The sequence below is a fragment of the Canis aureus genome, chromosome 7, assembly GCF_053574225.1.
Source record: "Canis aureus isolate CA01 chromosome 7, VMU_Caureus_v.1.0, whole genome shotgun sequence".
Taxonomy (NCBI): Eukaryota; Metazoa; Chordata; class Mammalia; order Carnivora; family Canidae; genus Canis; species Canis aureus.
Genome location: NC_135617.1, coordinates 74,083,251 through 74,154,919, shown reverse-complemented (window position 1 = coordinate 74,154,919; position 71,669 = coordinate 74,083,251). Strand labels below are relative to the sequence as shown.

General features: G+C 49.0%; 1 pseudogene; it reads left to right on the top strand.

Moving 5' to 3' along the window:
- The first annotated feature begins 26,992 nt into the window (after positions 1–26,992).
- Positions 26,993–28,125, top strand: LOC144317863 (pyruvate dehydrogenase E1 component subunit beta, mitochondrial pseudogene; annotated as a pseudogene).
- The last annotated feature ends 43,544 nt before the right edge of the window (positions 28,126–71,669 follow it).

Genomic DNA, 71,669 nt, shown 5'->3' with positions numbered 1-71,669 from the left:
TTGCCAGAGGCTTCTGAGACGCAGGGTAACAATGCAGACCTGGAGGGTATCCCCAGGTGCAGTCGACTGGTAATCTTGGAACCTCCTGACTCAGAATACTGCTACCTTCTCACTGCCATAGGAATGCAGCGAGTTGACAGCTAGCTGGCTTCAAGACATGCTTCCCTGAGAGAGCTGAGGACTGGGCAGAACCCTCCCGCATGCTGCCTGTCTGTAGGAGTAGCTGCTAACATCCTAATGTTAGTGGCTGGGAGAGGTTGCGGGAAAAGCATCTGTGAGCACTGGGCCTGAACTCCCGTGTATCTGAGTTGAATACAGCGATTTCCAACGGCTTTCCTCAACCAGAGTGTAGCTAGGTTCCAAATCCCATGTACGAGCGGGTAGCAGACATCTGCCTCCCATGCATACACACTTCTGAGAGTTGAGCTTATGGCCTGTACCTCCACATCCAGCCTGCTGGTACCCTTGGCTTCTAAATGGCCTAGGCTCGCTGTTTGACGGAAGTGCTGGGAGAGGTAATTGGAATCTCCCGGCACACAAGACGAGTGCCTCCAAGCTCAATTCAATATTTCCCAGTAATTCTTGTGGTAGACAGGTGCTACATACTAAGTTCCATATGTGAGAAGGTAGCTGAACGCCTTGTCCAAAAGCATCTTACTTCTTAGAGTTGAGCACACCCTCAGTCCCTCACACTTCCACACTGCCTGCAGAGTGAGTTTCACACGTCTTCACCAGAGACGATTGCCAGGGGCTTCTGAGTACAAGTTAACAATGCAGACCTGGAGGGTATCTCCAGATGCAGTAGATTGGTAATCTTGGAACCTCCTGACTCAGAGTACTGCTACCTTCTCACTGCCATAGGAATGCAGCTAGTTGACAGCTGGCTTCAAGACATGCTTCCCTGTGAGAGCTGAGGACACGGCAGAACCCTCCCGCATCTTGCCTGACTGTAGGAGTAGCTGCTAACATCCTTATGTTAGTGGCTGGGAGAGGTTGCGGGAAAAGCATGTGTGAGCACTCGGCCTGAACTCCCGTGTATCTGAGTTGAATACAGCGATTTCCAATGGCCTTCTTCAATCACAGTGTAGCTAGGTTCCAACTCCCATGTCTGAGTGGGTAGCAGACATCTGCCTCCCATGCATACACACTTCTGAGAGTTGAGCTTATGGCCTGTACCTCCACATCCAGCCTGCTGGTACCCTTGGCTTCTAAAAGGCCTTGGCTCGCTGTTTGACGGAAGTGCTGGGAGAGGTAATTGGAATCACCCGGCACACAAGACTAGTGCCTCCAAGCTCAGTTCAGCGATTTCCTAGTAATTCCTGTGGTAGACTGGTGCTACATACTAAGTTCCATACGTGAGAGGGTAGCTGAACGCCTTGTCCAAAACCATCTTACTTCTGAGAGTTGAGCTCAGCCTCAGTCCCTCACAGTTCCACACTGCCTGCAGAGTGAGTTTCGCAGGTCTTCAGCAGAGACGTTTGCCAGAGGCTTCTGAGACGCTGGGTAACAATGCAGACCTGGAGGGTATCCCCAGGAGCAGTCGACTGGTAATCTTGGAACCTCCTGACTCAGAATACTGCTACCTTCTCACTGCCATAGGAATGCAGGTAGTTGACAGCTAGCTGGCTTCAAGACATGCTTCCCTGAGAGAGCTGAGGACAGGGCAGAACCCTCCCGCATTCTGCCTGACTGTAGGAGTAGCTGCTAACATCCTAATGTTAGTGGCTGGGAGAGGTTGGGGGAAAAGCATGTGTGAGCACTGGGCCTGGACTCCCGTGTATCTGAGTTGAATACAGCGATTTTCAACGGCTTTCCTCAACCAGAGTGTATCTAGGTTCCAAATCCCATGTACGAGCGGGTAGCAGACATCTGCCTCCCATGCATACACACTTCTGAGAGTTGAGCTTATGGCCTGTACCTCCACATCCAGCCTGCTGGTACCCTTGGCTTCTAAAAGGCCTAGGCTCGCTGTTTGACGGAAGTGCTGGGAGAGGTAATTGGAATCTCCCGGCACACAAGACGAGTGCCTCCAAGCTCAGTTCAGCGAATTCCTAGTAATTCTTGTGGTAGACAGGTGGTACATGCTAAGTTCCATATGTGAGAAGGTAGCTGAACGCCTTGTCCAAAAGCATCTTACTTCTTAGAGTTGAGCACACCCTCAGTCCCTCACAGTTCCACACTGCCTGCAGAGTGAGTTTCGCAGGTCTTCAGCAGAGACGTTTGCCAGAGGCTTCTGAGACGCAGGGTAACAATGCAGACCTGGAGGGTATCCCCAGGTGCAGTCGACTGGTAATCTTGGAACCTCCTGACTCAGAATACTGCTACCTTCTCACTGCCATAGGAATGCAGCTAGTTGACAGCTGGCTTCAAGACATGCTTCCCTGTGAGAGCTGAGGACAGGGCAGAACCCTCCCGCATGCTTCCTGACTGTAGGAGTAGCTGCTAACATCCTAATGTTAGTGGCTGGGAGAGGTTGCGGGAAAAGCATGTGTGAGCACTGGGCCTGAACTCCCGTGTTTCTGAGTTGAATACAGCGATTTCCAACGACTTTCCTCAACCAGAGTGTAGCTAGGTTCCAAATCCCATGTACGAGCGGGTAGCAGACATCTGCCTCCCATGCATACACACTTCTGAGAGTTGAGCTTATGGCCTGTACCTCCACATCCAGCCTGCTGGTACCCTTGGCTTCTAAAAGGCCTAGGCTCGCTGTTTGAGGGAAGTGCTGGGAGAGGTAATTGGAATCTTCCGGCACACAAGACGAGTGCCTCCAAGCTCAATTCACGATTTCCCAGTAATTCTTGTGGTAGACAGGTGCTACATACTAAGTTCCATATGTGAGTTGGTAGCTGAACGCCTTGTCCAAAAGCATCTTACTTCTTAGAGTTGAGCAAACCCTCAGTCCCTCACACTTCCACACTGCCTGCAGAGTGAGTTTCACACCTCTTCACCAGAGACGATTGCCAGAGGCTTCTGAGTACAAGTTAACAATGCAGACCTGGAGGGTATCTCCAGGTGCAGTAGAGTGGTAATCTTGGAACCTCCTGACTCAGAGTACTGCTACCTTCTCACTGCCATAGGAATGCAGCTAGTTGACAGCTGGCTTCAAGACATGCTTCCCTGTGAGAGCTGAGGACAGGGCAGAACCCTCCCGCATCCTGCCTGACTGTAGGAGTAGCTGCTAACAGCCTTATGTTAGTGGCTGGGAGAGTTTGCGGGAAAAGCCTGTGTGAGCACTGGGCCTGAACTCCCGTGTATCTGAGTTGAATACAGCGATTTCCAACGACTTTCCTCAACCAGAGTGTAGCTAGGTTCCAAATCCCATGTACGAGCGGGTAGCAGACATCTGCCTCCCATGCATACACACTTCTGAGAGTTGAGCTTATGGCCTGTACCTCCACATCCAGCCTGCTGGTATCTTGGCTTCTAAAAGGCCTAGGCTCGCTGTTTGACGGAAGTGCTGGGAGAGGTAATTGGAATCTCCCGGCACACAAGACGAGTGCCTCCAAGCTCAATTCACGATTTCCCAGTAATTCTTGTGGTAGACAGGTGCTACATACTAAGTTCCATATGTGAGTTGGTAGCTGAACGCCTTGTCCAAAAGCATCTTACTTCTTAGAGTTGAGCAAACCCTCAGTCCCTCACACTTCCACACTGCCTGCAGAGTGAGTTTCACACCTCTTCACCAGAGACGATTGCCAGAGGCTTCTGAGTACAAGTTAACAATGCAGACCTGGAGGGTATCTCCAGGTGCAGTCGACTGGTAATCTTGGAACCTCCTGACTCAGAGTACTGCTACCTTCTCACTGCCATAGGAATGCAGCTAGTTGACAGCTGGCTTCAAGACATGCTTCCCTGTGAGAGCTGAGGACAGGGCAGAACCCTCCCGCATCCTGCCTGACTGTAGGAGTAGCTGCTAACAGCCTTATGTTAGTGGCTGGGAGAGGTTGCGGGAAAAGCATTTGTGAGCACTGGGCCTGAACTCCCGTGTATCTGAGTTGAATACAGCGATTTCCAATGGCCTTCTTCAATCACAGTGTAGCTAGGTTCCAACTCCCATGTCCGAGTGGGTAGCAGACATCTGCCTCCCATGCATACACACTTCTGAGAGTTGAGCTTATGGCCTGTACCTCCACATCCAGCCTGCTGGTACCTGGCTTCTAAAAGGCCTAGGCTCGCTGTTTGACGGAAGTGCTGGGAGAGGTAATTGGAATCACCCGGCACACAAGACTAGTGCCTCCAAGCTCAGTTCAGCGATTTCCTAGTAATTCCTGTGGTAGACTGCTGCTACATACTAAGTTCCATACGTGAGAGGGTAGCTGAACGCCTTGTCCAAAACCATCTTACTTCTGAGAGTTGAGCTCAGCCTCAGTCCCTCACAGTTCCACACTGCCTGCCGAGTGAGTTTCGCAGGTCTTCAGCAGAGACGTTTGCCAGAGGCTTCTGAGACGCAGGGTAACAATGCAGACCTGGAGGGTATCCCCAGGTGCAGTCGACTGGTAATCTTGGAACCTCCTGACTCAGCATACTGCTACCTTCTCACTGCCATAGGAATGCAGCTAGTTGACAGCTGGCTGGCTTCAAGACATGCTTCCCTGAGAGAGCTGAGGACAGGGCAGAACCCTCCCGCATGCTGCCTGACTGTAGGAGTAGCTGCTAACATCCTTATGTTAGTGGCTGGGAGAGGTTGCGGGAAAAGCATATGTGGGCACTGAGCCTGAACTCCCATGTATCTGAGTTGAATACAGCGATTTCCAATGGCCTTCTTCAATCACAGTGTAGCTAGGTTCCAACTCCCATGTCCGAGTGGGTAACAGACATCTGCCTCCCATGCATACACACTTCTGAGAGTTGAGCTTATGGCCTGTACCTCCACATCCAGCCTGCTGGTACCCTTGGCTTCTAAAAGGCCTAGGCTCGCTGTTTGAGGGAAGTGCTGGGAGAGGTAATTGGAATCTCCCGGCACACAAGACGAGTGCCTCCAAGCTCAATTCACGATTTCCCAGTAATTCTTGTGGTAGACAGGTGCTACATACTAAGTTCCATATGTGAGAAGGTAGCTGAACGCCTTGTCCAAAAGCATCTTACTTCTTAGAGTTGAGCACACCCTCAGTCCCTCACACTTCCACACTGCCTGCAGACTGTGTTTCACACGTATTCACCAGAGACGATTGCCAGAGGCTTCTGAGTACAAGTTAACAATGCAGACCTGGAGGGTATCTCCAGGTGCAGTAGATTGGTAATCTTGGAACCTCCTGACTCAGAGTACTGCTACCTTCCCACTGCCATAGGAATGCAGCTAGTTGACAGCGGGCTTCAAGACATGCTTCCCTGTGAGAGCTGAGGACAGGGCAGAACCCTCCCGCATCCTGCCTGACTGTAGGAGTAGCTGCTAACATCCTAATGTTAGTGGCTGGGAGAGGTTGCGGGAAAAGCATGTGTGAGCACTGGGCCTGAACTCCCGTGTATCTGAGTTGAATACAGCGATTTCCAATGGCCTTCTTCAATCACAGTGTAGCTAGGTTCCAACTCCCATGTCCGAGTGGGTAGCAGACGTCTGCCTCCCATGCATATACACTTCTGAGAGTTGAGCTTATGGCCTGTACCTGCCCATCCAGCCTGCTGGTACCCTTGGCTTCTAAAAGGCCTAGGCTCGCTGTTTGATGGAATTGCTGGGAGAGGTAATTGGAATCACCCGGCACACAAGACTAGTGCCTCCAAGCTCAGTTCAGCGATTTCCTAGTAATTCCTGTGGTAGACTGGTGCTACATACTAAGTTCCATACGTGAGAGGGTAGCTGAACGCCTTGTCCAAAACCATCTTACTTCTGAGAGTTGAGCTCACCCTCAGTCCCTCACAGTTCCACACTGCCTGCAGAGTGAGTTTCGCAGGTCTTCAGCAGAGACGTTTGCCAGAGGCTTCTGAGACGTAGGGTAACATTGCAGATGCGGAGGGTATCCCCAGGTGCAGTCGACTGGTAATCTTGGAACCTCCTGACTCAGAATACTGCTACCTTCTCACTGCCATAGGAATGCAGCTAGTTGACAGCTGGCTTCAAGACATGCTTCCCTGTGAGAGCTAAGGACAGGGCAGAACCCTCCCGCATGGTGCCTGACTGTAGGAGTAGCTGGTAACATCCTTATGTTAGTGGCTGGGAGAGTTTGCGGGAAAAGCATGTGTGAGCACTGGGCCTGAACTCCCGTGTATCTGAGTCGAATACAGCGATTTCCAACGACATTCCTCAACCAGAGTGTAGCTAGGTTCCAAATCCCATGTACGAGCGGGTAGCAGACATCTGCCTCCCATGCATACACACTTCTGAGAGCTGACCTTAAGGCCTGTACCTCCACATCCAGCCTGCTGGTACCCTTGGCTTTTAAAAGGCCTAGGCTCGCTGTTTGACGGAAGTGCTGGGAGAGGTAATTGGAATCTCCCGGCACACAAGACGAGTGCCTCCAAGCTCAATTCACGATTTCCCAGTAATTCTTGTGGTAGACAGGTGCTACATACTAAGTTCCATATGTGAGTAGGTAGCTGAACGCCTTGTCGAAAAGCATCTTACTTCTGAGGGTTGAGCACACACTCAGTCCCTCACAGTTCCACACTGCCTGCAGAGTGAGTTTCACACGTCTTCACCAGAGACGATTGCCAGAGTCTTCTGAGTACAAGTTAACAATGCAGACCTGGCGGGTATCTCCAGGTGCAGTAGAGTGGTAATCTTGGAACCTCCTGACTCAGAATACGGCTACCTTCTCACTGCCATAGGAATGCAGCTAGTTGACAGCTAGCTGGCTTCAAGACATGCTTCCCTGAGAGAGCTGAGGACAGGGCAGAACCCTCCCCCATCCTGCCTGACTGTAGGAGTAGCTGCTAACATCCTAATGTTAGTGGCTGGGAGAGGTTGCGGGAAAAGCATGTGTGAGCACTGGGCCTGAACTCCCGTGTACCTGAGTTGAATACAGCGATTTCCAATGGCCTTCTTCAATCAGAGTGTAGCTAGGTTCCAACTACCATGTCCGAGTGGGTAGCAGACATCTGCCTCCCATGCATACACACTTCTGAGAGTTGAGCTTATGGCCTGTACCTCCCCATCCAGCCTGCTGGTACCTGGCTTCTAAAAGGTCTAGGCTCGCTGTTTGACGGAAGTGCTGGGAGAGGTAATTGGAATCACCCGGCACAAAAGACTAGTGCCTCCAAGCTCAGTTCAGCGATTTCCTAGTAATTCCTGTGGTAGACTGGTTCTACATAGTAAGTTCCATACGTGAGAGGGTAGCTGAACGCCTTGTCCAAAACCATCTTACTTCTGAGAGTTGAGCTCCGCCTCAGTCCCTCACAGTTCCACACTGCCTGCCGAGTGAGTTTCGCAGGTCTTCAGCAGAGACGTTTGCCAGAGGCTTCTGAGACGCAGGGTAACAATGCAGACCTGGAGGGTATCCCCAGGTGCAGTCGACTGGTAATCTTGGAACCTCCTGACTCAGAATACTGCTACCTTCTCACTGCCATAGGAATGCAGCTAGTTGACAGCTGGCTGGCTTCAAGACATGCTTCCCTGAGAGAGCTGAGGACAGGGCAGAACCCTCCCGCATGCTGCCTGACTGTAGGAGTAGGTGCTGACATCCTTATGTTAGTGGCTGGGAGAGGTTGCGGGAAAAGCATGTGTGGGCACTGAGCCTGAACTCCCGTGTATCTGAGTTGAATACAGCGATTTCCAATGGCCTTCTTCAATCACAGTGTAGCTAGGTTCCAACTCCCATGTCCGAGTGGGTAGCAGACATCTGCCTCCCATGCATACACACTTCTGAGAGTTGAGCTTATGGCCTGTACCTCCACATCCAGCCTGCTGGTACCCTTGGCTACTAAAAGGCCTAGGCTCGCTGTTTGACGGAAGTGCTGGGAGAGGTAATTGGAATCTCCCGGCACACAAGACGAGTGCCTCCAAGCTCAATTCACGATTTCCCAGTAATTCTTGTGGTAGACAGGTGCTACATACTAAGTTCCATATGTGAGAAGGTAGCTGAACGCCTTGTCCAAAAGCATCTTACTTCTGAGAGTTGAGCACACCCTCAGTCCCTCACACTACCACACTGCCTGCAGAGTGAGTTTCACACGTCCTCACCAGAGACGATTGCCACAGGCTTCTGAGTACAAGTTAACAATGCAGACCTGGAGGGTATCTCCAGGTGCAGTAGAGTGGTAATCTTGGAACCTCCTGACTCAGAGTACTGCTACCTTCTCACTGCCATAGGAATGCAGCTAGTTGACAGCTGGCTTCAAGACATGCTTCCCTGTGAGAGCTGAGGACAGGGCAGAACCCTCCCGCATCTTGCCTGACTGTAGGAGTAGCTGCTAACATCCTTATGTTACTGGCTGGGAGAGGTTGCGGGAAAAGCATGTGTGAGCACTGGGCATGAACTCCCGTGTATCTGAGTTGAATACAGCGATTTCCAATGGCCTTCTTCAATCACAGTGTAGCTAGGTTCCAACTCCCATGTCCGAGTGGGTAGCAGACATCTGCCTCCCATGCATACACACTTCTGAGAGTTGAGCTTATGGCCTGTACCTCCACATCCAGCCTGCTGGTACCCTTGGCTTCTAAAAGGCCTAGGCTCGCTGTTTGACGGAAGTGCTGGGAGAGGTAATTGGAGTCACCCGGCACACAAGACTAGTGCCTCCAAGCTCAGTTCAGCGATTTCCTAGTAATTCCTGCGGTAGACTGGTGCTACATACTAAGTTCCATACGTGAGAGGGTAGCTGAACGCCTTGTCCAAAACCATCTTACTTCTGAGAGTTGAGCTCAGCCTCAGTCCCTCACAGTTCCACACTGCCTGCAGAGTGAGTTTCGCAGGTCTTCAGCAGAGACGTTTGCCAGAGGCTTCTAAGACGCAGGGTAACACTGCAGACCTGGAGAGTATCCCCAGGTGCAGTCGACTGGTAATCTTGGAACCTCCTGACTCAGAATACTGCTACCTTCTCACTGCCATAGGAATGCAGCTAGTTGACAGCTGGCTTCAAGACATGCTTCCCTGTGAGAGCTGAGGACAGGGCAGAACCCTCCCGCATGGTGCCTGACTGTAGGAGTAGCTGGTAACATCCTTATGTTAGTGGCTGGGAGAGGTTGCGGGAAAAGCATGTGTGAGCACTGGGCCTGAACTCCCGTGTATCTGAGTTGAATACAGCGATTTCCAACGACTTTCCTCAACCAGAGTGTAGCTAGGTGCCAAATCCCATGTACGAGCGGGTAGCAGACATCTGCCTCCCATGCATACACACTTCTGAGAGTTGAGCTTAAGGCCTGTACCTCCACATCCAGCCTGCTGGTACCCTTGGCTTCTAAAAGGCCTAGGCTCGCTGTTTGACGGAAGTGCTGGGAGAGGTAATTGGAATCTCCCGGCACACAAGACGAGTGCCTCCAAGCTCAATTCACGATTTCCCAGTAATTCTTGTGGTAGACAGGTGCTACATACTATGTTCCATATGTGAGAAGGTAGCTGAGCGCCTTGTCCAAAAGCATCTTACTTCTGAGAGTTGAGCACACACTCAGTCCCTGACACTTCCACGTGCCTGCAGAGTGAGCTTCGCAGGTCCTCAGCAGAGACGTTTGCCAGAGGCTTCTGAGACGCAGGGTAACAATGCAGACCTGGAGGGTATCCCCAGGTGCAGTCGACTGGTAATCTTGGAACCTCCTGACTCAGAATACTGCTACCTTCTCACTGCCATAGGAATGCAGCTAGTTGACAGCTAGCTGGCTTCAAGACATGCTTCCCTGAGAGAGCTGAGGACAGGGCAGAACCCTCCCGCATGCTGCCTGACTGTAGGAGTAGCTGCTAACATCCTAATGTTAGTGGCTGGGAGAGGTTGCGGGAAAAGCATGTGTGAGCACTGGGCCTGAAATCCCGTGTGTCTGAGTTGAATACAGCGATTTCTAACGGCTTTCCTCAACCAGAGTGTAGCTAGGTTCCAACTCCCATGTCCGAGTGGGTAGCAGACATCTGCCTCCCATGCATACACACTTCTGAGAGTTGAGCTTAAGGCCTGTACCTCCACATCCAGCCTGCTGGTACCCTTGGCTTCTAAAAAGCCTAGGCTCGCTGTTTGACGGAAGTGTTAGGAGAGGTAATTGGAATCACCCGGCACACAAGAGTAGTGCCTCCAAGCTCAGTCCAGCGATTTCCTCGTAATTCCTGTGGTAGACTGGTGCTACATGCTAAGTTCCATACGAGAGAGGGTAGCTGAACGCCTTGTCCAAAAGCATCTTACTTCTGAGAGTTGAGCTCAGCCTCAGTCCCTCACAGTTCCACACTGCCTGCAGAGTGAGTTTCGCACGTCTTCACCAGAGACATTTGACAGAGGCTTCTGAGACGCAGGGTAACAATGCAGACCTAGAGGGTATCTCCAGGTGCAGTAGACTGGTAATCTTGGAACCTCCTGTCTCAGAATACTGCTACCCTCTCACTGCCATAGGAATGCAGCTAGTTGACAGCTGGCTTCAAGACATGCTTCCCTGGAGAGCTGAGGACAGTGCAGAACCCTCCCACATCCTGCCTGACTGTAGGAGTAGCTGCTAACATCCTAATGTTAGTGGCTGGGAGAGGTTGCGGGAAAAGCATGTGTGAGCACTGGGCCTGAACTCCCGTGTATCTGAGTTGAATACAGCGATTTCCAACGGCTTTCCTCAATCAGAGGGTAGCTAGGTTCCAACTCCCATGTCCGAGTGGGTAGCAGACATCTGCCTCCCATGCATACACACTTCTGAGAGTTGAGCTTATGGCCTGTACCTCCACATCCATCCTGCTGGTACCCTTGGCTTCTAAAAAGCCTAGTCTCGCTGTTTGACGGAAGTGTTGGGAGAGGTAATTGCAATCACACGGCACACAAGACTAGTGCCTCCAAGCTCAGTCCAGCGATTTCCTAGTAAATCCTGTGGTAGACTGCTGCTACATGCTAAGTTCCATACGTGAGAGGGTAGCTGAACGCCTTTTCCAAAAGCATCTTACTTCTGAGAGTTGAGCTCACACTCAGTCCCTCACAGTTCCACACTGCCTGCAGAGTGAGTTTCACACGTCTTCCCCAGAGACGTTTGCCAAAGGCTTCTGAGACGCAGGGTAACAATGCAGACCTGGAGAGTATCCCCAGGTGTAGTAGACTGGTAATCTTGGAACACCCTGACTCAGAATACTGCTACCTTCTCACTGCCATAGGAATGCAGCTAGTTGACAGTTGGCTTCAAGACATGCTTCCCAGTGAGAGCTGAGGACAGGGCAGAACCCTCCCGCATCCTGCCTGACTGTAGGAGTAGATGCTAACATCCTTATGTTAGTGGCTGGGAGAGGTTGCGGGAAAAGCATGTGTGAGCACTGGGACTGAACTCCCGTGTATCTGAGTTGAATACAGCGATTCAGAACGGCTTTCCGCAATCAGAGTGTAGCTAGGTTCCAAGTCCCATGTCCGAGTGGGTAGCAGACATCTGCCTTCCATGCATACACACTTCTGAGAGTTGAGCTTATGGCCTGTACCTCCACATCCAGCCTGCTGGTACACTTGGCTTCTAAAAGGCCTAGGCTCGCTGTTTGACGGAAGTGTTAGGAGAGGTAATTGGAATCTCCCGGCACACAAGACGAGTGCCTCCAAGCTAAATTAACGATTTCCCAGTAATTCTAGTGGTAGACAGATTCTACATAATAAGTTCCTTATGTGAGACGGTAGCTGAACGCCTTGTCGAAAAGCATCTTACTTCTGAGAGTTGAGATCACCCTCAGTCCCTCACAGTTCCACACTGCCTGCAGAGTGAGTTTCACACGTCTTCCGCAGAGACGTTTGCCAGAAGCCTCTGAGACGCAGGTAACAATGCAGACCTGGAGGGTATCCCCAGGTGCAGTAGACTGGTAATCTTGGAACCTCCTGACTCAGAATACTGCTACCTTCACACTGCAATAGGAATTCAGCTAGTTGACAGCTGGGTTCAAGACATGCTTCCCTGTGAGAGCTGAGGACAGGGCAGAACCCTCCCGCATCCTGCTTGACTGTAGAAGTAGCTGCTAACATCCTAATGTTAGTGGCTGGGAGAGGTTGCGGGAAAAGCATTTGTGAGCACTGGGACTGATCTCCCGTGTATCTGAATTGAATATAGCAATTTCTAACGGCTTTCCTCAATCAGAGTGTAGCCAGATTCCAACTCCCATGTCCGAGTGGGTAGCAGACATCTGCCTCCCATGCATACACACTTCTGAGATTTGAGCTTATGGCCTGTACCTCCACATCCAGCCTGCTGGTACCCTTGGCTTCTAAAAGGCCTAGGCTCGCTGTTTGACGGAAGTGTTGGGAGAGGTAATTGGAATCACCCGGCACACAAGACTAGTGCCTCCAAGCTCAGTCCAGCGATTTCCTAGTAATTCCTGTGGTAGACTGCTGCTACATACTAAGTTCCATACGTGAGAGGGTAGCTGAACGCCTTGTCCAAAAGCATCTTACTTCTGAGAGTTGAGCTCAGCCTCAGTCCCTCACAGTTCCACACTGCCTGCAGAGTGAGTTTCGCACGTCTTCACCAGAGACGTTTGCCAGCGGCTTCTGAAACGCAGGGTTATAATGCAGACCTGGAGGGTATCCCGAGGTGCAGTAGACTGGTAATCTTTGAACCTCCTGACTCAGAATACTGCTACCTTCTCACTGCCATAGGAATGCAGCTAGTTGACAGCTGGCTTCAAGACATGCTTCCCTGTGAGAGCTGAGGACAGGGCAGAACCCTCCCGCATCCTGCCTGAATGTAGGAGTAGCTGCTAACATCCTAATGTTTGTGTCGGGGAGAGGTTGCGGGAAAAGCATGTGTGAGCACTGGGCCTGAACTCCCGTTTATCTGAGTTGAATACAGCGATTTCCAACGACTTTCCTCAATCAGAGTGTAGCCAGGTTCCAAATCGCATGTCCGAGTGGGTAGCAGACATCTGCCTCCCATGCATACACACTTCTGAGAGTTGAGCTTATGGCCTGTACCTCCACATCCAGCCTGCTGGTACCCTTGGCTTCTAAAAGGCCTAGGCTCGCTGTTTGACGGAAGTGCTTGGAGAGGTAATTGAATCTTCCGACACACAACACGAGTGCCTCCAAGGTCAATTCACGATTTCCCAATAATTCTTGTGGTAGACAGGTGCTACATACTATGTTCCATATGTGAGAAGGTAGCTGAACGCCTTGTCCAAAAGCATCTTACTTCTGAGAGTTTAGCTCACCCTCAGACCCTCACAGTTCCACACTGGCCGCAGAGTGAGTTTCACACGTCTTCATCAGAGACGATTGCCAGGGGCTTCTGGGTACAAGTTAACAATGCAGACTTGGAGGGTATCTCCAGGTACAGTAGAGTGGTAATCATGGAACCTCTTGACTCAGAATACTGCTACCTTCACAGTGCCATAGGAATGCAGCTAGTTGACAGCTGGCTTCAAGACATGCTCCCCTGTGAGAACTGAGGACGGGGCAGAACCCTCCCGCATCCTGCCTGACTGTAGGAGTAGCTGCTAACATCCTAATGTTAGTGGCTGGGAGTGGTTGGGGGAAAAGCATGTGTGAGCACTGGGACTGATCTCCCGTGTATCTGAATTGAATACAGCGATTTCCAACGGCTTTCCTCAATCAGAGTGTAGCCAGGTTCCAACTCCCATGTCCGAGTGGGTAGCAGACATCTGCCTCCCATGCATACACACTTCTGAGAGTTGAGCTTATGGCCTGTACCTCCACATCCAGCCTGCTGGTACCCTTGGCTTCTAAAAGGCCTAGGCCTGCTGTTTGACGAAAGTGTTGTGAGTGGTAATTGGAATCACACGGCACACAAGACTAGTGCCTCCAGGCTCAGTCCAGCGATTTCCTAGTAATTCCTGTGGTAGACTGGTGCTACATACTAAGTTCCATACGTGAGAGGATAACTGAACGCCTTGTCCAAAAGCATCTTACTTCTGAGAGTTGAGCTCAGCCTCAGTCCCTCACAGTTCCACACTGCCTGGAGAGTGAGTTTCGCACGTCTTCACCAGAGACGTTTGCCAGAGGCTTCTGAGACACAGGGTAACAATGCAGACCTGGAGGGTATCTCCAGGTGCAATAGACTGGTAATCTTGGAACCCCCTGACTCAGAATACTGCTACCATCTCACTGCCATAAGAATGCAGCTAGTTGACAGCTGGCTTCTAGGCATGCTTCTCTGTGAGAGTTGAGTTCAGGGCACAACCCTCCCGCATCCTGCCTGACTGTAGACGTTGCTGCTAACATCCTCATATTAGTGACTGAGACAGGTTGTGAGAAAAGCATGCGGAATCGTTGTGCCTAAACTAAAGGGGATCTGAGTTGAAGAGAGTGATTTCCAAACCTCTTTCAATCAGAGTGTATCTAGGTTCCAACTCGCATGTCCGAGTGGGTAGCAGATATCTGCCTCCCATGCATACACACTTCTGAGAGTTGAGCTTATGGCCTGTAACCCTACATCCTGCCTGCAGGTACCTTTCGCTTCCAAAAGGCCTAGGCTCGCTGCTTTACGGAAGTATAGGGAGAGGTAATTGGAATCACCCGGCACACAAGACGAGTGCCTCCAAGCTCAATTCACTATTTCCCAGTAATTCTTCTGGTAGACAGGTGCTACTTACTAAGTTCCATATGTGAGAAGGTAGCTGAACGCCTTGTCCAAAAGCATCTTACTTCTGAGAGTTGAGCTCACCCTCGGTTCCTCACAGTTCCATACTGCCTGCACAGTGAGTTTCACACGTCTTCACTAGAGACGATTGCCAGAGGCTTCTGAGTACAAGTTAACAATGCAGACCTGGAGGTTATCTCCAGGTACAGTAGAGTGGTAATCCTGGAACCTCCAACTCAGAATACTGCTACCTTCTCACTGCCATAGGAATGCAGCTAGTTGACAGCTGGCTTCAAGACATGCTTCCCTGTGAGAGCTGAGGACAGGGCAAAACCCTCCCGCATCCTGCCTGACTGTAGGAGTAGCTGCTAACATCCTTATGTTAGTGGCTGGGAGAGGTTGCGGGAAAAGCATGTGTGAGCACTGAGGCTGAACTCCCGTGTATCTGAGTTGAATACAGCGATTTCCAACGGCTTTCTTCAATCAGAGTGTAGCCAGGTTCCAAATCCCATGTCCGAGTGGGTAGCAGACATCTGCCTCCCATGCATACACACTTCTGAGAGTTGAGCTTATGGCCTGTACCTCCACATCCAGCCTGCTGGTACCCTTGGCTTCTAAAAGGCCTAGGCTCGCTGTTTGACGGATGTGCTGTTAGAGGTAATTGGAATCTCCTGGCACACAAGACGAGTGCCTCCAAGCTCAATTCACGATTTCCTAGTAATTCTTCTGGTAGTCAGGTGCTGCATACTAAGTTCCATATGTGAGAAGGTAGCTGAACGCCTTGTCCAAAAGCATCTTACTTCTGCGAGTTGAGCTCACCCTCAGTCCCTCACAATTCCACACTGTCTGCAGAGTGAGTTTCACACGTCTTCACCAGAGACGATTGCCAGAGGCTTCAGAGTGCAAGTTAACAATGCAGACCTGGAGGGTATCTCCAGGTTCAGTAGAGTGGTAATCTTGGAACCTCCTGACTCAGAATACGGCTACCTTCTCACTGCCATAGGAATGCAGCTAGTTGACAGCTGGCTTCAAGACATACTTCCCTGTGAGAGCTGAGGACAGGGCAGAACCCTCCCGCATCCTGCCTGACTGTAGGCGTAGCTGCTAACATCCTTATGTTAGTGGTTGGGAGAGGTTGCGGGAAAAGCATGTGTGAGCACTGGGCCTGAACTCCCGTGTATCTGAGTTGAATACAGCGATTTCCAACGGCTTTCTTCAATCAGAGTGTAGACAGGTTCCAAATCCCATGTCCGAGTGGGTAACAGACATCTGATTTCCACGCATACACACTTCTGAGAGTTGAGTTTATGGTCTGTACCTCCACATCCAGCCTTCTGGTACCCTTGGCTTCTAAAAGGCCTAGGCTCGCTGTTTGATGGAAGTGTTGGGAGACGTAATTGGAATCACCCGGCACACAAGACTAGTGCCTCCAAGCTCAGTCCAGCGATTTCCTAGTAATTCCTGTGGTAGACTGATGCTACATACTAAGTTCCATACGTGAGAGGGTAGCTGAACGCCTTGTCCAAAAGCATCTTACTTCTGAGAGTTGAGCTCACCCTCAGTCCCTCACAGTTCCACACTGCCTGCAGAGTGACTTTCGCACGTCTTCACCAGAGACGTTTGCCAGAGGCTTATGAGACGCAAGGGTAACAATGCAGACTTGGAGGGTATCCCCAGGTGCAGTAGACTGGTAATCTTGGAACCTCCTGACTCAGAATACTGCTACCTTCTCACTGCCATAGGAATGCAGCTAGTTGACAGCTGGCTTCAAGACATGCTTCCCTGTGAGAGCTGACAACAGGGCAGAACCCTCCCGCATCTTACCTGACTGTAGGAGTAGCTGCTAACATCCTAATGTTAGTGGCTGGGAGAGGTTGCTGGAAAAGCATGTGTGAGCACTGGGCCTGAACTCCCGTGTATCTGAGTTGAATACAGCGATTTCCAACGGCTTTCCTCAATCAGAGTGTAGCTTGGTTCCAACTCCCATGTCCGAGTGGGTAGCAGACATCTGCCTCCCATGCATACACACTTCTGAGAGTTGAGCTTATGGCCTGTACCTCCACATCCAGCCTGCTGGTACCCTTGGCTTCTAAAAGGCCTAGGCTCGCTGTTTGACGGAAGTGCTGGGAGAGGTAATTGGAACCTCCCGGCACACAAGACGAGTGCCTCCATGCTCAATTCACGATTTCCCAGTAATTCTTGTGGTAGACAGGTGCTACATACTAAGTTCCATATGTGAGAACGTAGCTGAACGCCTTGTCCAAAAGCATCTTACTTCTGAGAGTTGAGCTCACACTCAGTCCCTCACAGTTCCACACTGCCTGCAGAATTAGTTTCACACGTCTTCAACAGAGACGATTGCCAGGGGCTTCTGAGTACAAGTTAACAATGCAGACCTAGAGTGTATCTCCAGGTGCAGTACAGTGGTAATCTTGGAACCTCCTGACTCAGAATACTGCTACCTTCTCACTGCCATAGGAATGCAGCTAGTTGACAGCTGGCTTCAAGACATGCTTCTCTGTGAGAGCTGAGGACAGGGCAGAACCCTCTCGCATCCTGCCTGACTGTAGGAGTAGCTGCTAACATCCTAATGTTAGTGGCTGGGAGAGGTTGCGGGAAAAGCATGTGTGAGCACTGGGCCTGAACCTCCGTGTATTTGAGTTGAATACAGCGATTTCCAACGGCTTTCCTCAATCAGAGTGTAGCTAGGTTCCAACTCCCATGTCCGAGTGGGTAGCAGACATTTGCCTCCCATGCGTACACACTTCTGAGAGTTGAGCTATGGCCTGTACCTCCACATTCGGCCTGCTTGTACCCTTGGCTTCCAAAAGGCCTAGGCTCTCTGTTTGACGGAAATGTTGGGAGAGGTAATTGGAATCACCCGGCACACAAGACTAGTGCCTCCAAGCTCAGTCCAGCTATTTCCTAATAATTCCTGTGGTAGACTGGTGCTACATACTAAGTTCCATACGTGAGAGGGTAGCTGAAGGCCTTGTCCAAAAGCATCTTACATCTGAGAGTTGAGCTCAGCCTCAGTCCCTCACAGTTCCACACTGCCTGCAGAGTGAGTTTCTCACGTCTTCCCCAGGACGATTGCCAGAGGCTTCTGAGTACAAGTTAACAATGCAGACCTGGAGGGTATCTCCAGGTGCAGTAGAGTGGTAATCTTGGAACATCCAGACTCCGAATACTGCTACCATCTCACTGCCATAAGAGTGCAGCTAGTAGACAGCTGGCTTCTAGGCATGCTTCTCTGTGAGAGTTGAGTTCAGGGCACAACCCTCCCCCATCCTGCCTGACTGTAGACGGTGCTGCTAACATCCTCATATTAGTGGCTGGGAAAAGTTGTGAGAAAAGCATGTGGAATGCTTGTGCCTGAACTCACGTGTAACTGAGTTGAATACAGCGATTTCCAAAGACCTTCTTCAATTAGAGTGTAGCTAGGTTCCAACTCCCATGTCCGAGTGGGTAGCTGACATCTGACTCCCATGCATACACACTTCTGAGAGTTGAGCTTATGGCCTGTAAACCTACATCCTGACTGCAGGTAAATTTCGCTTCCAAAAGGCCTAGGCTCGCTGCTTCACGGAAGCGTTGGGAGAGGTAATTGTAATCTCCCGGCACACAAGAGTACTGCCTCCAAGCTCAATTCACGATTTCCCAGTAATTCTTGTGGTATACAGGTGCTACATACTAAGTTCCATACGTGAGGGGATAGCTGAACGCCTTGTCCAAAAGCGTCTAACTTCTGAGAGTTGAGTTCACCCTCAGTCCCTCACAGTTCCACACTGCCTGCAGAGTGAGTTTCACACGTCTTCACCAGAGACGTTTGCCAATTACTTTTGAGAGGCAACTTAACAATGCAGACCTGGGCGGTATCTCCAGGTGCCGTAGAGTCATAATCTTGGAAAGTCCTGACTCAGAATACTGTTACCTTCTCACTGCCATAAGAACGCAGCTAGGTGAGAGCTGGCTTCTAGGCATGCTTCCCTGTGAGAGCTGAGGTCAGGGTAGAACCCTCCCGCATCCTGCCTGACTGTAGACGTAGCTGCTGACATCCTTATGTTAGGTGCTGGGAGAGGTTGGCGGAATAGCATGTGTAAGCATTGGGCCTGAACTCACGTGTATGCGAGTTGAATACAGCGTTTTCCAATGGCCTTCTTCAATCAGAGTGTAGCTAGGTTCCAACTCCCATGCCCGTGTGGGTAGCAGACATCTGTCTCCCATGCATACACACTTCTGAGAGGTGAGCTTATGGCCTGTACCTCCACATCCTGCCTCCAGGTACCCTCCGCTTCGAAAAGGCCTAAGCCTCTGCGTGACGGAAGTGCTGGTAGAGGTAATTGGAATCTCCCGGCACACAAGACTAGTGCCTCCTATCTAAATCCAGCGATTTCCTAGTAATTCCTGTGGTAGACTGGTGCTACATACTAAGTTCCATATATGTGTGAATGTAGCTAACGCCTTGTCCAAAAGCAACTTACTTCTGAGAGTTGAGCTCACCCTCAGTCCCTCACAGTTCCACACTGCCTGCAGAGTGACTTTCGCACGTCTTCACCAGAGACGTTTGCCAAAGGCTTGTGAGACGCAACTTAACAATGCAGACTTAGACGGTATCTCCAGGTGCAGTAGAGTGGTCATCTTGGAACCTACTGACTCAGAATATTGCTACCTTCTCACTGCCATAAGAACGCAGCTAGGTGAGAGCTGGCTTCCAGGCCTGCTTCCCTGTGAGAGCTGAGGTCAGGGCAGAACCCTCCCGCATCCTGCCTGACTGTAGACTTAGCTGCTAACATCCTTATGTTAGGTGCTGGAAGAGGTTGGGGGAATAGCATGTGTAAGCATTGGGTCTGAACTCAAGTGTATCTGAGTTGAATACAGCGATTTACAAAGGCCTTCTATAATCAGAGTGTAGCTAGGTTCCAACTTGCCTAAACGAGTGGGTAGCAGACATCTGCCTCTCATGCATACACACTTCTGAGAGTTGAGCTTTTGGCCTGTACCTCCACATCCTGCCTGCAGGTACCCTTCGCTTCTAAAAGGCTTAAGACTGCTGCGTGACGAAGTGTTGGGAGAGGTAATTGGAGTCTCCAGGCACACAAGACTAGTGCCTCTAATCTAAATCCAGCGATTTGCTACTAATTTCTGTGGTTGACTGGTGCTACATACTGAGTCCATATGTGAGAAGTTAGCTGAACGCCTTGTCCAAAATCATCCTACTTCTGAGAGTTCAGCTCACCCTCAGTCTCTCACAGTTCCACACTGCCTGCAGAGTGAGTTTCGCACGTCTTCACCAGAGGCGTTGCCAAAGCCTTGTGAGACGCAACTTAAGAATGCAGACTTAGACCGTATCTCCAGGTGCAGCAGAGTGGTAATCTTGGAACTTACTGACTTGAATACTGTTACCTTCTCACTGCCATAAGATCGCAGCTAGGTGAGAGCTGCTTTCTAGACTTGCTTCCCTGTGAGAGCTGAGGTCAGGGCAGAACCCTCCCGCATCCTGCCTGACTGTAGACTTAGCTGCTAACATCCTTATGTTAGGTGCTGGGAGAGGTTGGGGGAATAGCATTGTACCGTTGAGTCTGAACTCACGTCTATCTGAGTTGAATACATCGATTTACAAAGGCCTTCTTCAATCAGAGTGTAGCTAGGTTCCAACTCCCATGTACTAGTGGGTAGTAGACATTTGCCTCCCATGCTTACTTCTGAGAGTTGAGCTTACGGCCTGTACCTCCACATCCTGCCTGCAGGTAGCCTTCACTTCGAAAAGGCCTAGACCTGCTGCGTGACGGAAGTGTTGGGAGAGGTAATTGGAGTCTCCAGGCACACAAGACTAGTGCCTCCAAGCTCAATCCAGCGATTTCCTAGTAATTCCTGTGGTAGACTGGTGCTGCATACTATGTTCCATAAGTGAGAAGGTGGCTGAACGCCTTGTCCAAAACCATCTTACTTCTGAGAGTTGAGCGCACCCTCAGTCCTTCACAGTTCCACAGTGCCTGCAGAGTGAGTTTCACACGTCTTCACCAGAGACGTTTGCCAAAGGCTTGTGAGACACAACTTAACAATGCAGACCTGGACGGTATCTCCAGGTGCATTAGAGTGGTAGTCTTGGAACCTACTGACTCAGAATACTGCTACATTCTCACTGCGATAAGAACGCAGCTAGTTGAGAGCTGGCTTCTAGGCCTGCTTCCCTGTGAGAGCTGAGGTCAGGCACAACCTTCCCGAATCCTGCCTGACTGTATACGTACCTGCTAACATCCTTATGTTAGGTGCTGGGAGAGGTTGGGGGAATAGCATGCGTAAGCATTGGGCCTGAACTCACGTGTATGAGAGTTGAATACAGCGTTTTCCAATGGCCTTCTTCAATCAGAGTGTAGCTAGGTTCCAAATTGCCTAAACGAGTGGGTAGCAGACATCTGCCTCTCATGCATAAACACTTCTGAGAGTTGAGATTTTGGCCTGTACCTCCACATCCTGCCTGCAGGTACCCTTCGCTTCGAAAAGGCCTAAGCCTGCTGCGTGACGGAAGTGTTGGGAGAGGTAATTGGAGTCTCCAGGCACACAAGACTAGTGCCTCCAATCTAAATCCAGCGATTTCCTAGTAATTTCTGTGGTTAATTGGTGCTACATACTAAGTTCCATATGTGAGAACGTAGCTGAACGCCTTGTCCAAAAGCATCTTACTTCTGAGAGTTGAGCTCACCCTCAGTCTCTCACAGTTCCACACTGCCTGCAGACTGAGTTTCGCACGTCTTCACCAGAGGCGTTTGCCAAAGCCTTGTGAGACGCATCTTAAGAATGCAGACTTAGACCGTATCTCCAGGTGCAGCAGAGTGGTAATCTTGGAACCTACTGACTCAGAATACTGCTACCTTCTCACTGCCATAAGAACGCAGCTAGGTGAGAGCTGCTTTCTAGGCATGCTTCCCTGTGAGAGCTGAGGTCAGGGCAGAACCCTCCCGCATCCTGCCTGACTGTAGAGGTAGCTGCTAACATCCTTATGTTAGGTGCTGGGAGAGGTTGGGGGAATAGCATGTTTAACCATTGAGCCTGAACTCACGAGTATGTGAGTTGAATACAGCGTTTTCCAAGGGCCTTCTTCAATCAGAGTGTAGCTAGTTTCCAACTCCCATGTACTAGTGGGTAGCAGACATTTGCCTCCCATGCTTACTTCTGAGAGTTGAGCTTACGGCCTGTACCTCCACATCCTGCCTGCAGATACCCTTCGCTTCGAAAAGGCCTAGAACTGCTGCGTGACGGAAGTGTTGGGAGAGGTAATTGAGTCTCCAGGCACACAAGACTAGTGCCTCCAAGCTCAATCCAGCGATTTCCTAGTAATTCCTGTGGTAGACTGGTGCTGCATACTAAGTTCCATATGTGAAAAGGTGGCTGAACGCCTTGTCCAAAAGCATCTTACTTCTGAGAGTTGAGCTCACCCTCAGTCCTTCAGAGTTCCACACTGCCTGCAGAGTGAGTTTTGCACGTCTTCACCAGAGACGTTTGCCAAAGGCTTGAGACGCATATTAACAATGCAGACTTGGGCGGTATCACCAGGTGCAGGAGAGTGGTAATCTTTTAAACTCCTGACTCAGAATACTGCTACCTTCTCACTGCGATGAGAACGCAGCTTGTTGAGAGCTGACTTCTAGGCCTGCTTCCCTGTGAGAGCTGAGGTCAGGGCAGAACCCTCGCGCATCCTGCCTGACTGTAGTTGTAGTTGCTACCATCCTAATGTTAGGTGCTGGTAGAGTTTTGGGGAATAGCATGAGTAAGCATTGGGCCTGAACACACGTGTATCTGAGTTGAATACAGCGTTTTCTAATGGCCTTCTTCAATCAGAGTGTAGCTAGGTTCAAAATCCCATGTACTAGAGCCTTGCAGACATCTGCCTCCCATGCTTACTTCTGAGAGTTGAGCTTACGGCCTGTACCTCAGCATCCTGCCTGCAGTTACCTTTCGCTTCTAAAAGGCCTAGACTTGCTGCGTGACGGAAGTGTTGGGAGAGGCAATTGGAGTCTCCAGGCACACAAGACTAGTGCCTCCAAGCTCAATCCAGCGATTTCCTAGTAATTCCTGTGGTAGACTGGTGCTGCATACTATGTTCCATATGTGAGAAGGTGGCTGAACGCCTTGTCCAAAAGCATCTTACTTCTGAGAGTTGAGCTCACCCTCAGTCCTTAACAGTTCCACACTGCCTGCAGAGTGAGTTTCACACGTCTCCACCAGAGACTTTTGCCAAAGGCTTCTGAGACGCAACTTAACAATGCAGACCTGGACGGTATCTCGAGGTGCAGTAGAGTGGTAATCTTGGAACCGACTGACTCAGAATACTGCTACCTTCTCACTGCGATAAACGCAGCTAGGTGAGAGATGGCTTCTAGGCCTGCTTCCTTGTGAGATCTGAGGTCAGGCACAACCCTCCGTATCCTGCCTGACTGTAGACATAGCTGCTAACATCCTTATGTTAGGTGCTGGGAGTGGTTGGGGGAATAGCATGTGTAAGCATTGGGCCGGAACTCACGTGTATGTGAGTTGAATACAGCGTTTTCCAATGGCCTTCTTCAATCAGAGTGTAGCTAGGTTCCAACTCCCATGCCCGAGTGGGTAGCAGTCATCTGTCTCCCATGCATACACACTTCTGAGAGTTGAGCTTATGGCCTGTACCTCCACATTCTGCCTGCAGGTACACTCCGCTTTGAAAAGGCCTAAGCCTGCTCCATGACAGAAGTGTTGGGAGAGGTAATTAGAGTCTCCGGGCTCACAAGACTAGTGCCTCCTATCTAAATCCAGCGTTTTCCTAGTAATTCCTGTGGTAGACTGGTGCTATATACTACGTTCCATATATGTGTGAATGTAGCTAACGCCTTGTCCAAAAGCATCTTACTACGGAGAGTTGAGCTCACCCTCAGTCCCTCAAATTTCCACACTGCCTGCAGAGTGAGTTTCGCACGTCTTCACCAGAAACGTTTGCCAAAGGCTTGTGAGAGGCAACTTAACAATGCAGACCTGGGCGGTATCTCCAGGTGCAGTAGAGTGGTAATCTTGGAAAGTCCTGACTCAGAATACTGCTACTTTCTCACTGTCATAAGAACGCAGCTAGGTGTGAGCTGGCTTCTAGGCATGCTTCCCTGTGAGAGCTGAGGTCAGGGCAGAACCCTCCCGCATCCTGCCTGACTGTAGACTTAGCTGCTAACATCCTTATGTTAGGTGCTGGGAGAGGTTGGGGGAATAGCATGTGTAAGCATTGGGCCTGAACTCATGTGTATGTGAGTTGAATACAGCGTTTTCCAACGGCCTTCTTCAATCAGAGTGTAGCTACGTTCCAACTCCATGTACTAGTGGCTTGCAGACAACTGCCTCCCATGCTTACTTCTGAGAGTCGAGCTTACGGCCTGTACCTCCACATCCTGCCTGCAGATACCCCTCGCTTCGAAAAGGCCTAAGCCTGCTGCGTGACGGATATGGTGGGAGAGGTAATTGGAGTGTCCAGGCACACAAGACTAGTGCCTCCAGTCTAAATCCAGCGATTTCCCAATAATTCCTGTGGTAGACTGGTGCTACATACAAAGTTCCATATGTGAGAAGGTAGCTGAACGCCTTGTCCAAAAGCATCTTACTTCTGAGAGTTGAGCTCACCCTCAGTCCCTCACAGTTCCACACTGCCTGCAGAGTGAGTTTTGCACGTCTTCACCAGAGACGTTTGCCAGAGGTTTCTGAGACAAAAGTGAAACAATACAGACCTGGACGGTATCTCCAGGTACAGTAGAGTGGTAATCTTGGAACCTCCTGGCTGAGAATACTGCTACCTTCTCACTGTCAGAAGAACGCAGCTAGTTTAGAGTTGGCTTCTAGGCATGCTTCCCTGTGGGAGCTGAGGTCAGGCAGGACCCTCCCGTATACTGACTGTCTGTAGACATAGGTCCTGGCATCCTTATGTTAGGTGCTGGAAGAGGTTGTGTGAAAAGCCTGTCGAAGTGACAGGCCCGTACTGACGTTTATCCTAGGTCAATACAGCGATTGCTAACGTCCTTGTTCAATCAGTGTGTAGCTCGCTTCTAGTTCCCCTGAGTAAGTGTCTAGCAGACATCTGCCTGCAAAGCGGACACACTTCTGAGAGTTGAACAATGGCCTCTATCCCCACATCCTGCCTTCAGGTACCCTTCACTTCTAAAAGGCCTAGTCTCGCTGCGTGACGGAAGTGTTGGGAGAGGTAATTGGAACGTCCCGGCACACAAGACTAGTGCCTCCAAGCTCAATCCAGCGTTTTCCTAGTAATTCCTGTGGAAGAGTGGTGCTACATACTAAGTTCCATAGGTGAGAAGGTAGCTGAATGCCTTGTCCAAAAGCATCTTACTTCTGAGAGTTGAGCTCACCCTCAGTCCCTCACAGTTCCACACTGCCTGCAGAGTGAGTTTCGCACGTCTTCACCAGGGTCGTTTGCCAGAGGCTTCTGAGTCACAAGGGGAACAATGCAGACCTGGACGGTGTCCTCAGGTGCAGTAGAGTGGTAATCTTGGAACCTCCTGACTCAGAATACTGCTACCTTCTCACTGCCATAAGAACGCAGCTAGTTGAAAGCTGACTTCTAGGCATGCTTCCCTGTGAGAGCTGAGGACAGGGCAGAACCCACCCGCATCCTGTCTGCCTGTAGACGTAGCTGCTAATATCCTAATATTTGGTGCTGGGAGAAGTTGTGAGAAACGCATGTGGAAGCGACAGGTCTGTACTCACGTGTATCTGTGTTGAATATGGCGATGTCCAATGGCCTTCTTTATTCAGTGTAGGTAGGTTCTTTTTTTTTATTAATTTATTTATTTAGGTAGTCACACACACACAAAGAGAGAGAGAGATAGAGAGTCAGAGACCTAGGCAGAGGGAGAAGTAGGCTCCATGCACCGGGAGCCCGATGTGGGATTCAATCCCGGGTCTCCAGGATTGCGCCCTGGCCAAAGGCAGGCGCTAAACCCCTGCACCACCCAGGGATCCCTGTCGCTAGGTTCTAACTCCCTTATATGAGTGGATAGCAGACATCTACCTCCCAGGCATACACACTTCTGAGAGTTGAGCTTATGGCCTGTACCTCCCACATCCTGCCTGCAGGTACACTTCGCTCTTAACAAGCCTAGGCTCGATGCGTTACTGAAGAGTTGTGAGAGGTAAGTGCAAGGTGCCGGCCCACAAGTCTAGTGCATCCAAGCTCAATCCAGCGACTTCCTAGTAATTCCTGTCTTAGACTGGTGCTACATACTAAGTTCCATACGTGAGAATCTAGCTGAACCCCGTGTCCAAAGGCAACTTACTTCTGAGAGTTGAGCTCACACCCAGTCCCACAGTTCCAACTGCCTGCAGAATGAGTTTCGAACATTTTGACCAGAGATGTTTGTCAGAAACTGGAGAGACGCAAGTGGAATAATGCAGGCATGGAAAGTGTCTCCAGGTGCTGTAGAGTGGTAATCTTGGAACCTCCTGACTCAGAATGCTGCTATGTTCTCACTGCCATAAGAACGCAGCTTGTTGAAACCTGGCTTCTAGGCATGTTTCGTTGTGAGAACTGATGTCAGGGCATGACCCTCCCGCATCATAACTGCCTGTAGACATAGGTCCTAGCATCCTTATGTTAGGTGTTGGCAGAGGATGTGTGAAAAGCATGTGGAAGTGACAGACTTGTACTCTCCTGTATCTCATTTCAATACAGCGATTATGAAAACGTATAATGCCTCCTCAACCTGAAAAGCAGGAAAGGATAATAAATAGCAAATATCAGATAAAAATACTTCTTTTATATTAGACACCATATTGCAAGTGCATTTAAAATTAGCAATGCAGGGATCCCTGGGTGGCGCAGCGGTTTGGCACCTGCCTTTGGCCCAGGGCGCGATCCTGGAGACCCGGGATCGAATCCCACATCGGGCTCCCGGTGCATGGAGCCTGCTTCTCCCTCTGCCTGTGTCTCTGCCTCTCTCTCTCTCTCTCTCTGTGTGACTGTCATAAATAAATTAAAAAAAATATTTAAAAAAATTAGCAATGCATAACATTTATTTCCTTGACGTTTGTCTTCCAAAGAGTTCACAGTGTTTCAGTGTCAGTTAAACCACGGGAAGAATCTCAGGGAAGAATCCTTCACATAATAACATGATCATTGGTAATAATGTCTCTCAGTTCTTTCCAAATCCATACAGATGCATTTCTTGATGAGTGACTGAGCTGTGAAGAGATGAGAAACCCTCACCCCTCAGAATTACTTGTGTCAGAATATTTTAACCATAGTACTACGGATAATAAATTATCCTTATTAACAGGAAATACGTCTCACATTGGAATCTGAGCAATCAGATGGGCAGAGAAAAACCGCTTTGACTGGCTCTTCATCTTTTAAATACAAAGGAGAGATTCATTCGGCAGCTGCTGGAAGACACGGTCAAGATGGCGGCAGTGTCTGGCCTGATGCGGAGACCCCTGGAACAGGTGTCGGGGTTGCTGAGGAGGCGCTTTCACCGGACGGCGCTGGCGGCGCTGCAGGTGACAGTTCGTGAGGCTCTAAACCAAGGTATGGATGAAGAGCTGGAAAGAGATGAGAAGGTATTTATGCTTGGGGAAGAAGTTGCCCAGTATGATGGTGCATATAAGGTTAGTCGAGGCCTGTGGAAGAAATATGGCGATAAGAGAATCATAGATACTCCCATATCTGAGATGGGCTTTGCTGGAATTGCCGTGGGTGCAGCTATGGCTGGGTTGAGGCCCATCTGTGAATTTATGACCTTCAATTTCTCTATGCAAGCCATTGACCAAGTTATAAATTCAGCTGCCAAGACCTACTACATGTCGGGGGGCCTTCAGCCTGTGCCTATAGTCTTCAGGGGCCCAATGGTGCCTCAGCAGGCGTGGCTGCCCAACACTCCCAGTGCTTTGCTGCCTGGTATGGGCACTGCCCAGGCTTAAAGGTGGTCAGCCCCTGGAATTCAGAGGATGCAAAAGGACTTATTAAATCAGCCATTCGGGATAATAATCCAGTGGTGGTGCTAGAGAACGAACTGATGTATGGAGTTCCTTTTGAATTTCCCTCCGAAGCTCAGTCAAAAGATTTTCTGATTCCCATTGGAAAAGCCAAAATAGAAAGGCAAGGTACACACATAACCGTAGTTGCTCATTCAAGACCTGTGGGCCACTGCTTAGAAGCTGCAACAGTGTTATCCAAAGAGGGTATTGAATGTGAGGTGATAAATATGTGAACCATCAGACCAATGGACATTGAAACAATAGAAGCCAGTGTCATGAAGACCAATCATCTCATAACTGTGGAAGGAGGCTGGCCACAGTTTGGAGTAGGAGCTGAAATTTGTGCCAGGATTATGGAAGGCCCTGCATTCAATTTCCTGGATGCTCCTGCAGTTCCTGTCACTGGTGCTGATGTCCCTATGCCTTATGCAAAGATTCTAGAAGACAACTCTGTACCTCAGGTTAAAGACATCATATTTGCAATAAAGAAAACATTAAATATCTAGTTTGGACTTGAATTTCAAGTCATTGGGATTTACTTAAAATACTTTCTGACAGTTCACCTGAATTGTACTGTAAGACCTTATGATTCATAAAGCTATCTCTAAAGCAACATCACAGATGTTTTTGTACTTGGAAGAAGTTTAAATGTGCTTGTATGTGGAAAAACTCTCCTCTCCTGCCCTAGACTCCATTGGGGGGGGGGTTTGGTCTGTTACAGTTATGTTCTTTGAATAAGGCTAACTTAAAATTTTACCCTCTCACAAGGACAAGGTCTGAACATGGCAGAGTTCTGCAGAAAGATATATCCAAAAATGACAACTTGTATGTAAAGATAAAAGCTATTATCTACATTTACTGTTTGATTGTTTTGTTTTGTTTTGTTTTTTTTTGATTGTTTTGATAAGGAATAAAAGAATTCCTAACTATGAAAAAAAATAAATAAATACAAAGGAGAACTTTTCTATGTACAAAGTCAGTTTTCAAGATAGCCTTAGGGAATAAGAGTCTGCAGCATGGAATCTCACTGCACAGCCACCCAGGAGGCCCGTGCTCCAGGTCTTCTTGATCCCAAATCCCTGGGCCTGTCCCCCAACACATGCTAGCACCAGAGGTCATTTGCAATTGCTCTCTTAGGAGCTCTGGGGAAGGGGGAAGAGGCTAGATAAGATGGGACATGTGGAAGCCAAGAAAATTAAGGCCATTCCACTTTATGTTCAGCGTTAGCACATGTCCAGCCATCCCAGGCCCCTGTGAATAAGAGCTGAAATTTACATTACTTCAGTTACAGGAAAAAAAACAAAAGTTTACAGCTTAATGTCCTAGAAAGCCCCACATTACAATAAAAACTGAGCCCAAGCCAAGGGCAGGAAGACCCTATTAGAATAAGAACAGAGCTCAATGCCCTCCAAGGCCCCATATCAAATGTAAACAGAACTTGAAGAATTGCTCCAGCCCTTCTGGAGGTCCCTGAGACCAGCCCTTAAAACTAAGCTAAAAACAAAAAACAAAAAACTAAACTAAGCTAAAACCCACCTCAGGGTCTAAGTCTCTGCTCCGCCCTGTCGGGTATACTTGGACGCAAGCTCGAGTTGGTAAATCAACCCTCCTGTGTTTGAATCGTTGTCGGCTCCTTAGTGGTTTCTTGGATTCACAATCTTGAGCACAACACCCCCATGTCCCCTCCCCACTTCGGCTGACCCCCTGTCCCCTCCCACCCAGGCTGACCCTCAGTCACCTCCCCGCCCACAACAGCTGGGCACAGGCCCTCACAGAGGTCCCATGGGCATGGTGCACACTGCCGCCATCCCCGGCCTCCCAGGGGAAGGAAGGAGGTTTTGGCAGGACACACTCCCATGGTGGCCCCAGGGCTCCCTGCCCAGGACGGCAGCTGGTGACAGGTCGGGGTCTGTGTCCCTGATGCCGGCTCCTCCTCCCCGGTTTTCCCGCAGGAAATGAAGGAGGAGGCCCTGGTCTCCTCCAGGGACATCACGCAGATAGGCCTGGACGTCAACAGGACGTTCGGCAGCCACACCATGTTTTGGGACCGCTACGGGGTCGGGTGAGGCTCCTGGGTCGGGGGGGGTGGTTCGGGGCCCCAGGGAGGCCCTGGGGCTTCTGGGTAGGAAACACAGGGCTTCTGAGGCCGGGGGTAGCAACAGCAGCCAACAACACACCGCCGTACGGTAAGGTGCTGGGGATGACCCCTGTGCCCCCACACCCGGAGTTCGGGGATGAGGAGGCCACTAGGATGGGGCCTCCAGGGGTTGCCATGTGAGCTGAACTCCAAAGGGTTGAGGGACAGCCGCCTGAAAGGCAAGGGGCTGGGGTGGGGGCCGTGGGGGACAGTAAGGGGACCTGGGGGCCAGGCAGCATGGCCGTGGCTGGAGCAGGACACACATCGATCCGATGAGGGCCAGACGGCTCAGGGTGACACCCACCCTCGATGCTTTATATATTTCTAAAGTCTATGCATTTCATTTGAGACAATTTGCAATTTGTAAACATACATAGTATGATGACCCCCAGATAATGCCCCCGGTCCAGCCAGGGCCATGCACTGACCATGCGGGGCCCGAGGGGCAGGTGTCACAGCAAACCCCAGACTGGGGTCGCCTTTATCTGTAAACGTCTGTGTGAGCATCTTAGAGAAAGGGGATGCCCTGTGTCCGCAGGTCCCCCATGCCATCCCCCTCATTCCCCACCTGCACACCATCCCCCTACATCATCATCCCCCATGGCATCGCCCCCATACCATCCCCCCTACACCATCCACCTCACACCCCCACACAATCCCCACCCACACTATACCCTCACACCATCCCCCCTACACCATCCCCCACACTTCACCACCATCATACCTCTGCCCCCACACCATCGGCTCCCAGCAAGGACCCGGTGCAGCTGCCCCCTGTGGGACATGCTCAGCCTCCCCGGGGTTCTCTGGACAGCTTACTCCCATCAGAGCCCTGGTGTCCCATAGAGTACCCAGGGGTTGCAGGGAAGAGGGAATGCCGGGCCCCCCGACAGGGTGGGTGCAGGTGGGTGGAGCATAGGATGCACTGTGCCCTGCCTCCTCCCACTGTCCCTCCTGGAGGGCGGCACACCCTGCACAGGACACCAGCCCCTAACCCAGAGGGACCTGGGCTGGCCTGGCCCTGGGCTCTGTGGGGGCTGGGGTGATTTGAGTCCCCCCCAGGCCCAACACAAAGACTAATGGGATCCAGCCCCCCATGGCCCTGGCCGGGCCTGGATTCTGGCTCTGGGCTGAGGGAGCCCTCTCACAGCTGGAAGTGGCCTCCTGGGCCCTGGGCGTGCCCCACAGATCCAGGTCGCTGACCTAGGGCAGCCCTGGGGATCCCGGGACACCCCAGGGTGGGGAGAGCAAGGGGTAGGCCTGTGGGCCCCACCCACACCCACAGCAGGAGGCAGGCTCCTCCAGGTGTTGGGGCCCCAGGGGGCCCAAGGCTGGGGTCCAGCTGCCCTGCGGGGACCCAGCGCAGGAGCCCATGAGCTGCAGGTCCAGGTCAGCTCTGCTGTCCTCAGAACCGTCTCTCAGGCTGAAACCTCAGGACACACGCCCCCACACAGAGTCCACACATGCTCCCAGGTGGGTGACTCCAGCCTCCGCCCCCTACCCCGTGTGATTCTTGCCCTCCCCTAAAGGACAGAAAGGTCTCCCTGCCCAGGGGAAGGCACACACCTTTGGCTCTGAGCCCGTTTGCTGTAGCAAGTCAAGAAAGTGTTGTGGTGTGAAAATGCACAGCCAGCCCATTTCTGTGTCTCCAGGAACTCTGTGCACGGGACGTGGAGAGACCCCCAGAGAGGAGGAGGGGGCACCACCCAGGCCCCAACCAGCCCCTGCAGGGGCGCCGCCAGGCACACACACAGCTGACGTCCCCACGTGAATACCAGGGGCGGCCAGACACCAGGGTCAGGACCCCACGGACTTTACTGGGACTCAGCCTGTGCCCCGCGGGCCAGGAGGGGCTGGGACAGAGTGACAGTCAGGGAGCCTCAGGTCACCAGGGTCTGTGCAAAGCGACCTAGGAGGTCTGTGCTCCCTCTGTCCTGGGGGCCTGGGCTGGCCGGGTTCCGGGGTACTTCCTCCCCTCCCCGCATCCCCGTGCCTGTGTGCCTCGGGCACAGAGGGCCTGTGGGGTGGTCAGTGTGGCCCTGGAAGGGAGGTCAGGGCAGCAGGCCCTGGTCTTGTGCCCAAGATTGCAAATAGAGAAACCACCAAGGAGCCGACACCGATGCAAACACAAGAGGGTTTATTTACAAGCTGGAACGTGGGTCTAAGTATACCTGACACAGCGGAGCAGGGACTTGGACCCCGAGACTAAGAGACATAGCAGCATTATAGGGGCCAGTGGCCCATGGGATACACAGAAAGTTGCTCAGACATGTCGGTCCACACGCAGGTGGCCGATTGAATTACATCTTACCCTATAGTATCCATTTGAGCTGGCCTATTACTTTGGTCAGAATTGACGCACAGTTTTGGCGGGCACAAAGCAGGGTTACATTGTTATGGGCCGATTTCTGAGTAGGGCATGCCCAAAAGCTTGACTAGGTGGGGCAGCACCTTAAGCAATAAGCAGTTTATGTAGGGGTCATACAGGGGGTGACAGGTGTAGCACAAAATGGCATCTGTCCTCCTCTGCTTGTCCAGGGGTAAGGGATTTTTGTTAAATTTCCTGGGTCACGCATTCCCTCCATTTTCAGAGGATCCTATGCAGGATCCAATCAAGGGTCCAGGTTGCTCTTAGAGTGAGCCAGGTGGAATGATTTTTTTTATGTTTTTTTTTTAATTTTTATTTATTTATGATAGAGAGAAAGAGAGAGAGAGAGGGGCAGAGACCTAGGCAAAGGGAGAAGCAGGCTCCATGCACCAGGAGCCCGACGTGGGATTCGATCCTGGGTCTCCAGGATCACGCCCTGGGCCAAAGGCAGGCGCTAAACCGCTGCGCCACCCAGGGATCCCCAGGTGGAATGATTAAACCAGGATTTTAACCAACCTTGTTGCTGTTCTCGCTGCCATTTATATTCCAGCGAAGATGCAGCATTCTACGTTTAAGGCAGCACATAACCCCCCACACACACCACACACACACCCTTTGTTGTAAGAAGACTAAGTCTAATCCCTTTCTATTTTGAAGGACAACCTCAGACTAGGGAGTCTTGGAGGTGCGAAATTAGTGAGAACGGTGCACTCTTAGCTTTAGGGGATTGTCCTTGTCCGGTTGGCTTTTCCATTCTGGAACAAAATTCTTGAGAATGGTACGTGGGTCAGCTAGCTGGACGTGGGTGTAGTGGACCAGGGAGTAATCCCGTCGACCTTGAGAGCGTTGGGAGTGGTCAGGATCAGGGTGTAGGTCCCTTGCAGCGAGGTTGAAGTGTCCGGTGTTGGTATCTCCACACGTACACACGTACACCCAGTCACCTGGCCGATATCGATGGGGATCCGGGGGTGGCCCAGTCTCATAGAGGGCCCTCAGCTTAGGCCACACCTGCTCATGGGTTCATGACATTTGGAAGGAGAAAAGAAGTTGGCGACCATCAAATTCAGCAAGCACCTCAAGTTTTAAAATGGGGATAACAGGTGGAGGAAGACCGAACATGATCTTGTAGGGAGTCAGTCCCATCTTATATGGGGAGTTCCTCACCGTATATAGGGCGAAGGGGAGGAGAGTCACCCAGTCCCCGCCAGTCTCCAGGGCTAATTTAGTTAAGGTCTCCTTTAATGTTCTGTTCATCCTCTCTACCTGTCCTGAGCTCTGGGGCCTATATGCACAATCTAATTTCCAATATGCCCCAAGTACTAGTGCCACTCCCTGTGTTACCTTAGAGAAGAATCCTGGGCCCTTGTCTGACCCAATCTTAACAGGAAAACCATACCTCGGTAAGATGTCTTCCAGCAGTTTCTTGGTCACGGTCTGTGCCGTTTCAGGTTTGGTGGGAAATGCCTCTGTGCATCCTGAAAAAGTATCTACAAACACCAATAAATACCTGTATCCATATTTTCCAGGTTTTACCTCAGTGAAGTCCACTTCCCAGTAGGCTCCTGGGCGGTCCCCCCGGAGCCAGGTGCCTGGGTTAGATCCATGGGCGGTGGCATTAGTTAACTGGCATGAGTGGCAGCTTGCCACGATCTGCTCGATCTTTGCTCGAGAGTCTTTAATAGTGATCTTTGCATGTCGTATGAGGTCTTCCATCTTCCTTGTTCCCGTGTGAGTACTCCGATGCGTTTTGGATAGGACTCGCCGTCCCAGTTCCTCTGGCAAGATGATGCTGGAGTCTGTGGCCCTCCACCAGCCACACAATCACTGGGTCATAGGCAAGTGTTTGATCGAGTGTAAGTCAGCATCATTATAGTTGGGGGTGTCCGGCAGGTTCTGTTCTCCCGGATCAGGTAGCGTGGTTGCTAAGACCTGGGTCACCAAAAGGGACGCCTCCTTTGCTTTTAAATCGGCTAGCCGGTTTCCCCTGGCTACTGGTGTGTCTGCCTTTTGGTGCCCCGGACAGTGGATGATGGCTAGGGCCTTCGGCAGCCAGAGGGTCCTCAGGAGTTCAAGAATCTCCATTTTGTTTTTAACAGTCTTTGCCTCTGTTGTCAGAAGCTCTCTCTCTCTCTGTAAAGGGCTCCGTGGATGCGAGTGGTGGCAAAGGCGTACCTGCTGTCGGTGTAGATGTTTATTCGTTTACCTTCCCCCACGGTCAGCGCCTTGGCCAGTGGGATCAGTTCTGCCCATTGAGCCAACATTCAGGCTGTCAATGGCTCCGCCCAGACGGTCTCTGTCTCCGTGGTTACGGTATGGCTGCCCCCGCAAATCGGACTCCTTCTCGGACAAAACTGCTGCCGTCCGTGTACCAGGTGGCATCGGCGTTCGGCAGTGGCTGGTCCTGGAGATCAGCTCTGATTCCGTACACCTGTGCCAAAATTTCTTGACAGTCATGCAGAGGGGGGTCCCAGTCTGGGTTAGGGAGTAGCGTTGCCAGATTCAATGTTGGTGACTTAAATAAAATTCTGGTGGGGTTTAGCAGTAGGCTCTGATAATGGGTCAGATGGGCATTGCTGATCCAGCTGTCTCGGTGCTGTTTGAGTACCCCTTTAATAGCGTGTGGAGTGGTAACATGCAGTTCTTCCGGACTTTTTCTATTATAGACTCGTTCTGCTATTATCACTAAGTCCTGCAAGCTCTTCTCTCCCAGTCTCTCTACTCTTTGCAATGTCTTTTTAATGTTCAGAGCGGCCTGGTTAACAAAAGCCATGATAATTGCGGCCTTTGTTTCCGGGGCTTCTGGATTCATAGGGGTGTACTGTCTAAAAGCCTCTATTGCTCCTTCTAAGAAGGCTGCTGGACTCTCATCCTTACCCTGTCTCACATCATAGACCTTGGCCAGATTGGTAGTCTTGCACGCGGCAGCCTGGAGACCGGCCATTAGAGACTGGCGGTGGTCCTGGAGTCTCTCCTTACCTTCAGGCGAGTTGTGTGCTTTGGGGAGTAAAAACGGGTTTTAGCCGAGGAGGGGAATTCTCGATCATGTCCTGACAGGCCAGGATGTTGGGCATCTGGTCAGGGTGGCCATCTGGTTTGTCCCTGAAGTTCACGGCCTTAACCTGCAAGATAATAGGTAGGTGAAAATTTCCTTCTCGGGGCCATCCCACGTCAAAGGTTAGCCATTCTGATATGCAATAAATTTGGAATCTCTCTCTCTGTATGTCTATGCTCAGAATAAGAGCTCTTTCCCTAACATCCGAGAAGTGGGAGAGCATAAGAGACAAGGGTATGGTTTGCATCTGCCCCATTATGTCCCCCGTCCACACCAAGGCACACACAGTTATGACAGTTCACAAATAACACAGTCAAACACACAGTTAACAAGAACACAGTAACACACACCAGCACACAAACAGGTAACACAGACCAGCATGCAAACAGGTAAGAAGAACACAGTAACAGACAAACGTTCTAGTGCGGCTGCGGAGACAAGACAGAAAGTAATCCGAAGGGCTGGCAGCCAGCCCTCCTTACAGATGAGGATCCCCGTCGTCCTTACGGATGGGGACCCCCTGTCCTCCTTATGGATGAGGACCCCCGTCCTCCTTACAGATGAGGACCCCCGTCCTCCATACAGAGGAGGACCCCCGTCCTCCTTACGGATGAGGACCCCGTCCTCCATACGGATGAGGACCCCCGTCCTCCTTACAGATGAGGACCCCCGTCATCCATACAGATGAGGACCCCATCCTCCTTACATATGAGGACGCTCATCTTCCATACAGATGAGGACCTCCATCCTCCTTACAGATAGGACCTCCATCCTCCAGGCAGGGGCAAGGGACGTCTCCTCAAGACTCCCGGTTGATGGCCCACCAGCGCATCCGCCTAAGCCAATGCCGACCTAATACAAATTGGAATTCCTACAGGTTAGAGCTCTTAGAGAATATGTGCGCAAAAGGTGGAAAAAGTTGGGTGCACTCACCACGCGTGAAATCCTCCGGATAAGGTCCTGGAGGTCTCTCAGATCCCGGACGAGCCCCCAAATGTTGTGGCCAAGATTGTGAATCCTAGAAACCACCGAGAAGCCGACACCAATGCAAACACAAGAGGGTTTATTCAGAAGCTGGAGCGTGGGTCTAAGTATATCCGACACAGCGGAGCAGGGACTTGGACCCCGAGACTAAGAGGCATAGCAGCTTTATAGGGGCCAGTGGCCCATGGGATACACAGAAAGTTGCTCAGACATGTCGGTCCACACGCAGGTGGCCGATTGAATTACATCTTACCCTATAGTATCCATTTGAGCTGGCCTATTACTTTGGTCAGAATTGGCGCGCAGTTTTGGTGGGCAGGAAGCAGGGTTACATTGTTATGGGCTGATTTCTGAGTAGTGTGTGCCCAAAAGCTTGACTAGGGTGGGGCAGCATCTTAAGCAATAAGCAGGTTATGTAGGGGTCATACAGGAGGTGACAGGTGTAGCACAAAATGAAACCAGTCCTGCTCTGCTTGTCCAGGAGTAGGGGATTTTTGTTAAATTTCCTGGGTCCCGGGATCCATGGGTGGCGCAGCGGTTTAGCGCCTGAGTTAGAAGACTGCTATTGTCTCACGGCCATTAGAACGCAGCTAGTTGAAAGCTGGTTACTAGGCATGCTCTCTTGTGAGAGCTGAGCTCAGGGCAGGACCCTCCCGCATCCTGCCTGCCCAAAGTCATAGCTGCTAACATCCTTAAGTGATGTTCTGGGAGAGGTTGGAGAAATGCGAGTGGAAGTGTCAGGACTGTACTCACGTGTATCTGAGTTCAATATAGCGATTGCGAACGTCCTTGTTCAATTAGAGTGTAGCTCGGGTATACCTCACCTCGATAAGTGTCTAGCAACATCGGCCTGCAAAGCATACACACTTCTGAGATTTGAGCTTATGGCCTGTACCTCCCCCATCTGACTGCCTGTGCGTTCCGCTTACACAGCATTTCGTTGTATGCGGGAGAGTAGCGGAGTGAGAACCAAGTGTCTGCCTTGTCATTTTGGCTCCCAGCGGACAGCTGCCTGCAAGGCATGCACACACCTTTGGATTGAGCTTAGGACTTGAACCTCCCACATGCTGACCGCCTTTACGCTTAGCATCCAAAGGATTTTGTTAGATACGGGATGCAAGTTTTGCGAGAGGCATATGTGTGTTAGTTCAATCCAGCAACTTCTGAGGAATTCCTCCCTCAGATGGGAGCTACCTACTAACTTCCAAACCTGAGTAGCTAGCTGAAAGCTGTCTCTCTGGGGAACTTACCTCTCAGAGTTGAGCTGAAACGTGGTCCTTCCCAGTTCCACACTGCCTGCAGATACAGTTACGTACATCCTCACTAGACATGTTTGTCAGAAGCTCATGGGACGCAAGGGGCAAGCTGCAGGCTTCAAGGTTGTGTCTCCAGGTGCAGTAAAGCGGTATTCATGGAACATCCTGAATTACAATGCTGCCACGTTCTGATGGCCATCAGAATGCAGTAAGTAGAAAGCTGGCTTCGAGGCAGGTCTCCTTTTGAAAGCTGAGCTCAGGGCAGGACCCTCCTGCATCTTGCCTGCCCATAGTCGTAGCTGCTAACGTCCTTATCTTAGGTGCTGGGAGAGGTTGGAGAAATGCAAGTGGAAGTGTCAGGATGGTACTCACGTGTATCCGAGTTCAATACAGTGATTGCCAACGTCCTTGTTCAATTAGAGTGTAGCTAGTTTCTAACTCCTATATACGAGTGGGTAGCAGACATTTGCCTCCCAGTTGTACACACTTTTGAGAGTTGAGCTTATGGCCTGTACTTCCCACATCCTGCCTGCAGGTACACTTCGCTGCTAACAGGCCTAGGCTCGATGCGTGACTGAAGTGTTGTGAGAGGTAAGTGGAAAATCCCGGCATACAAGACTAGTGCCTCCAAGCTAAATCCAGCGATTTCCTAGTAATTCCTGTCTTAGACAGGTGCTACATACTAAGTTCCATACTTGAGAAGCTAGCTGAACTCTGAGTCCAAAAGCATCTCTCTCCCGAGAGTTGAGCTCATACCTAGTCCCTCACAGTTCCACACTGCCTGCAGAATGAGTTTTGAACATCTTCACCAGAGACGTTTGTCAGAAGCTTGTGAGAAACAAGTGGAATTGTGCAGGCCTGGAAGGTGTCTCCAGGTACAGTAGAGTGGTATTCTTCAAACCTCCTAAGTTAGAAGACTGCTATGGTCTCACGGCCATTAGAACGCAGCTAGTTGAAAGCGGGCTTCTAGGCATGGTCTCTTGTGAGAGGTGAGCTCAGGGCAGGACCCTCCCGCATCCTGCCTACCCATAGTCATAGCTGCTAACTTCCTTACATTAGGTGCTAAAAGAGGTTGGAGAAATGCGAGTGGAAGTGTCAGGACTGTACACGTGTATCTGAGTTCAATATAGTGATTGCCAACATCCTTGTTCAATTAGAGTGTAGCTCGGGTATACCTCATCTCGATAAGTGTCTAGCATTCATCAGCTTGCAAAGCATACACACTTCTGAGAGTTGAGCTTATGGCCTGTACCTCCCCCATCCTGACTGCCTGTACGTTCCGCTTCCACAGCATTTAATTGTATGCGCGAGTGTGGCGGAGTGAGAACCAAGTGTCTGCCTTGTCAATTTCGCTCCTCGCGGACAGCTGCCTCCAAGGCATGCACACTCCTTTGGTTTGAGCTTAGGACTTGAACATCCCACATGCAGACCTTCTGTAAGCTTCGCTTCAAAGGATTTCGTTCGATAGGGGCGCAAGTTTTGCGAGAGGCAAATGTGTCTCCGGTCCTCCTCTCTGGGCCTCTGTGCTCTGACAACTTGGTGGCAGCGATTGGTCTGTGTGGTGTCTGGCGATGGGATGTGGTGCTGATTGTCAGGTGCACATCTGCCTGGGAGATGCACCTGCGGGGATTAGTGACGGGTTGGGCGTCAGCACCTCTGGCCTCCAGCGGGCAGTGCTGTGCTGCTCCCTGAGACTCCGGTCTGATGGGGAGGAGGCGGGTGGGGATGCTGGTCCTCTAGCTCTAGGACAGAGGATTCCGCCCCCCAGTCTGCAGGCCCACCACAGAAGAGCCGCCAAGCCCCCGGTTCCCTGCCGCTTCTCTCAGAACTCTGCTTTCACTCTGCCCGCGTCTGAGTTTCTTTTGGTTTTGTTTTTTATCTCAGACTGTTGTGCCCAAGATTGCAAATATGAGAAACCACGAAGAAGCCGATTCCGATGCAAACACACGAGGGATTATTTACAAGCTCTATCTTGTGTCCAAGTATACCCGACATTGCAGATCAGGGACTTGGACCCGAGGTAGGTTTTATCTTAGTTTTAAGGGCTGGTCTTGGGGACCTCAAGAAGGGCTGGAGCAATTCCTCTATTCTGTTTACATTTTGATATGGGGCCTTCAAGGGCATTGAGCCCTGTTCTCATTCTAATAGGGGCTTCCTGCCCTTGGCCTGGGCTCAGTTTTGATTCAATTGTGGGGCTTTCTAGGACATTAAGCTGTAAACAGCAAAGGTTCCACACATGGAACGGACGTCACACTGTCCCTATTTGCTGAAGATGCGGTACTAGAAACAGGAAACCAAAGAGCCTCCACCAAAACCTGTTAGAACTAAGGAGTGAGTTCAGTAAAGTCACGGGACACAAACTGACCCTACAAAGCAGAGTAGCCTTGCTGTGTCCCGACAATGAGCACTCAGGAAGGAAAGGAAGGACGTGAAAGCCTTCTCAGGAGCATCAAGGAGAATAAATAATGAGACTGAACCAAAGGAGCACAAGTCTTGTGCACTGAGCCATATCAGGGTCTAGGAGGCCGTCCTGGGCTCGTGGGGTGGGAGCCTCACCTTGTGAAAATATCCACAGTTCCTGAAGCCACCCTCAGTTTCATGTCATTCCTATCAAAATCATGGTGGCAGATCTTAGAAATAGGAAAAAAAACAAAACCCATAACATCCAACCCCCACAACAAATGACCCCGGACAGCAAATCAGTATTGGAGAAGCATGACAGAGTGGGACGCAGCACTTTCCTATTTCAAAAGATGTCACAGAGACACAGGATAAAGCAGTGTGGTTCTCGGGCCCCCGGCTGGCTCCGTCAGTTAAGCATCCAACTCCTGACCTCACCTCCGGTCCTGATCTCAGGGGTCGTGAGTTCCAGGCCTGTGTTGGGCCATGGACGAGGTGTGGAGCCTACTTAGACAAACCAGACCCACGGGGGTGGTCCCGGCATAAGCTGAATGAGCAAAACAGAGAGTACAGAAGGAAATGTGCTCTGATAGAACTGATTTTTTTAACTTAATTTAAACCCAATTAATTAACGTATAGCGTATTACACTTTCAGAGGAAGAATTCAGGGATTCACCAGTTGGAGATAACAGCAGTGCTCGTGACATCACGTGACCTCCTTCATGCCGGTCCCCTGTTATCCGCCCCCTCCAGCGACCCTCAGTTTGTTTCCTATCATTAAGAGTCTGTATTTCCTGCATCTGTTTTCATCTTATTTGTTTTTCCTTCCCTTTACAGTTGTTCATCTGCTTTGCTTCTTTAATTCCACCTATGAATGAAACCACACGTCATTCTCTTTTCCGAGTGAGTTACTTCACTTAACATGATCCCTTTAGTTCTATCCACATCATTGCAAATGGCAAGATTTCCTTCTCTTTGATAGCTGAGTTCCATTCCTCTCTCTATGACCACCATCTATCTCCCATCCTCTTTATCCATCATCTGGCAGAGGACACCGAGGCTCCTCCCACAGTGTGGCTACTGTGGACTCGGCTGCTGTGGACATTGGGGTGCAGGTGTCCCAAGTCTCACTGCATCTGTATCTTCAGAGTGAGCTCCAGGCCGTTCACCTGCAGGTTGCAGGGCGGCTCTATTTGTAACTTCCTGAGGGGCCTCCACACTGTTTCCAGGGCGGCTGCACCAACCCGCGGTCCCGCCCACAGTGGAAGAGGGTTGAGTGAGTTTTGCAGGACGTGGTAAAAGTCTGGTCCACATTTCATTTCACATCCTGTGGGCTCCAATTCCTTGTCCTTAAGTATTTCTGGGGAAGCCGGGTGTTGGGCTCCTTTTCAGTGAGATGTTTCCAAAGCTAACAGGCCCCAGATGAAGCCTGAAAGGAGGCAGGTGCAGCCCAGAGAGCACCCGCTCCCTCCTGCACAGTCTCCTGTAGCGCCTGAGCATCCCACAGGGGGCGCCTGAGCCCAGGCCCCTCCCATGGGGCACACATGTGCAGTAGGCCTCCTCTGCCTGCACTAACAGGAGCCAGCCTGTGCTGGGGAGGCCTGCAGAAGACATGGGGACGCGTCTATGCTGATGAGCTGCAGCCTCCTCAGGACCCGCGGGGAGTCTTCAGGGGGAAATTGGGCCACATTCATGCTGACAGGAACCCCGGTCTCCTCAAGACCCGCGATGAGGCTTTAGGAATATGTGGGCCCACATCCACCCTGACAGGAGCCCCTGGGCCGCCTCAGGACCCGCAGGGAGGCTTCTGGAAGATGTGGGCCCACATTCACGCTGACAGGAGCCCTGAGCACCTCAGGACCCGCAGGGAGGTTTCAGGAAATTGTGGGCCCGCATCCACGCTGAGAGGCGCCCCTGAGCAGCCTCACGACCCGCGGGGAGGCTTCAGGAAGAAATGGGCCTGCATCCACACTGACAGGAGTCCCTGAGCTGCCTCAGGACCTGTGGGGAGGCTTCAGGAAGATGTGGCGACGCGTTCACTCTGGCAGGAGCTCCCGGGTCCCTCAGGACATAAGATGAGGCTTCTGGAAGCTGGGGGCCGCATTCATGCTTACAGGAGCCCCAGCCTCCTCAGAACCCTCGGCGACATTTCAGGAGGATTTGGGGCCACATGGACACAGCAGGACGCTGACTTCCTCAGGACCCCTGGTGTAGACTTGGGGAAATATATGGATGCGTCCATGTGGACAGAAGACCCCAGCTTTGTCAGGGCCTTTGGTGAGGCCTAAGAAATATGTGGGTGCCACATCCACAGTGACAGGAGTCTCCAGCCTCCTCAGGACCCACTGGAAAGTTTTGGGAAGATTTAGGGCCACATCCATGCTGACAGGAGCCCCCAGCCTCCTCAGGTCTTATGGTGAGGCTTGAGGAAAATGTGGGGCCATGTCAATGCTGACAGGTACCCTGTCTTCCTCAGGACCCGCACTTTGGCTTCGGGACATAAGGGGCTGCGTGTATGCTGACAGGAGCCCACAGCCTCCTCAGGACCCGTGGTGAGTTTTCTGGGGGACGTGGGGCCATGTCCAGGGTGACAGGAGCCCCCGGCCTCCTGAGGACCTGCTGTGAGGCTTCCAGAGGATGTGAGGCATAGTCCACAGTGACAGGAGACCCAGCGTCCTCAGGACCCGCTGACTATGACTCAGGAACACGTGGGGCCACGTCGCACTCACAGGAGCCTGGCTTCCTCAGGACCCCTTGGAGGAATCTGGAGGAGCTGTTGGGGGCCACTTCCACATCAGAAGGGACTCCTCAGTACCACAGGGTAAGTGAAAGGATAGAATGAATGGTAGGGTGAGGGGAGGGGAGGAAGTTGGTGGTTAGCCTTAGGTTAGATGTTAGGGGTTAGTGATTATGCTTATGGTTACGAATTAGAGGTTAGGTGAAGCATAAGGGTATTTGTCAGTGTTATGAGTTAGGATGGGGGTTAGGGTAAGGGACAGGATTTAGTGTTAGGGTTAGGGTTTAGGCTCTAGGGATTAGGGCAGGAGGTTAGGAGTTGGGGTTAGGGTTATGGTTAGAGTTAGGGTTGGGCTTAGGTTTGCAGTTAGGGTTAGGGGTTAGGGTTGAGTTATGGTTAGGGGTCAGAGTTAGGGGTTAGAGTTAAGGGTTACAGTTAAACTTAGGGCTAGGTTTAGGGTTAGAGCGAGGGTTAGGATTAGGATAGGGGTTAGGGCTAGGGTTAGGGTTAGTGTTTGGTTACAGGTTAGGGTTAGAGTCAGGTCAGGGTCAGGGTACGGTTTTGGAAAAGGGTAAGATATAAGGTTAGGGAGTGGGTTAGGGGTTGGTTTTAGGGTACGGGTTAGGGTACAGTTTGGGGTATGAGATAGGATTAGTATTAGAGGGTTAGGGTTAGGGTACAGGTTAAGGTTAGGAATAGGATTTGAATACCTTATTTTAAGGTTAGGGTTAGAGGTTAAGTTTCGGGTTAGATTTAAGGTAGGGGTCAGAGTTAAGGAAACCTAAGTTTAGGTGAACCTACATTTAGGAGTTAGGGTGAGGGTTGGCAGAAAGGTTCAGTGAATGTGTTTTGGTCTTGGGGTTTGTGTTTGTTTTTCGATTAGTGATGGGTCTTGTTTAAGGGCTAGGTTAACATTAGGATTAAGTGTAGGGTTAGGGTTTTGTCTGTGTATGGTTAGAGTTTGGGTCTGGCATTTGCCTGCACTGGGACTCCTAGCATCTTGGGCCGTTTAGTTTTATGCACTCTATTTAGGTTTTGGGTTCAAAGATAGCCTGACTCCACCAAGTCAGTGGCCTCCCCAGAGAATCAAAATCCAGCCTTCTGATGGGGTCAGAATAGACATAGCAGGCTTCTCCCGAGCTGAGCTAAGGAGGGGATTTTTGGCTCTAAAGACTCTTTATTTGGATTTTCAGTTGCCTTTCTGATTTTATCTCTAGTGCGTACATGTTTCATCAATACTACATATTATTATTTTAAAGTTTTACTTGGGGATCCCTGGGTGGTGCCGCGGTTTGGCGCCTGCCTTTGGCCTAGGGCGCGATCCTGGAGACCCAGGATCGATTCCCACGTCGGGCTCCCGGTGCATGGAGCCTGCTTCTCTCTGCCTGTGTCTCTGCCTCTCTTTCTCTCTCTGTGACTATCATAAATAAATAAAAATTAAAAAAAAATAAAGTTTTACTTGAATTCCTGTTTGTATACACAGAATGATATAGTTTCAGGTTTACCACATAGTGATTCAACCCTTGGATACAACGCCTGGTACTGGCCACAGGTGCCCTCCACTATCCCCATCCCCTGATTCCCCATCCCCCTCACCTTCCTCTGGTATTTATTAGTTTATTCTCTGTGGTTAAGAAAGTGTTTTTTTGTTTGATTCTCTCATCCCCCCTGTGCCCCTTTGCCAGTTTGTCTGGTTTCTTAAAATTCACATGTGAATGCAATTGTATGGTATTTGGTATCTTTCTCTGACTGACTGAGTTCCTTGAGCATAAGTCCTTTCCACTTCTCCCACGTCATTGTAAATGGCTTCATTTCATCGCTTCTGATGACCCGGTGATGTCGCAGTTGGTATATTTACCACATCGTCTCTGCCTATTCATCACTCGATGGACATCTGGGCTGTATCCACATTTTGGCTGTTGTTGATAACGCTGCTACAAACACTGGGCTGCGTGTCCCACTTGGAATCTACTAAACGACTTTTGTATCCTTCGGGTAAATACCTAGCTCTGCAATTTTGGAATCGTAGGGCAGCTCTATGTTTAACTTCTTTTTTTAATTTTTTTTATGATAGTCACAGAGAGAGAGGCAGAGACACAGGCAGAGGGAGAAGCAGGCTCCGTGCACTGTGAGTCCAACGTGGGATTTGATCCCGTGTCACCAGGATCGCGACATGGGCCAAAGGCAGGTGCCAAACCGCTGCACCACCCAGGGATCCCCTATTTTTAACGTCTCTAGGACCCCCACAGTGTTTTCCACAGTGGCTGCACCTGTTCGCATGTCCACCAGGAGTGTCCGGGGGCTCCCTCTTCTCTATAGCCTCAACAACACCTGTTGTTTCTTCTGTTGTTAATTTTAGCCATTCTGACGGCTGTCAGGTGACATCTTATTGTGGTTTTCATTTGCATTTCCCTGATGATGGGTGACGCTGAGTGTCTTTCGGTGTCTGGTGGCCATCTGGATGTCTTGTCAGAGACAAAGTCCATTCATGTCTTCTGCCCATCTGCAGTTGGATAATTTGTGTTTAGGATGCTGAGATTTATATTTGATTTACGTATTTTGCATACTAACTGTTTATTGGATGTGTTGTTTACAAATATCTCCTTTCATTTTGTATGTTGCCTTTTAGCGTTGGTTGTTTCTTTCACTTTGCAGAAGCTTGTGAATTTGATGAAGTCCCAATAATATTTTTGCTTTTGTTTCCCTCAACTCAGAGGCATATCTAGAAAGAAGATCCAATGGCCAACGTCAAAGACGTTGCTGCCTATCTTTTCTTCTTTTTATGGTTTCAGGTCTCACATTTAGGTCTTTCATCCATTTTGAATTTATTTTTTATATATATGGTGTAAGAAAGTGGTCCCGTTTCATTCTTTTGCATGTGGCTGCCTGGTTTTCCCAACACTATTTGTTCTTATCCTGGGGTCAGGGTTAGGGTTTTTGAAGAGACTGTGTTTGTGCCATTGGATATTCCTTCCTGCCTTGTTGTCGATTAATGGATCATAGAGTTACAGGTTTGTATCTTGTTTCGGCATTCCATTCCATTCTATTCTATTGATCTAAGCGTCTCCTGTTGGGAGATTCTTGATTGCTGATTCAGTTTCGTTGCTGGTTATCTGTGTGTTCAAGTTTCTTATTTCTTCCTTTTTCATTTTTGCTATGTTATATATTTCCAGGAATTGATCTATTTCTTCCAGGTTCTAGGTTGCTGGCATATAATTTTTCATAATGTTCTCTTATGTTTGTATTTCTCTAGTGTTGGTTGTTATTTCTCTTATCTCATTTGTGATTTTATTTGGGTCCTTTCTCATCATTTATCTTTTTTTCTTTTTTAAAGATTTTATTTATGTATTCATGCGAGACACAGAGAGGCAGGGGTATAGGCAGGGGGAAAATGAGTCTCCATGCAGGGAGCCTGATGTGGGACATGATTCCCCAGGACCCCGGGATCATGACCTGAGCCAAAGCAGATGCTCAACCACTGAGGCACCCAGGTGCCTTGCTGATTAAATTCCTTTACTAGTTATGGGTATGTTCACATTTTCTATTTCTTCCTATTTCAGTTTTGCTCGTTTATACATTTCTAGGGATTTGTCCATTTATTCCAGGTCTCCCAGGTTGTTAGTGTATAATCTTTCATAGTATTCCCTTATAATTGTCTTATTTTTCTGGTGTTGATTGTGATCTTCTCTTCTCTCTTTTGTGATTTTATTTATTTAGTTCTTTTCTGTTTTCTTGTTGATAAGACTGGCTAGGGCTTGATCCATTTTCTTAGTTATTTTGAAGAACCAGTTCTTAGTTTCATTATTCTATTCTACTGTTTTGTTGTTTCTGTATTGTTTATTTCTGCTCTCATCTTTATTTTTCCCTTCTGTAGGCTTTAGGCTTTGTTTCCTATTCCTTTTCCAGCTCCTTTAGGTGTAGTGTTGGGTTGTGCATTGGAGACTTCTTGTTTCTTGAGGTAGGACTATATCGCTATCTACTTTCCTCTAAGGACTGTCTTTGCTACATCCTAGAGATTTGAAGAAACATGTTTTCATTTTCTTTTTTTTTAAAGATTTTATTTATTTATTCATGATAGTCACAGAGAGAGAGAGAGAGAGAGGCAGAGACACAGGCAGAGGGAGAAGCAGGCTCCATGCACCAGGAGCCCGACGTGGGATTTGATCCCGGGTCTCCAGGATCACGCCCCGGGCCAAAGGCAGGCGCCAAACCGATGCGCCACCCAGGGATCCCTTATTTTCATTTGTTTTAAATTTCCTCGTTAATTTCCTGGTTGCTCCATTCATTCTCTAGTAGGATGATCATAATCTCCAGGAATTTTTGGTCTGTCCAAATTTTTTCTTACTGTCGACCTCGAGTTTCATAGCGTCGTGGTCCGAAAATGTACATGGTGTGATACCATCCTTCTTGTACCTGTTGTACCTGTTGAGGGCTGATATGTGGTCCATGATATAATCTATTCTGGAGAATGTCCCCTGTGCACTTGAAAAGAATGTGTATTCTGCTTTAGGAAGAAATGTTCAGACTATATCTGTTGAGTCTCTTTGGTCCAGTGTGTCAAGGCTATTGTTTCCCTGTTGATTTTCTGCATAGACGATCGGTCCATTGCCATAAGTGGGTGTTAAAATCCCCTGTCATTGTATTATTATCAGTGTGTTCCTGTACGTTTGTTGTTAATTGGTTTCTATATTTCGGTACTCCCATGTTGGCAGCATAAATATGTAGTTGTTTGATCTTTTTTTAAAAATAAATTTATTTTTTATTGGTGTTCAATTGACCAACATACAGAATAAGACGCAGTGCTCATCCAGTCAAATGTCCCCCTCAGTGCCCGTCACCCATTCACCCCCACCCCCTGCCCTCCTCCCCTTCCAGCACCCCTAGTTCTTTTCCCAGAGTTAGGAGTCTTTATGATCTCTCTCCCTTTCTGATATTTCCCAAACGTTTCTTCTCCATTCCCTTATGTTCCCTTTCACTATTATTTATATTCCCTGAAGGAATGAGAACATACACTGTTTGTCCTTCTCCGATTGACTTACTTCACTCAGCATAATACCCTCCAGTTTCATCCACGTTGAAGCAAATGGTGGGTATTTGTCGTTTCTAATGGCTGAGTAATATTCCATTGTATACATAAACCACATCTTCTTTATCTATTCATCTTTCGATGGACACCGAGGCTCCTGCCACAGTTTGGCTATTGTGGACATTCTGCTATAAACATCGGGGTGCAGGTGTCCCGGTGTTTCATTGCATCTGAATCTTTGGGGTAAATCCCCAATAGTGCAATTGCTGAGTCATCGGGCAGGTCTATTTTTAACTCTTTGAGGAACCTCCACACAGTTTTCCAGAGTGACTGCACCAGTTCACATTCCCACCAGCAGTGTAAGAGGGTTCCCTTTTCTCCGCATCCTCTCCAACATTTGTGTTTTCCTGCCTTGTTAATTTTCCCCATTCTCACTGGTGTGACATGGTATCTCATTGTGGTTTTGATTTGTATATCCCTAAGGGCAAGTGATGCAGAGCATGTTTTCATGTGCATGTTGGCCATGTCAATGTCTTCCTCGGTGAGATTTCTCTTCATGTCTTTTGCCCATTTCATGATTGGATTGTTTGTCTCTTTGGTGTTGATTTTAAGAAGTTCTTTATAGATCTTGGAAACTAGCCCTTTATCTGATACGTCTTTTGCAAATATCTTCTCCCATTCTGTAGGTTGTCTTTTAGTTTTGTTGACTGTATCCTTTGCTGTGCAAAAGCTTCTTATCTTGATGAAGTCACAATAGTTCATTTTTGCTTTTGTTTCTTTTGCCTTCATGGATGTACCTTGCAAGAAGTTGCTGTGGCCAAGTTTAAAACGGGTGTTGCCTGTGTTCTCTATGATTTTTTTTTAATTTTTATTTATTTATGATAGTCACAGAGAGAGAGAGAGGCAGAGACACAGTCAGAGGGAGAAGGAGGCTCCATGCACCGGGAGCCCGATGTGGGATTCGATCCCGGGTCTCCAGGATCGCGCCCTGGGCCAAAGGCAGGCGCCAAACCACTGCGCCACCCAGGGATCCCTTCTCTATGATTTTGATAGACTCTTGTCTCACATTTAGATTTTTCATCCATTTTGAGTTTTTCTTTGTTTATGGTGAAAGAGAGTGGTCTAGTTTCATTCTTCTGACTGTGGATGTCCAATTTTCCCAGTACCATCTACTGAAGAGACTGTCTTTCTTCCAATGGATAGTCTTTCCTCCTTTATCGAATATTAGTTGACCATAAAGTTCAAGGTCCATTTCTGGGTTGTATTCTGTTCCATTGATCTATGTGTCTGTTTTTGTGCCAGTACCACACTGTCTTGATGAACACAGCTTTGTAGTACAAGCTGAAATCTGGCATGTGGTGCCCCCAGATAAGTTTTCTTTTTTAAAATTCCCCTGGCTTGGATCCCTGGGTGGCGCAGCGGTTTGGCACCTGCCTTTGGCCCAGGGCACGATCCTAGAGACCCGGGATGGAGCCCCACGTCGGGCTCCCGGTGCATGGAGCCTGCTTCTCTCTCTGCCTGTGTCTCTGCCTCTCTCTCTCTCTCTGTGTCACTATCATAAATAAATAAAAAATAAAATAAAATAAAATAAAATAAATAAAATAAAATAAAATAAAATAAACAAAATAAAATAAAATAAATTTCCCCAGGCTTTTCGGGGTCTTTTCTGATTCCACACAAATATTAAAATAGTTTGTTCTAACTCTCTGAAGAAAGTCCATGGTATTTTGATAGGGATTGCATTAAACGTGTACATTGTCTGGGTAACATTGACATTTTCACAATATTAATTCTGCCAATCCATGAGCATGGAATATTTTTCCATCTCTTTGTGTGTTCCTCAATTTCTTTCAGAAGTTTTCTATAGTTTTTAGGGTATAGATCATTTACCTCCTTGGTTAGGTTTATTCCTAGGTATCGTATGATTTGGGTGCAATTGTTAATGAGATTGACTCCTTAATTTCTCTTTCTTCAGTCTCATTGTTAGTGTATAGAAATGCCTTTGATTTCTGGGCATTGATTTTGTATCCTACCATGCTACCAAATTGCAGTATGAGTTCTAGCAATCTTGTGGGGGAGGGTTTTGGGTTTTCTAGGTAGAGTATCATGTCATCAGCAAAGAGGGAGAGTTTGACTTCTTCTTTGCCAATTTGAATGCCTTTAATGTCTTTCGTTGTCTGATTGCTGAGGCTAGGATTTCCAATACTATGTTGAATAGCAGTGGTGAGAGTGGATATCCCTGTCTTATTCCTGATCTTAGGTGAAAGGCTCCCAGTGCTGCCCCATTGAGAATGATATTTGCTGTGGGCTTTTCATAGATGGCTTTTAAGATGTCGAGGAATGTTCCCTCTATCCCTACGCTCTGAACTGTTTTGATCAGGAATAGATGCTCTATTTTGTCAAATGCTTTCTCTGCTTCTAATGAGAGGATCATATGGTTCTTGGTTTTTCTCTTGCTGATATGATGAATCACATCGATTGTTTTATGAGTGTTGAACCATCCTTTTGTCCCGGGGATAAATCCTACTTGGTCATGGTGAATAATATTCTTAATGTATTGTTGGATCCTATTGGCTAGTATCTTGTTGAGAATTTTTGCATCCATGTTCATCAAGGATATTGGTCTGTATTCTCCTCTTTGGTGGGGTCTTTGTCTGGTTTTGGAATTAAGGTGATGCTGGCTTCATAGGACGAATTTGGAAGTACTCCATCTCTTTCTATCTTTCCAAACAGCTTTAGTAGGATAGGTATGGTTTCTTTAAACGTTTGATAGATTTCCCCTGGGAAGCCATCTGGCCCTGGACTTTCGTGACTTGGGAGGTTTTGGATGACTGCTTCAATTTCCTCCCTGGTTATTGGCCTGTTTAGGTTTTCTATTTCTTCCTGTTCCAGTTTTGGTAGTTTGTGGCTCCAGGAATGCATCCATTTCTTCTAGATTGCCTAATTTATTTCCCTATAGCTGTTCATAATATGTTTTTAAAATCGTTTGTATTTCCTTGTGTTGGTAGTGATCTCTCCTTTCTCATTCATGATTTTATTAATTTGAGGCTTGTCTCTCTTCTTTTTAAGAAGACTGGCTAATGGTTTATGTATGTTATTAATTCCTTTAAAGAACCAACTCCTGGTTTTGTTGATCTGTTCCACATTTATTGTGGTCTCAATTTCCTTGAGGTCTGCTCAAATTTTAATTAAATCTCTTATTCTTTTGGGTGTAGGATCTAGCTGCTGTTTTTTTCTCTAGCTCCTTTATGAGTAAGGTTAGCTTTTGTATTTGAGTTCTTTCCAGTTTTTGAATGGATGCTTGTATTGTGATGTATTTCCCTCTTAGAACTGGTTTTGTTGCATGCCAAAGATTTTGAACATTTGTAACTTCATTCTCATTAGATTCCATGAATCTTTTTAATTCTTCCTCAATTTCCTGGTTGATCCTTTCATCTTTCAGCAAGATGGTCCTTAACCTCCAAATGTTTGAAGTCCTTCCAAACTTCTTGTTATGATTTAGTTCTAATTTCAAGGCATTATGGTCTGAGAATATGCAGGGGATGATCTGAATCTTTTGGTATCGGTTCAGACGCGATTTGTGATCCAGTATGTGGGCTATTCTGGAGAAAGTTCCATGTGCACTTGAGAAGAATGTTTATTTAGTTCAGTTTGGATGTAAAGTTCTGTAGATATCTGTGAGATCCATCTGCTCCAGTGTATCATTTAAAGCTCTCGTTTCTTTGGAGATGTTGTGCTTAGAAGACCTATCGAGGGTAGAAAGACCTAGATTGAAGTCACCAAGTATAAGATAATTATTATCTAAGTATTTCTTCACTTTCGTTATTAATTGGTTTAAATATTTGGCAGCTCCAATATTCGGGGAATGTATATTGAGGATTGTTAAGTCCTCTTGTTGGATAGATCCTTTAAGTATGATTTAGTGTCCTTCCACAGTTTGGCCATCTGATATAAGGATGGCTACCGCTGCTTTCTTTTGAGGACCATTTGAATGGTAAATGGTTCTCCAACCCATTATTTTCAGATTGTAGGTGTCCTTCTGTCTAATATGAGTCTCTTGTAGACAGAAAATAGTTGGGTCCTGCTTTTTTATCCAGTCTGAAACCCTGCGCCTTTGAAGGGGTCATTAAGCCCGTTCACGTTCAGAGTTACTATCAACAGATATGAGTGTAGTGTCATCATGACATCTATTCAGTCCTTGTTTTTGTGGATTGTTCCACTGAACTTCTTCTTAATGGGGAATTTTAAGAGTCCCCCTTAAAATTTCTTGCAGAGCTGGTTTGGAGGTCACATATTCTTTCAGTTCCTGCCTGTCTTGGAAGCTCTTTATCTCTCCTTCCATTTTGAATGAGAGCCTTGCTGGATAAAGTATTCTTGGTTGCATGTTCTTCTCATGGAGGACCCTGAATATGTCCTGCCAGCCCTTTCTGGGCTGCCATGTCACTGTGGAGAGGTCTGCTGTTACCCTAATGCTCCTCCCCATAAAGGTCAGGGATTTCTTGTCTCTTGCTGCTTTAAGGATCTTCTCTTTATCTTTGGAGTTTGCAAGCTTTACTATTAAATGTCGAGGTGTTGGATGGTTTTTATTGATTTTAGGGGGGGATCTCACTATTTCCTGGATCTGAATGCCTGTTTCCCTTCCCAGATTAGGATTCTTTTCAGCTAGGATTTGTTCAAATACATATTCTGGCCCTCTGCCCCTGTCAGCGCCCTCGGGAACCCCAATTACAAGTAGGTTTTTCTTCCTCAGGCTGTTGTTTATTTCCCTTAATCTGTCTTCTTGCTCTCTTAATTGTCTGTCTATTTTTTCCTGAGTTTCCGTCTTTGCCATCAACTTGTCTTCTATGTCACTCACTCGTTCTTCCACCTCCTTAACCCTCGTCGTTAGGACTTCTAGTTTGGATTACATCTCATTCAATTGATTTTTAATTTCTGCCTGATTGTATCTAAATTCTGCAGTCATGAAGTCTCTTGAGTCCTTTATGCTTTTTTCTAGAGCCACCAGTAGCTGTATAATAGTGCTTCTGAATTGGCTTTCTGACATTGAATTGTAATCCAGATTTTGTAACTCTTAGGAGAGAGGACTGTTTCTGATTCTTTCTTTTGAGGTGAGGTTTTCCTTCTATTCATTTTGCTCAGTGCAGAGTGGCCAAAAAAAATTGTATTGGGAAAAGGAGAAAAAGAGAGGAGAGAAAGAAGGAAAGAAAAGAGAAAAAGAGAAAAGGAAGAAAAAGTAAAAAGAAGAAAAAGAGAAAGAAAAAGAAAGAAAGGAATAAAGGGTGGGGGATGCAACAAATCAAAAAGAAAGAAGAAAAGAAAAGAAAAGAAGAGAAGAGAAAAGAAAAGAAAAAAGAAAATAAAAGAAAAAACCACGGGAGAGTATCTTTGGATTCTGTATACTTTAAGTCTGTTGACTTCCCCTGGAACTTGTCCGTCTAACTCGTCTTCTGGGGGAGGGGCCTGTTGTGCTGATTTTCAGGTGTTAGCTCTTGAGGGAGCTGCTCTGCCCTCTGCCTGGTGCAGGGCTCAGTGGGGGTTGTTTAACCCGTGAGGCCCCAGGAGGAACCATCCCAGTGACGCTGGCAGCTCTGGAGCCCTGGATTCAGCTCCCACAGTAACTATGGAGCTCTCCCTCTGCAGGACCTGGAGGTGCCAAGGCGGGGACGCTGATCTGCTCAGCTCTGGGCAGAAGCGTCCTAGCTGTCGTGGGCCTTCCCGGGCTCTGCCTGTCCCAGGGGGAGGCCAAATCCTGGGCTATGTCCTGGCACCCTGTGCTCCAGTGCCTGCGCTGTTGGATTCCCCCTCCCGGCCACACAGCCGCCTCTGCGGCGCTGCCGCCCGAGCCCCTCTGAGCTGGTCCCAGAGTCCCGCAGCCCTCTCCGCAGGGATCCTCTTCCTCTGCTGGAGCCCCCTCCGAGCTGCTCCTGGCCTCGCAGCCCCCTCCATGCGGAGCCGCCGCCCGAGCCCCTCTCAGCTGCTCCGGGTCCAGCCGTGGGCCCTGCAGTCTTTTAGGGAGCTCGGCCGCGGGGTATGGTGCAGTCTCCTGGGTGCGCAGGTGTCTGTTAGTGTTCCAGGGAGCCCGAGGGCATCCCCGCCATCTTGGCATCCTGCTCCAACTCCCTGCGGGTGCCTTTCCACCCAGGAAGATTGGTGAAGCTCCTGCTTCTCCAGGACAGAGCTTTCCTGTCCTGGGGGCACTCGCCCCAGCCTTAGCCCGGCACCTCGTGGGGCCCCTCCCCCTTGGATGCCTTTTGTTTCTTTATTTCTTTTCCCCCCTCTTCCTACCTTGATAGAAGTGTGAACTCTTCTCACTGTAGCATTCCAGCTGGTCTCTCTTTAAATCTCAGGCCGAATTCATAGATTTTCAGGATGATGAAGATTATCTAGGTAATTTGGTGGGGACAGGTGATTTGGGAACACTACTCTTCCGCCATCTTGCCCCTCCCTCCACTTTCCTATTTCAAACAATGTCACAGAGACACAGGATAAAGCAGTGTGGTTCTCGGGCCCCGGCTGGCTCCGTTGGTTAAGCATCCGACTCCTGACTTCACCCTTGGTCTTGATCTCGGGGTCATGAATTCTAGCCCTGTGCTGAACTGTGGACGAGGCATGGAGCCTACTTAAACAAACCAAACCCACAGGGGTGTGGTTCTGGCATAAGCTGAAGGAGCAGAATAGAGAGCCTGGAAGAAAATGCACTCCGATACCGTCAACTGATTTTTTAAACTTAATTTAATTTAAACCCAATTAATTAAGAGTATAGTGTATTATACTTTCAGAGGTAGAATTCAGGGATTCGCCAGTTGGAGATAAAACCAGGGCTCGGGGATCCCTGGGTGGCACAGCGGTTTGGCACCTGCCTTTGGCCCAGGGCGCGATCCTGGAGACCCGGGATCGAGTCCCACGTCGGGCTCCCAGTGCATGGAGCCTGCTTCTCCCTCTGCCTGTGTCTCTGCCTCTCTCTCTCTCTCTGTGACTACCATAAATAAATAAAAATTTAAAAAATTAAAAAAAAAAACAAAAAAACCCAGGGCTCATGACATCACGTGCCCTCCTTCATGCCCATCTACCAGTTACCCTGTCCCTCCACTCCCCTCCCCTCCAGCGACCCTCAGTTTGTTTCCTGTGATTGAGTCTTTTTTTCCTCCATGTCTGTTTTCATCTTATTTGTTTTTCCTTCCCTTCCCAGATGCCCATCTGCTTTGCTTCTTTAATTTCACCTATGAATGCAACCATACGGTAATTTTCTTTCCTGACTGACTTATTTCACTTAACATGATCCCTCTAGTTCTATCCACATCATTGCAAATGGCAATATTTTCTTGTCTTTGATAGCTGAGTACCATTCCTATCATCTAACTATCTTTCATCTATGACCATCATCTATCTTCCATCCTCTTTATCCATCATCTGCCTGAGGGCACCAAGGCTCCTCCCACAAGGTGGCTACTGTGGACCCGGCTGCTGTGGACATTGGGGTGCAGGTGTCCCCGAGTCTCATGCATCTGTATCTTTGGGCTGAGCTAAGGCCGTGCACCTGCTGGTCCCAGGGCGGCTCTATTTGTAACTTCCTGAGGAGCCTCCACACTGTTTCCAGGGCGGCTGCACCAGCCTGCGGTCCCGCCCACAGAGGAGGAGGGTTGAGTGAGTTTTGCAGGGCGTGGTTAAAGTCTGGTACACATTTCTTTTTGTGTCCTGTGGGCTCTAATCATTGTCCTTAAGTATTTCTGGGGAAGCCGGGAATTGGGCTCCGTTTCAGTGAGTCGTTTCCGAAGCTCATAGGCCTCAGCTGGAGCCTGGAAGGAGGCAGTTGTGGCCCCGTGTACGGGGACGCTGCCTCCTGCATGGCCTCCTGCAGTGCCTGAGCGTCCCGCAGGAGGCGCCCGAGCCCAGGCACTGCCCAAGGGCCGCGAGGGTCAGTAGGCCTCGTCCACCTGCACTAACAGGAGCCCACCTGTGCTGGGGAGGCCTGAGGAGGACATGGGGACGCATCCACGCTGATGAACCCTGGTCTCCTCAGGAACCGCGGTGAGGCTTCAGGAAGATGTGGGCCCGCATCCACCCTGCAGGAACACCTGGGCCGCTTCAGGACCTGCAGGGAGGCTTCAGGAAGCTGTGGTGCCATGTCCACTCTGGCAGGAGCTCCCGGGCCGCTCAGGACATAAGTTGAGGCTTCTGGAATGTGCGGGCCGCATCCACGGTGTCAGGAGCCCTGGCCTCCTCAGAACCCACAGTGACGTTATGGGAGGACGTGGGGCCACGCCCACACCACAACGCTGACCTCTTCAGAACCCGCGGTGTAGACGTCGGGAAATATGGGGATGCTTCCATGCAGACAGAAGACCCCAGCCTTGTCAGGGCCTGTGGTGAGGCGTAAGAAAGATGTGGGTGTCGAATCCACACTGACAGGAGTCTCTGGCCTCATCAGGACCTGCCCTTTGGCTTCGGGATATATGGGGCTGTGTTTATGCTGACAGGAGCCCACAGCCCCCTCAGGACCCACGGTGAGTTTTCTGGGGGCCATGGGGCCATGTCCAGGCTTACAGGATCCCTCGGCCTCCTGAGGACCTGCTGTGAGGCTTCCAGAGGATGTGAGGCATAGTCCACAGTGACAGGAGACTCGGCATCCTCAGGACCCGCTGACTATGACTCAGGAACACGTGGGGCCACGTCCACACGCACAGGATCCTGGCTTCCGCAGGACCCCCTGGAGGACTCTGGAGGCGCCATTGGGGGCCACGTCCACATCAGAAGGGACTCCTCAGAACCACAGGGTAAGTGAATTGGTAGAATGAGTGGTAGGGTCAGGGGAGGGGAGGCAGTTGGTGGTTAAGTTAGGTTAGATGTTAGGGTTTAGTGATTATGCTTATGGTTACGGATTAGAGGATAGCGTGAGGGATAAGGGTAAGGGTGAGTGGTTAGGAGTTGGATGGGGGTTAGGGATTAATGAAAGGGGTTAGGGTTAGTGTTAGGGACAGGATTTAGAGTTAGGGTTAGGGTTTAGGCTTAGGGATTAGGGCAGGATGTTAGGAGTTGGGGTTAGGGTTATGGTTAGTGTTAGGGTTGTGATTAGGTTTGCAGTTAGGGTTAGGTGTTAGGACGTGAGTTAGGGTTAGTTTTTAGGGTTAGGGTTTAGGGTTAAAGTTAGGGCTAGGTTTAGAGTTAGGGTGAGTGGGAGGGTTAGGATAGGGGTTAGGATGAGGGTTAGTGTTTGGTTAGGGGTAATGGTCAGGTGAGGGTCAGGGTAGGGTCAGTGTACGGTTTTGGAAAAGGGGAAGAGATAGGGTTAGGCAGTGGATTAGGGGTTAGTTTTAGGGTACGGGTTAGGGTACAGTTTGGGGTATGAGATAGGGTTAGTATTAGAGGGTTAGGGTTAGGGTACAGGAAAAGGTTAAGAATAGGATTTGAATACATTAAGTTAAGGTTAGAGTTAGAGTTTAGGGTTAGGGTTAGATTTAAGGTAGGGGTCAGGGTTAAGGAAACCTAAGAATAGGTTTAGGAGTTAGGGTGAGGGTTGGCAGAAAGGTTCAGTGAATGTGTTACGGTCTTGAGGTTTGTGTTTGGTTTTTGATTAGTGATAGGTCTTGTTTAAGGTTTAGGTTAACATTAGGCTTAAGTGTAGGGTTAGGGATATGTCTGTGTATGGTTAGAGTTTGGGTCTTACCCTGTGTGTACACTGGGACTCCTAGTATCTTGGGCAGTTTAGTTTTATGCACACTATTTAGGTTTTGGGTTCAAAGATAGCTTGACTCCAACAAGTCAGTGGCCTCCCCAGAGAATCAAAATCCAGGCTTCTGCTGCGGTCAGAAAAGACATGGCAGGCTTCTCCCGAGCTGAGCTAAGGAGGGGATTTGTGGCTCTAAAGACTTTTTATTTGGATTTTCAGTTGCCTTTCTGATTTTATCTCTTGTGCGCTCATGTTTCTTCGATACTAACAATTATTATTTTAAACTTTTATTGAATTCCTGCTTGTAAACACAGTATGATATATTTTCAGGTTTGCCACATACTGATTCAACCCTTGGATGCAACGCCTGGTACTGGTCACAGGTGCCCTCCACTATCCCCATCGCCTGATTCCCCATCCCCCCCACCTTCCTCTGGTATCTATTAGTTTATTCTCTGTGGTTAAGAGTGAGTTTCTTGGTTTGCTTGTCTCATCCCACCCCATCGACCCCCTTGCCAGTTTGTTTGGTTTCTTAAAATTCACATGTGAATGCAATTGTATGGTATTTGGTATCTGTCTTTCTCTGACTGAGTTCATTGAACATAAGTCCTTTACAATTCTCCCACGTCATTGTAAATGGCTTCATTTCATCCCTTGTGATGACCGAGTGATGTCGCAGTGTGTATATTTACCACATCGTCTCTGCCCATTCATCTGTCGATGGACATCTGGGCTATATCCACAGTTTGGCTATTGTTGATAACGCCGCTACAAACTCTAGGCTGCGTGTCCCTCTTTGAATCTAAGAGACTACTTTTATATCCTCAGGATAAATACCTAGCTGTGCAATTTTGGAATCATAGGGTACTTCTACTTTTAACTTCTTGAGGACCCTCCACACTGTTTTCCACAGTAGCTGCACCTGTTCACATGACCACGAGGAGTGAAAGGGGGCTCCCCCTTCTCCATAGCCTCACCAACACCTGTTGTTTCTTGTGTTGTTAATTTTAGCCATTCTGTCGGCTGTCAGGTGACATCTTATTGTGGTTTTGGTTTGCATTTCCCTGATGATGGGTGATGCTGAGTGTCTGTCCGTGTGTCTGGTGGCCATCTGGATGTCTTGACAGAGACAAAGTCCATTCATGTCTTCTGCCCATCTGCAGTTGGATAATTTGTGTTAGGATGCTGAGATTTATATTCGCTTTACGTATTTTGCATACTAACTGTTTATTGGATGTGTTGCTTACAAATATCTCCTCTCATTTTGTATGTTGCATTTTAGCGTTGCTTGTTTCCTTCACTTTGCAGAAGCTTTTCAATTTGATGAACTCCCATTAGGATTTTTGCTTTTGTTTCACTCGCCTCAGATGCATATTTGGAAAGAAGATCCAATGGCCAATGTCAAAGATGTTGCTGCCTATCTTTTCTTCTTTGTATGGTTTCAGGTCTCACATTTAGGTCTTTCATCCATTTTGAATTTATTTTTTATACATATGGTGTAAGAAAGTTGTCCAGTATCCTACTTCTGCATTTGGCTGCCTGGTTTTCCCAACATCATTTGTTCTTATCCTGGGGTCAGGGTTAGGGTTTGTTGAAGAGACTGTCCTTGTGCCATTGGATATTCCTTCCTGCCTTGTTGTCGATTAATGGATCATAGAGTTACAGGTTTGTATCTGGTTTCAGCTTTCCATTCTATTCTATTGATATAAGCGTCTCCTGTTGGGAGATTCTTGATTGCTGATTCAATTTCTCTGCTGGTTATCTGTGTGTTCAAGTTTCTTATTTCTTCCTTTTTCCTTTTTGCTATGTTATATATTTCTAGTAATTGATCTATTTCTTCCAGGTTCGGGGTTGCTGGCATATAATTTTTCATAATGTTCTCTTATAAACGTTTGTATTTCTGGTGTTGGTTGTTATTTCTCTTTTCTCATTTGTGATTTTATTTGGGTCCTTTCTCATCTTTATATCTTTTTCTTTTTTAAAGATTTTATTTATGTATTCATGGGAGATGCAGAGAGGCAGAGGTATAGGCAGAGGGAAAATGGGGCTCCATGTGGGCATCCTGATGTGGGACTTGATGCCCCAGGATCCTGGGATCGTGACCTGAGCCAAAGCAGATGCTCAACCACTGAGGCACCCAGGTGCCTTGCTGATTCAATTCCTTTGCTAGTTATGGGTCTGTTCACATTTCTATTTCTTCCTATTTCAGTTTTGATTGTTTGCACATTTCTAGGGATCTCTCCAATTCTTCCTGGTCTCCCAGTTTGTTAGTGTATAATCTTTCATAGTATTCCCTTATAATTGTCTTATTTTTCTGGTGTTGATTGTGATCTCTCTTCTCTCATTTGTGACTTTATTTATATAGGTCTTTTCTCTTTTCTCATTGATAAGTCTGGCTAGGGCTTTGTCTATTTTACTAATTATTTTGAAGAACCAGCTCTTAGTTTCGTTATTCCATTCTCCTGTTTTGTTGTTTCTGCATTGTTTATTTCTTCTCTCTTTATTTTTTCCCTTCTTCTGTAGGCTTCAGGCTATGTTTGCTATTCCTTTTCCAGCTCCTTTAGGTGTTGGGTTAGATTGGGTATTGGAGACTTCTTGTTTCTTGAGGTAGGCCTGTATTGCTATGTACTTCCCTCTTAGGACTGCCTTTGCTACATCCCAGAGGTTTGGAGAAACATGTTTTCATTTTCATTTGTTTTAAATTTCCTATTTAATTTCTTGGTTGCTCCATTCATTCTCTAGTAGGATGTTCATAATCTCCACGTATTTTTGGTCTGTCCAATTTTTTTTTCTTACTGTCGACTTCAAGCTTCATAGCGTCGTGGTCCAAATATGTACAGGGTGTGATACCAACTTTCTTGTACCTGTTGTACCTGTTGAGGGCTGATTTGTGGGCCATGATATGATGTGTTCTGTAGAATGTCCCATGTGCAGTTGAAAGGAATGTGTAGGGATCTCTGGGTGGCGCAGCAGTTTAGCGCCTGCCTGTGGCCCATGTTGCGATCCTGGAGACCCAGGATCCAATCCCCCGTCGGCCTCCCGGTGAATGGAGCCTGCTTCTTCTGCCAATGTCTCTGCCCCTCTCTCACTCTCTCTCTCTCTGTGACTATCATAAATAATAAAAAAAGGAAGGAATGTGTATTCTGCTTTAGGATGAAATGTTCAGAATATATCTGTTGAGTCCCTGTGGTCCAGTGTGTCAAGGCTATTGTTCCCCTGTTGATTTTCTGTATAGACGATCGGTCCATTGCCATAAGTGAGTGTTAAAATCCCCTGTCACTGTATTATTATCAGTGAGTTCCTGTACGTTTGTTGTTAATTTTTTTCTATATTTAGGTACTCCCATGTTGGCAGCATAAATATTTAGTTGTTTGATCTTCATAGAGAGTCTTTTTAATTATGAAATAATGCCCTTCTTCATCTCTTCTTATACTATTTGTTCTTTCTTTTTTGAAATTTAAATATTTTATTTATTTATTCATGAAAGATACACAGAGAAGCAGAGGCAAAACATAGGCAGAGGGAAAGGCAGACTCCACAAAGGGAGGCCGATGTGGGACTCGATACTGGGATCTCAGTATCACCCCTGAGCCGAAGGCAGATGCTCAACCACTGAGCCAACAGGTGTCCCCCAGGGTTAGGTTTCAAATCTCCTTTGTCTGATATAAGTATGGGTCCTCCAGCTTTCTTTTGATATCCATTAGCGTGATAGATGACTTTCCATCCCCTGACTTTCAATCTCCTGGTGTCTATAAGACTAATGTGAGCATCTTGTAGGCAGCATACAGATGGATCTTGTTTTTTTAATAATGATTTTATTTATGAGAGAGAGAGAGAGAGACAGAGAGAGAGGCAGGCAGAAAATTAGGCAGAGAGAGAAGCAGGCTCCCCACCAGGAGCAGAATATGCGACTCGATCCCAGACTCCAGGATCTCACCCTGAGTCAAAGGTAGAGGCTCAACCCCTGAGCCACCGAGGCATCCCGGATCCTGTTTTTTAAGCCACCCTGATACCCTATATCTTTTGATTGGAGCATTTAGTCTATCAGCATTCAGAGTGATTATTCAAAGATATGAACTTTGTGCCTTTGTGTTTCCAGAAGAGCTGGTGTTTCTGGTGACATTCTCTGCTTCTTTCTAGTCTTTGTTTCTTTTGGTCTCTTTTTTCCCCCACTAGAAGAGTCCCTCTTAAAATTCCTTACTGTACTGGTTAAGTGGTCATGAACTCCTTTTTATGTTGCCTGTCTAGGAAAATCTTTATCTCTCCTTCTCTCCTGAATGACACCCTTGCTGAAGAAAGAATTCATACAAATTGGACTCCAATAAAAAGAAATTTAAAAACATAAAATAACTTCTTTCTAATATGATTGAGGACAATGGCATGTAGGAGGAAAACCAGAAGCAGAAAGAGAAGAGGAGAGATTTTATCCTCTGTAGCCTTCACAGGGACCTGGTGTCCTTTCCTAGGAGGTGCCCCCTGTCCGTAGGATGCTTCCTTCCCCTCTGTGCTCCTTGTTGGAACCCAGCAGGCACATCTCCGTGCCTCCAGCATGTCTGCAGTCATGGTTTATAGCGTCTTCCATGAATCCTATTGGGGATCACAGCGACTTGTATGTAACCATCTGGCTGCTGTTTGACAACATTGGGGGCATTCCGACTTTTGTTGGTTTTGGGGTGAGTGTGTCTCTATGACATGCAGCTATCACGTGCAGCTATTGGATCCTATGGCTGGGTAACCCAAAACCCCGAAATGGTTGGCAAAACCTCATTTCTGGTGCTGGCGCTGGGTGGTTAGCTGGGCTCTCCTGTCCACCCCGGGGCTCGCTCATGCAGTGTCTTTCCACTGGAAGGTCAGCTGAACTGGAAGGTTGGCTCAGACACATTCCCATGTCCGGCATTGGGTCCTGCCAAGCGCTGGCTGCTTCTCTTCTCCCCAATGCCTCTCCAGCAGGGAGCCAGACATTCGGGCCACCCTTGCTGGGAGCTCCTGAGGAGCCGGCTGCCCATGGCGGGGAGCCATGTGGCTGCCTGTATGTGGGAGTCAGGGTGGGGATGGGGTTGGGGTTGTCGGTCCCCTGTCCTGACTGGCCTTCAGGCCGAGCCCCATGCTCACACACCCCCTACTCACTCGGGCAAGGAGGGTGCCCTCCACACGTTGGTATGAGAGATCCAGCACCACAAGGTGTGCATGCTGGGTCCATCTGGTGAGGGTGGCCCAGGTGCATGAGCTGTAAGTGTGGGAACCAGGAAATTTAACAAAAATCTCTTACCCCTGGACAAACAGAGCAGGGCTCATTCCATTTTGTGCTACCCCCGCCACCTCCCCTATGACCCCCAAATGACCTACTTATGGCTTAAGGCGCTGCCCCACCCTAGTCAGGCCTCTGGGCACACCCTAATTGGAAATCGGCTCATAACAATGTAACCCTGCTTTGTCCCCGCCAAAATCATGCACCAATTCTGACCAAAGTAATAGACCAGCTCAAGTGGATACTATAGGGTAAGGTGTTATTCAGTCGGCCAACCACATGTGGACCGACATGACTGTGCAACTTTCTGCGTATCCCATGGTCCACTGGTCCACGAGCTGCCTCGCCTCTTAGTCTCAGGGTCCAAGTCCCTGCTCCAATGTGTCTGGTGCACTTGGACCCAAGCTCCAGCTTGTAAAGAGACCCTCAGGAGTTTCATCGGTGTCGGCTCTTTGGTGGTTTCTCGGATTCGCAATCTTGGGCACAGCACAAGGGCCTGCTGTCCTGATATCACTTCTATGGCCACGCTGACCACCCCGCAGGCCCTCTGTGCCCAAGGCACCCAGGCACGGAGATGCAGGGAGGGGAGGAAGTGCCCCGGAACCCGGCCAGGCCCGGCCCCCTGGACAGAAGGAGCAGTGACCTCTCAGGTCACTTTGCACAGACCCTGGTGACCTGAGGCTCCCTGACTGTCACTCTGTCCTGCTCATTCTGGCCCACAGGGCACAGGCTGAGTCCCAGTAAAGTCTGTGAGGCCTGACCCTGGCGTCCGGCCACACCTGGATGGCACGTGGGACGTCAGCTGTGTGTGCCTAGCAGCGCCCCTGCATGGGGTGGTTGGGGCCTCGGTGGTGCCCCCTCCTCCTCTCTGGGTGTCTCTCCACTCCCTATACTCAGAGTTCTGGGAGACACAGAAACAGGCTGGCTGTGCATTTTCACACCACAACACTTTATTGACTTTCTACAGTAAACGGGCTCAGAGACGTGGGTGCGTGCCTTCACCTGGGGAAGGAGACCCTTTTGTCTTTAGGGGAGGGCAAGAATCACACGGGGTGGGGGGGTGAGTGCTGGAGTCCCTCACCTGGAAGCATGTGTGGGCTCTGGTTGGGGGCGTGTGTCCTGAGGCTTCAGCCTGAGTGACGGTTCTGAGGACAGCAGAGCTGACCTGGAACTGCAGCTCATGGGCTCCTGTGCTGGGTCCCTGCAGGGCAGCTGGACCCCGGCCTTGGGACTCCTGGGGCCCCAACACCTGTAGGAGCCTGCCTCCTGGTGTGGGTATGGGTGGGGCCCACCGGCCTACCCCTGCTCTCCCCACCCTGGGGGGTACCGGGATCCCCCAGTCTGCCCTAGGTCAGCGACATGGATCTGTGGGGCTCGCCCAGTGCCCAGGAGGCCACATTCAACTGTGAGAAGGCTCGCTCAGCCCAGGGCCAGAATCCAGGGCTGGCGACGGCCATGGGGGGGCTGGATCCCATTAGTCTTTGTGTTGGGCCTCGTGGGGGCTCAAATCAACCCAGCTCCCCAGAGCCTGGTGCCCAGTCAGCCCAGGTCCCTCTAGGTTAGGGGCTGGTGTCCTGTGCAGGGTGTGCCACGCTCCAGGAGGGACAGTGAGTGGAGGCAGGGCACAGTGGGTCCTCTGCACCACTCACCTGCACACACCGTGTTGGGGGCTCCCTGTCTTCCCTCCTCCCTGCAACCCCTGGGTACTTTATGGAACACCCAGGCTTCTGATGGGAGCAGGGTATCCAAAGAACCCCGGGGAGGCTGAGCATGTCCCACAGGGGGCAGCTGCACCGGGTCCTTGCTCAGGGCCGATGGTGTGGGGGTGGATGGTGTGGGGGCATGCGTATGATGGTGGTGGAGTTGAGGGCTGGTGTAGGGGGGATAGTGTTGAGGTATAGTGTGGGTGGGGATTGTGTGGGGCTTTGTGTGTGTGAGGGGGATGGTGTAGGGGCAAGGCCATGGGGGATGATGATGTAGGGGGATGATGTGTTTCTGGGAAATGGGGGGATGGGGTGGGGGGTGGCAGACACACGGCAAACCCTTTCTCTAAGATGCATGGGGAGACGTCTACAGATAAACGCGACCCCAGTTTGGGGTTTGCTGTGACACCTGCTCCTGGGTCCCCGTGTGGTCAGTGCAGTGCCATGGCTGGACTGGGGGCAATATCTCGGGTCATCATACTATGTATGTTTACAAATTGCAAATTGTCTCAAATTAAATGCATAGAATTTAGAAATATATAAAGCACCAAGAGGGGTATCACCCTGACCCGTCCGAACCTCATCGGATCGATGTGTGTCCTCCTCCAGTCACAGCCATACACCCAGCCCCCAGCTCCCCTTACTGCCCCCCACAGCCTGCAACCCCACCCCCTGCTTTTCTGAGGGCCGTCCCTCACACTTTCGGCGTTCAGCTCACATGGCAACCCCTGGAGGCCCCATCCTAGTGGCCTCCTCCTCCCTGAGAACCCGGGGGAGGTGGCATGGGGTACATCCCCAGCACCTTACCATGCAGCTGTGTGTTGCTGGTGCTGTTCTTCTCCCGGCCTCAGAAGCCCTGTGTTCCCGACCCAGAAGCCCCTGGTCCTCCCCCGGAGCCCAATCCCCCCTGGCCCCTCAGCCTCACCCTACCCTGTAGGGTACTACCCTGTAGTAGTACCAAAACATGATGTGACTGCTGAATGTCCTGTTGACGTCCAGGTCTACCTGCGTGATGTCCTAGGAGGAGACCAGGGCCTCCTCCTTCATTTTCTGTGGGAAAACCGGGGAGGAGGAGCAGGCATCAGTGATACAGACCCTGACCTGTCACGAGCCGCTTTGCTGGTCAGGGAGCCCTGGGACAACCATGGGAGTGTGTCCTGCAGAAAACTCCTTCCTTCCTCTGGGAGGCTGGGGATGGCGGGAGTGCCCACTGTGCCCGTGTAACTGCGTGAGGGCCTGTGCCCAGCTGTTCTGGGCGGGGTGGTGACTGAGGGACAGCCTGGGTTGGAGGGCATAGGGGTTCAGCTCAGGTGGGAGGGGACATGGGATGTTGTGCCCAAGATTGCGAATCTGAGAAACCACTACGGAGTTGACACCAATGCAAACAAATGAGGGTTGATTTCCAAACTCGAGCTTGTGTTCAAGTACACCCGAACCCAACACAGTGGAGCAGGGACCTGGACCCCGAGTTGGGTTTTAGCTTAGTTTTAAGGGCTTGTCTCAGGGACCTCCAGAAGGGCTGGAACAATTCCTCAAGTTCTGTTTACGTTTTGATATGGGGCCCTCAAGGGCATTGAGCTCTGTTCTCATTCTAATAGGTGCTTCCAGCCCTTGGCGTGGGCTCAGTTCTTATTCTATTGTGGGGCTTTCCAGGGCAATAAGCTGTAAACTTTTGTTTTTTTCCTGCAACTGAAGTAATGTAAATTTCAGCTCTTCTTCACAGGGTCCTGGGATGGCTTGATGTTTTCGAACGCTGAACTTAAAGTGGAAAGGCCTTCATTTTCTCGGCCTCCTTGCGTCCATTCCCATCCTAGCTAGCTCCTACCCCCTTCCCAGGAGCTCCTAAGAGAGCAATTGCAAATGACCTCAGCCTGGCAGCGTGTGTTGGGGGACAGGCCCTGGGATTTGGAATCAGGAAGACCTGGCTCCTGGGCGTCCCAGTTCTGCAGCGAGATTCGATGCTGCAGACTCTTACTCCCTGAGGCTATCTTAACAACTGACTTTGTACATAGCAAAGCTGTCCGGGGATCCCTGGGTGGCGCAGCGGTTTGGCGCCTGCCTTTGGCCCAGGGCGCGATCCTGGAGACCTGGGATCAAATCCCACATCGGGCTTCCAGTGCATGGAGCCTGCTTCTCCCTCTGCCTATGTCTCTGCCTCTCTCTCTTTCTCTCTGACTATCATAAATAAATAAAAATTAAAAAAAAAGAAAAGCTGTCCTTTGTCTTTATAAGATGAAGAGCGAGTCAAAGTGTTTTTTCTCTGCACTTCTGATTGCTCAGATTCCAATCTGAGATGTATTTCCTGTTAATAAGGATAATTTACTATCCGTAGTACTATGCTTAAAATATTCTGACACAAGTAATCAGAGGGATGAGGGAATGTCTTCTCTTTCTTCACAGCTCAATCACTCATCAGGAAATGCATCTTTATGGATTTGGAAAGAACTGAGAGACATTATTACAATGGTCCTATTATTATGTGAAGGATTCTTCCCTGAGATTCTTCACCTTTTTTAACTGACACTGAAACACTGTGAACTCTCTGGAAGACAAATGTCAGGGAAATAAATGTTATACATTGCTAATTTTAAACGCACTTGCAATACGGTGTCTATTATACTAGAATTATTTTTATCTGATTTTTGCTATTTATTATCCGTTCCTGCTTTTCAGGTTGAGGAGGCATTATACGTGTTCCTAAGTGTTTTTCTTTCCTTCTGATCTAAAATTCTTACTTTGTTCCCATGGAAGGAACTCTTTAAGAATAAGGCAAAATTAATTCAACGATTCTTAAAATGTCTTCACACTTGGAGCCTGATTCATTTTAGTCAATTTTCAAAATAAATCTTATTTATTAGGAAAAAAACAAAGATTTATAGGAAAATTGAGAAGATAGTACAGAGCATTCGCATGAACTTGCACTCAATTTCTCCAATTATTGATATCTTATATTAGTATGGTACAAATATTAGCTAATGAATCAATATTAAAATATTCGCATTAACCAAAGACCATACTTTATTCAGATTTCCTTAGATTTTGCTAAGTTACCACCCCTCATATGACATTCCATTTGTCCTCCTGTTTTCTCAGGCTCCTCTAATTGTGACAGTCTTTCAGCCTTTCCTTGATTTGTTGAACTGGAACACTTTGAGAAGTAGATTATTTTGTAAAATTTCCCTCAGTTGGGACATGTCTGTTGTTTATATCATGATTGAAATATTTCTGTAGATTATATACAGAGATATACTGCCATTTTCATTATATCATACAAAGAATAGATACTATCTACATGATTTATCAGTCTTGGCATCGTTCTGGTCATCTTGCTGAAGTAGGGTTTGTCAGCTTTCTCCGTAGTAAACTGATTATTTATTATTATTATTATTATCATTATTATATTATCATTACTATTTTAAGTTTTTCATAATATATTTTGTAGAAGGAAGTTACTATGTGTATTGCACACATAAGAGTGGGAAGCTATGCTCATGAACTTGACGGTGGAATGTCTGCACAAATTGTTTGAAATTCTTCTACATAGGAGATTTCTCTTCCCTCTAGGTTTGTTTGATTGTTTTTTTCAAAGATATTATTTATTTATTTGAGAGAGTGAGGAGAGAAAAAGCATGAGCGAGTGGGACAGAGGGAGAGAGAGAAGCAGGTTCCCAGCTGAACAGGGAGCCTACCTTGTGACCTGGATCATGATCCAAGCCTAAGAAAGAAGCTTAACTGACTGAGCAACCCAGGTGCCACTCTTTGTTTCTTTCTTTTTTTTAATAATAAATTGACTTTTTATTAGTGTTCTATTTGCCAGCATACAGAATAACATCCAGTGCTCATCCCGTCAAGTGCCCCCCTCAGTGTCCGTCACCCATTCACCCCCACCCACCGCCCAATTCCCCTTCAATCACCCCTAGTTCTTTTCCCAGAGTTAGGAGTCTTTATGTTCTGTCTCCCTTTCTGATATTTCCCACTCATTTCTTCTCCCTTCCCTTGTATTCCCTTTCACTATTATCTATATTCCCCAAATGAATGAGAACATACAATGTTTGTCCTTCTCCGATTGACTTACGTCACTCAGTATAATACCTTCCAGTTCCATCCACCTTGAAGCAAATGGTGGGTATTTGTCAATTCTAATGGCTGAGCAAGGCCCACCTTTTCTCTCTCTTCATCTTCTTTTTTTTTTAAATTTTTTTTATTTTATTTTATTTTTTTTATTTATGATAGGCACACAGTGAGAGAGAGAGAGGCAGAGACACAGGCAGAGGGAGAAGCAGGCTCCATGCACCGGGAGCCCGACGTGGGATTCGATCCCGGGTCTCCAGGATCGCACCCTGGGCCAAAGGCAGGCGCCAAACCGCTGCGCCACCCGGGATCCCCTCTCTCTTCATCTTCTGAGTCTCCTATTATATGAATGTTATTGTTTTAATAAGTGGCTGAATTCCGCAAATCTGTCTCTATGGTCCATAACGTTTCTTGTTTTTAAGGCTTCCACTTGGGACTGCATCTCAGTTATAGCATTTTTAACGTTGGCCTGACTAGATTTTAGTTCTTTTATTTCTACAGTAAGGGATTCTCTAGTTTTCTTCTGTGCTCTTTTTCCAGCCCAGCTGCTATCTTTATAATCATTGTTTTAAACTGTAGTTAGATATCATATATGTGTATTGATGAACTTCCTCCCTGTGAGTACTACCTCATGTTATTTTATGGAGGAGAATTTCTCCATCTCATTAGTTATTCCAGAAAAGAAAGAAGGCAGAAAAAGAAAAACCAAGACAAACAATAACAACTGCCCTCCCCCCCAAAAAAAAACCCAGATTATTTTGGCCTGCTCATTAAAAGATTCTAAATCCCAAAATAAGAAACACAATTAAAGTACCATGAAAGTAAAAATAAGAAATATATAAGGTACATACATAAAAGTTAAAATAAGGCAATTAATAAAATTGAATCAAAGAAAATAAATGAAAAAAGAGCACAAACTACAAAGGAATCTAGACTCTACTTTCGAGGCAGAGCTGAAGCTCTGCAGCCTCTCTGGTCTGACATCTTGGTGGCAACAAATGGTCTGTGTGGGGTCTGGGCATGGGCCTTGGCACTGATTGTCAGGTGCACATCTGCTGGGAGTTGCACCTGTGGGGGTCAGAGGCGGGGTGGGCGTCAGCGTCTCTGGGCTTCAGCAGGTGGCGCTGTGCTGCTCCCTGAGACCAGGCCCTGATGGGTGGGATGCGGGTGGGGTCTCTAGGTCCTCTGGCTCTGGGGCTGAGCATCCTGACCCCAGTCTGCTGGGGCCTCCACAGAAGAGCTCCCAAGCCCCTGGGTCTCCGACGATTCTCTCAGAACCCTACGTTCACTCTACCTGCGTCCGAACTTCTTTTGGTTTTGTTTTTGCATCTTAGACTGTTGTGCCCAAGATTGCGAATCCGAGAAACCACCGAGAAGCTGACACTGATGCAAACACACGAGGGATTATTTACAAGCTCGAGCTTGTGTCCATGTATACCCGACACAGTGGAGCAGGGACTTGGACCCCGAGGTGGGTTTTAGCTTAGTTTTAAGGGCTGGTCTCGGGGATCTCCCGAAGGGCTGGAGCAATTCCTCAAGTTCTGTTTACATTTTGATATGGCGCCTTCAAGGGCATTGAGATCTGTTCTAATAGGGGCTTCCTGCCCTTGGCCTGGGCTCAGTTTTTATTCTATTGTGGGGCTTGCTGTGTCCTGACAATGAGCACTCAGGAAGGAAATGACGGATGTGACTCCTTTCTCAGGAGCATCACAGAGAATAAATAATGAGACTGAACCAAAGGAGCAGAGGACTTGTGTACTGAGCCATACCAGGCTCTGGGAGGCCATCTTGGGCTCGTGGTTTGGGAGCCTCATCTTGTGAAAATGTCCCCAGTTCCTGAAGCCACCCTCTATTTCAATGTCATTCCTGTCAAATCATGGTGGCAGATCCTATAAATAGGAAAAGAAAAACCCATAACATCCATCCGCCCCCACAAATGACCCCGGAGAGCAAATCAGTATTGGAGAAGCAGGACAGAGTGGGACGCAGCACTTTCCTATTTCAAACGATGTCACAGAGACACAGGATAAAGCAGTGTTGTCCTCGGGACCCTGCCTGGCTCCGTCGGTTAAGCATCTGACTCCTGACCTCACCTCTGGTCCTGATCTCGGGGTCGTTATTTCTAGCCCTGGGCTGGTCCATGGACCAGGCCTGATGCCTACTTAAACAAACCAGACCCACGAGGGTTGGTCCCAGCATAAGCTGAAGGAGCAGAACCGAGAGTCCAGAAGGAAACGTGCTCTGATACAACTGATTTTTTAACTTAATTTAATTTAAACCCAATTAATTAACGTATAGTGTATTTTACTTTCAGAGGAAGAATTCAGAGATTCACCAGTTGGAGAAAACCGCAGTGCTCATGACACCACGTGCCCTCCTTCATGCCAGTCCCCTGTTATCCTCTCCCCTGTCCCCTCCCCTGCAGCAACACTCAGTTTGTTTCCTATAATTAAGAGTCTGTATTTCCTGCATTTGTTTTCATCTTATTTGTTTTTCCTTCCCTGCACAGATGTTCATCTGCTTTGCTTCTTTAATTCCACCTATGAATGACACCACACGGTCATTCTCTTTTCTGACTGACCTATTTCACTTAAGATGATCCCTCTACTTCTATCCACGTCATTGCAAATGGCAAGATTTCCTGCTCTTTGATAGGTGAGTACTATTCCGCTCTCTATGGCCATCATCTATCTCCCATCCTCTTTATCCATCATCTGCCAGAGGGCACCGAGGGTCCTCCCATATTGTGGCTACTGTGGACCTGGCTGCTGTGGACATTGGGGTGCAGTTGTCCCACGTCTCACTGCATCTGTATCTTCGGAGTGAGCTCCAGGCTTTACACATGCTGGTCGCAGGTCGGCTCTATTTGTAACTTCCGGAGGAGCCTCCACACTGTTTCCATGGTGTCTGCACCAGCCCGCGGTCCCGCCCATAGTGGAAGAGGGTTGAGTGAGATTATAGGACGTGGTAAAAGTCTGGTCCACATTTCATTTTGCATCCTTTGGGCTCCAATTCCTTCTCCTTAAGTATTTTTGGGGAAGCTGTGTGTTGGGCTCCTTTTCAGTCAGACGTTTCCGAATCTAACAGGCCACAGATGGAGCCTGGAAGGAGGCAGAGGTTGTCCCCGGGATGGGCACGTGCCTCCTTCACAGCCTCCTGTAGCGCCTGAGGATCCCGCAGGTGGCGCCCAAGCCCAGGCACCGCCCAAGGGGCACGCATGTGCAGTAGGCCTCGTCTGCCTGCACTAACATGAGCCAGCCTGTGCTGGGGAGGCCTGAGGAAGACGTGGGGACATGTCCATGCTGATGAACCACAGCCTCCTCAGAATGTGCGGGGAGTCTTCAGGGGAATATTGCACAGTGTTCACGCTGACAGGAGCCCCGGTCTCCTCAGGACACACGGTGAGGCTTCAG